Here is a 70,618-nt window from a genome sequence, read left to right on the forward strand (position 1 = left end):
GACCGCGGAGCGTATCGCGGAGAGCAGGGCGGGGCTGAGGCGGTGCTCCCCCGTGCCGGTGAGGGTGATGACGTGCACCCGGCCGCGCTTCTCCACGGCGCACAGGTTTCCCCCGGTGGCCATGCCTTCCATTATTAGTAAAACTGACACTGAGTTTGGGGGCTCTCACTGTTTCTAATCTATTTTGATTGTTTTTCCCGTTTTGTCGTTGAGAAGGACCAAAATGTCCCTGACTCTATCGACCTCCTCTGTCCTCTGTTCTGTCATCAACACCGAAAACTAGTTTTTCTTTCTTTTTCATTCACAAACCTGTTTAAAGCACAAGGAGGAAGAGGAAGCTCACTGTGTCGTCAACACCGAACACTAGGTTTTTTTTACAACGGTAATGCTACAAACAAGACGTGTAATGCCAGCGACTCCATTCGGACGGACACATGGCGTGACGTGCAACATAACTTTACCTTTTTTTTATTCCCTGCTCATTTCCATGTCCCTTATTCTCATCCAGACGTCGTGCCTCACTCCGCTCGGCGCTGTGGCGTTCTCCACTTCTTCTCCCACCGCACCCTCGACCTTGTGCCGCTCGCTCCCGTGCCGTCGCGTGCCCCACCTACGCCGCTCGCTCCTCGCTCCTCTCCCCCGCCCGTCGTGCGCCCCACCCGCACCTCGCTCCTCACTTCGGCCGTACGCCCCGCTCCCTCTTGTAGTGTGAAGGGCGGTGCTGTTGGTGGTGAATGGTGGTGGTGCTCGCGCGCCGTCACTCTCCACCGGATCCCACCCCGATGCCCGGAATCGACCGGCCCCAGCCTTTCCCTCCCCTATGTTGCAAATGTATGTTTCAAGTGTTTTAGAAGTTTCAGAGATATGTTGCAATTGTTTATTATGGATGTTGCAAAAGTAGATCGGGATGATGCACATGTTGCATATTTTTGAAAGTGTTTTAAGTGTGATGTTGCAAGCATTTTAGAAAAATATTTTTAGACGTATGTTGCAACAAGTGTTTTATCTGGATGTTGCATATGTTTCACACACATGTTGTAAGTGTTTTATTGAGATGTTGCATATGTTTCACACATATGTTGCAAGTGTTTTATCTGGATGTTGCAGATGTTTGACACATATGTTGCAACAGTATGTTTTTAAATGTTTCATCTATGTCCGACGTATGTTGTATCCAAGTGTTTCATGTTGCAATTGTTTACGAGGCCACGGTGAGTGATGGGCGCAGGGCCCTGGCGCCGGGGGATGGGGCGCGACAGAGTTGGGGACCTGTGGAGGGGGGCGTAGTGAGCTGGGGGCCGGCTCCTGAGTCCCGCCCCACGTGGAGAGAGAGAAGAGGGTCCGAGGGAAGGAGTGGGGGCGCAACAATAGGGGGCAGGGTGCGCGTGCGAGGCGGAAGGGCACGAGCTGTGCGGCCGTCCATCCGGACACGAGGAGCAGCGGGCGTAGGTCGCCAGTGATCTCCACGGACGCGGGCCCTAGGCAGGGGTGTGAAAGTAGGCACGGGTGGGGTGCGGTGGGGAGTGCAGGCACACGTCAAGAAAACGAATCAGCTCGATCCACAGTACCGTCCGACGGATCAATCCAATTGTACGCCCAGACGCTAGCAATTATGTTTTCAGTTTCACAAACATGGCTAAAGTACATGGAGGAAGAGGAAGACCGAAACACTAGTTCACAGCTCAATTGAGTTGCAGTTCGTGGCGGCGGCGCTGAACCATCCTCTTCTCTGCACCGAATGAGCAAACCATCGAAATGCCGCCACGAGGAGTTCTCGTCATCTGGCACCTGAATTCTGAGGCCTCGGTGGTATCGACGCGTCACCCGGTTCTAGCATGAGCAGCAGGCTGGGGGAAGCAGCCGAAATAGATGTACAGCACCTTCTTTCTTCGTCGAACGTCCTCAGCGCTTGCATACTTGCAGTAGGCCCTGACCGTCGAAGTCGATGACAAGGCGCACGGACGGTGGCCAATGAGAGACGATGCCGACGGCTTCAACTTTGGCACTGCATCAGGTCGCGATTCGCTTACCTCGCCGATCGGGAGACCGAAGCGGGCGTTCGCGCTTCCCCTTTCCCTCCTTCCGCGAGGTGGCGAGGTCTGAGGAGAAGAGAGCCTGGGCGTCAGAGATTCAGAGATCCCACCTGCACTGCACTGCACGGCACGGCATCTTCTGCAATTTTCCTTTTACTACAGGGGTGTTCGTGCAAATATGTTGCGAGACACGCTACCACTACGGGCCCACCTGGGAGAGGACTTTTGGCTTCGAGCCTTCGACGAGGACCCACTTGTCAGTTGGCAGCACCATTCCATTTCGACCTCGCCGCGAGCGCAAGCTACCGGTTCGCGCCACAACGCCGCACGCATGGCGCTCCTCCTCCTCGTCCTGCTCCGCTTCGCCAGCGTCCTGAACCGCCTCGCTCCCCGGCCACCGCGCTCTTCGTCCTGGGCGACTCCACGGTCGGCTGCGCGGCGACAGCGAGCAGCATTCTGCCGCTGAACCTGACCACAACCGCCACGCTGCCGTCCTCGCTCTCCGGCGGTCCGTGCCTCTTCTTCCCCGCGGCACGGCGCCGCCTCCCGGACCTCCTCGCGGCCAGGATGGGCCTCCCTTCGCCGCCCCCGATCTCCGCGCTCAACGGCACCGCGTCCGAAGCCGCGCGGGGCGTCAACTTCGGCGGCGGTGGGCAGTTGTTGTTCTACGGCGGCGGCGAGCACCGTCGTTGGTGTTCCGCATGGGCGCCGTCGGGCAGCAGGTCCGCCTCGCCTCCGAGACGCTGCAGCTGCTGCAGCTCGAGGCCGCCGCGCCGGGGGAGTGGGAGTCCGCAGCGGTGTTCGTCCGCTGTGCAGAATGATGGTCAGGTGGGTATGGATAATCATAAGAACTGTAGCCGATTTTAGAATGCGGCATGTGGTTTCTTGCTGGCCAATAATCAATCATCTGCTCTACTGTAAGACTATAGCTATGTTTTTGGGGAACATACAAAACATTTTCCTCAGAAGGTCCTACTAGGCACAAAAGCGTACTTCCCTCATGAAAACTTTTCCCTTTTTTTCTTCCCTTTGAAACTGCTGGAATAAGGTGCATAGTTGCGGAGCGGAAGCACCTGCTGCATGTCTGAAACTCTGAAAGGGATGCAGCCTTTTTCGATGGTCAGAAACTAATCTGTTACCAACATTTGCTTAATCAAATAATAAAGAAATAACAATACAACAGTTCTTATCTGATGTCATTGTGGAAATCTTAACTGTTCTATACTCCTGTGATTCAGAAATCTTAACTGTTCTGTACTCCTGTGCTCTCTCTTTTTAGAATTTTAGGATAGAAATCCTAGTCTTTTAACTTAAAGCCAAAAGACGATTTAAACCATTACAGCATAGCGGAATGGCATCCTATCTGAAAAGTCCTATGCAGTTTCTTCTGTAGACAATCATGTTTAATCAAGTTATAGTCAAGTATGAAATCTATTAGTTAACATTTCTGAACAGCTGAACCCATGTAGCACGCATATGCAGGGGTGTTCGGCCGTAGGAATAAGCGGCTGCGGCTGCTTATTCTTCAGTTCAGACTTGAGAACTTAAATAAATCATGACACTTACTAGAGGCCTAGATCTATCTTCAGAAAGTGGTAATCTTGGTATTTTTTTTCCTTCAAAAAATTAAATCATTGATGAACATATATTGCAAAAAAAAAAAAAGGTAGTAACAACTAACAAGTACCAAATTGTCCAACACCTACCCTGATGAACACTGAAAATTAAACATGATAACGAAAATAGATAAGGGCTAAGCTGTGAAACAGCAGGTGGGCCTCGGCCCATTACCACCCTAAGCAGTGTGTAAGCCCACAACCCAACCTGACTGCTGGCTGCTGAGGTTGAATTGAATAATATGAGATGGGATTTCCTGCTACTGCTGCAAAACGTGCTCAAAACTCTGTGCCACTACTAGGACTTATCACAAAAAAATTGCTCTTTTATTCTCAGAACAAAAATGGCTCTTTTCCTCTTGTGGTCACCATGGCCAATTTGTCAACCAGATGGTGTTCCTATCGTATATATATGGATATGGACATACAGAGCAATACAAATCCCATGCTCCCCGGAGGAAACGAGAGGCATCGAACTTGTTCGCCGCTACGCGCCTTGTCCAAGGACCGTAGTTTTGTTTGTCATCGAAAATAGACACGACGTGAGAGTGATGGATCTTGGTTCCTTTAAAAAAAAACAAATCTTCCATGCCGCTAGGAATAATTCACCACAATCAGGCTCTTTTTCTCTTGTTTGAGGCATGCTGAACATTGTCGAAAATAAAAGAAAAAAAACACAACGTCGTCGGAGTACCCACTTGCATCCTTGGACGACCTGACCTGCCCGCCCTGTCCAACGACTGTGGACTGTCTGTGGTTGTGCTCGTGTGTCACTGAAAAGGAATTAAGCGACGTGACGTAGCAGCTACCAAGTTAAAGGACGAGATCGATGGCCCTTGCTCATCAATCAGGGGAAACTACCTGCAGTGTTCTTGCGTTTGTTCCATGCATGTGTGACACTACAATATAAATAGACACTCACGGGCGGTGTGTGCCTGCCGATCGGCCGGGGTCTATGGCGAGATAACGAAGGGATCGGAGTGCAGCGATTCCCTCATCGCTCGCGTTGCGCTGAAAATGACGTGATGAGGAGATGCAGATGCTTAACGCTGGCTCTGGTTGTCGATTACAGTATTCTCCAGCTGCCTTCTTCAATCAGGAAAGCAACGGATGTCCATCTGATCTTTAGTCTGTTCGCTTGGTCGTATTTGGCTTATAAGCCATGGCTTATCAGTCAACGAACATTATTTTTCTCTCACACCAAACCAGCCAACAGTACTTTCAACCATGGCTTATAAGCCAAACCAGACCAAACGAACAGGACGCTTCTTTGCATCTGAGATCCATGCATTAATATATGCTAATATATATACTATATATGTGTAACCGTTTATATATATGTATGAGAGTTGCTATATTTTAGGTGATTAAATTTTCAGGCAAAGGACTTACACCAATTATATATAGCTAGTACAATTAAGGGTCGTTTGGGTACCAGAGCCAGTTACTGGCTAGCTAAAATTAGCTCTGGTGCATACAACCAGAAGGGCTAATAAGTGGGCTAATTTTTTAACTAAGTGTTCAACTATTTGTTAGCCAATTACATACCCAACCTTATCTAATTTGAGCTAATTTTTAGCATAACTAGTAAGTAGCCCTAGCTTATTATGTAAACATACCCTATGGACAACTTATATATACGAAACAATCTCTTTTTTTCTATAACCAAATAATGACAAAATTGCATGTTTTTACCGGAACAATAAAAAAAATTAGACCCCTCACGTCTGACAATGACATATAGGAGAACACTAAAGTTTACCTCATGTATATATATGTGTGTGATCACTAAAGTCGAATGATTGGCAAATCGGAGTCAATAGCTTATTAGTTACGTACTTACTTTAATACTTTGTGCCATGATGCTGGTGTGCTATGATGATATGTATAGGATTCGAGGAGACAAGGGAGGCGTGCTGCGGGCTGGGCCCCTTGAGGGCGACAGTGGGGTGCGTCAGCAAGGAGATGGCGTCCGGCACGCCGGAGCGCCACGTGTGGTGGGACCTCTACAGCCCCACGGAGGCCGCCGACGCCCTCGTCGCCAACTGGTCCTGGACATCGTCGTCGGACTCCGGCGCCACGAGCATCTGCGGCCCCATCTCTCTGCAGCAGCTGGCTGGCCGGTCGCCGCCGCCGGCGGAGGTGTAGGAACCACTCGTATCGTACGAGTCACGAGTGCAAGGCTGCAAGCGTGCGTATGGCGTGCTACACGACTTGATGTGTGTACACGCAACGGCTAGCTAGCTACAGTCGATGCCACCAGCTTGCAGGTGCTGTCACTTTCATTCTTTTTTTTTTTGAAAAGAGGTGCTGTCACCTTGTATTGCAGCAGGATGCATGCATGTGTGACGATTTTTTTTATCTAGAACAGTGTTTTTCTCTCATAAATTTCTCTAGATTTATCCAGATTTCTTCATATTCCTTCAAAATTTCTCCAAACGAATGGGCCAGAGTGATAATATGCGCACACGGCACGGCACACCACCACACGTGCTGGTTAGCTAGCTGAAAAAGAAAATTTGTGATGTACCAGACGATGGAGATGGTTAAGCTTGTCAAGCGGTGCGTGGAAGAGAAATGAACCAAGGGTGCATCATTTTACAAGTTTAGAGACGTGAGATGTAGCACTTAACAAGTTTAGAGAATAAAAAATGTGTATTTAATTTTTGTTGATCTAAATGGCATGCCTCTGGTCGCTATAAAAGACGTCTTTAAAGACTGTTCCTGCATATTTAACTCCAAGGTTTTGAAGGCACTTCACAGTTTGTTCAGAGTTTTGTAATTGATTAAGCTGGCAATCCCAACGGATCCATTTGTTTTTTATGAAATCAAGGCAAATTAAAGGCTCAAGCCTCGCTAGTGTTGGAAACCCTGTAAATAAGTTTCGTCCTAATAAAACTCGTTTTATTCTATAAAACTTTGTTTTAATCTCTATCTTCGTTCATAATATATCACATTAATTTATTTAATGCCCATGAAAACTTGTACGAAAATTCTATGGAGACTGGTCTTTGGGTGAACCGTGAACGTCAGTCGATCGGATAGTAGATGGAGTTTGATTATTATTGGTTCGTCGTCGTCGCTGCCGCCAACCATAGACGAATGGGACAAAAGCAGGGTTCGTGAGCTTTCGTCACCGTCCAATAATTACTTAATGGGCGATACATCCCCGAAGATCGCGATCAAATGGGTTGATATTTGTCCCGTTTGTTTGAGCTTGTTTGACTGATAAGTCACGACTGAAAGTACTGTTGGCTGATTTAGTGTGAGAGAAAAATACCATTCGTTAGCTAAAAAAGTATGGCTTATAAGTAAAACAAGTGGGATCCCTATGGTTAATGGGTTCATTAACCAGCGGGTGGATCCACTGGCCTGCCTGCTTTTGGCTCAGCTTTCATATTATGAGATGAGATGAGATTATATGAGTTGCCGTTGTTTGTTTCGTTTACAGTAATGGGAAACCCTGCTACGTGCAGTACCTGCGTGTGGGCCCAGGTGGCAGCATGAAAAACACCACAGTCGCATGAGAAAATCATAGCACTAGCTCCTAGCTCCGTATAAGACCTTGTTTAAATGTACGTGTATTTAATTCAATCCATACACGTTGAGATGGATTAAAACGAAGCTTAATCCATACACGTTGAGATGGATTAAAACGAAGCTTAGTTTAATTCTATTTTAAGCTACTCCAACACACGTGAATTGAGATAAATATATACACATTAAAAAAAAAATCTATCAGATGTGAATGAATACGATTGATTGTAACAACACTCATTTACAGAAAAAAAAACTATCTAGGACGGCGTGTCAGAATAATATAAGAAGACGAATTGACACGGACCGTCTAGATACCACCACTAGAGCAGCCGGGCCCGGGGATAATAAACCGATAAATTTAGTGAGAACGGAGAAGAGAAGACGAGAGAGGGCTCATCTATCTCCATGTGCGTTGTTGCTGCAGCCTGCAGGATCTGGATCTAGCGGGAGGAATAATTCTCCCCGGCCGCCGGCGTGTTCCACGGGCCGCCGGACGCCGGACGTCGGGGCGACGAATCGAGTGCATGCATGTGCCTTGCTGCTGGCTGCTGGTATATATCCGGCCGGCTTGCAGTTGCACGGCGCGTCGTGCAATTGTATGTATGTGCACGTACGGCGGCGCACATGCAGTAGGCCACGTACGGGGCACTATACGTCGCTAACTGTCTTGTGTACGTACGTATACGCATACCTCGACGACCGGCGCCTCCGGGCGCCCACTTGCTCCCGCCGTCCATGGCCGAACTCTTATAATCCATCTTTTTTATTTCATTTTTTAACTAAAATAATATTTTTTCTCACAACCAATCACAACAGTATTTTAGTTTTTTTTTTTCAGCGAAACCAATGGGCCAAAAGCTCTCGGCATGGTGGCACGAACACACAACACAATGAGACATCACTTGAGCAGTACAGTTGCAACAACTAGGATAGGATACAATAATCTGGGAGTTGAGTACAAGTGCGTCGCTACATGTTCTTGATGTGACTCGCGCGTCGCTGTCGCTTGCAGCAATTCCGGTCGTACCGGGCAACCAGCGCACCACGCGGCGCGCGCGACTAGAGCCGCGGCCGCACACCCGCCGGCGCCGGCCCGGCGCCGTGGTCCTTGACCTGGCCCCAGAGCTGGGGCCACGCGGCCTTCCTGATCTCGGTGACGGCCTCCCCGTCCCACCCTCTGGCGGCCAGCCTCTCGGCCTCGGCGACAGCCGCGGCCACCACGTCCTCGGGGCCGCCGTCGATGGCGGCGTCCACGAGGCCCCGGCGCACGGCCTCGGGCGCGGCCACCCGGTCCCCGCGCAGCACCAGGTCGCGCCTGGCCGCGGCGTCGGGGACCTTGTCCCGGAGCACGGCGGCGACGAAGTCGACGAACTTGATGCCGACGTCGACCTCGCTCATGTACAGGAACCCGCGGGAGCCGCGCATGAGCACGGCGTCGTGCACCAGCGCCAGCGCGCACCCGGCCGCCGCCGCGTGGCCCGTCACCGCCGCCACCGTGGGCATGCGCAGCGCCAGGAGGTCGGCCACCAGCGCGCGGAGCCCGCCGTCCATGGTGCCGTGGAGGTGGGGCGGCGCCGTGCGCGCCCACGCCTGGTCGAACCCGTTGGAGAAGAACTTCCCCTCCGCGGCGAGCACCAGCGCGCCCGCGCCTGCGGAGGCGGCCACGGCAGAGCGGAGGACCGCGAGGAGGTCCGGGTTCAGGCGGTGCTCGCCGGTGCCGGTGATGGTGATGAGGTGCACGCGGCCGCGCCTCTCGACGGTGCACAGGTCCTTGTTGCTCTCCATTGGTGGGTGATTTGGGGGTGCAGCAGACGTGACAAGTCAGGAGACTGTGTGTTCCGACAAGTCTATGCTGTTTGCTTTTATGTCTTTGGGATCGGTTCTTTTTTAACTCGTTTTTTTTAATCGATCAGCAACCCGTTTGCTTATCATATCGACCGTACTCATGAGTCATGATAAAATACTATTAGCTAATTTGTTAGATAAAAAAATACTATTCGTTAACGAAAAAGTATAGCTTATAAGCTAAATAAACCTAAACATATAAAATAATAATATTTTTCTTTCACATCCAAACAGCAAAACCGGTTTATAAACCTCGAACAGACAAGCGTCCTGTGTGATGCATATGGGCTATGGCGGCTAACTTTCCACGTGAGACGAGATGGACGATAAAACTGAAGATGTTCTTCGTGGATTATCTACCGTGGAGTTGATTATGAGGATTTAAAACCTTGAGCGATAAGACTACCCACAGTGTGACTTTTAAACTAGAGTGTTCGGCTGCCATTATAAAATCGACTTATAAATTATGATATAATATTTTTTTTAATAAATCAGTCGTAGCACAAGTAACTTTATGAGCGACCGAACAGAGCCGGATGCTGAAACGTTCTCTCCTAGCCGGGCATCGATTTGCACTGTGTGTGAGACGATGCTGAATAAAAAAAAACTAGCAGCCTAGCACCGATGATTCTACTATTTGCTTTTATGCCTCTGGGATCGGTTCTTTTTAACTATAATTAAAAATCAGTTTCTTAATAGAGTTTGAGACGAGCGCTCTGTGTGACTAGAGTTTGAGACGAGCGCTCTATGTGATGCATATGGCGACTAAAGGACGTGTTTGGTTGGAGAAATGAGTCATCTATCATCTTCTCGCTCCTCACTTTTTATATTTGGTTTATGGAATGAAATGAGTTGATCTATCATCACCTTATTACTCACAGACTAATAATTATTATATGCATGAGGAATAAGTTGGTTTCACCAAAATTCATGGGATAAACTCATGATGCATGGAGTGACTCCACGAACCAAATACACCCTGACTTCCTTTCCAAGTGAGACAACGAGATGACGATAAAACTGAAGAAAGACGCCTCACTCTCTCTCTCTCTCTTCCACCTAAGGCCTCTTTTCGAAACTCAATGATTCTCACACAAAAAATCCCCTTAAAATCTATGACTTTTTCTAAAGTGGGAAATCCATGTGGATATTATTTGAACAACCCATTTAGTATTTCGTATAGAGACAGCATAACCCGATAACTCGTTCGCAGGCCCCCACATCGCTCCCGTCCGTGGCTAGCTCCCTCCCGCAGGGCCCTCTGCCTTGCCGCCGCCGGAGTAGCCGGCTAGACCCAGGTGACCATGCCGCCGCCGGAGCAGCGCGGCGTCGATGCAGTGGGGCAAGGCGGCGGGCTCCTGGAGCAGCAGGGGCGCTGCTGTAACACCTCTGGTGTTACGAGCTCGCTAAGCACTGAGATTATGGCCTGAGAGATAGATCTATAAGTATAGTGAGTTAGTTTAATCAAATGCGATAATAAAAATTCTAACAAGAAAATAAGAAAAGTAGTTTTAATTGTTTGACACGAAAAGCGATTTCTATAAACAAGAATAAAACATAACTTGTATATAGTACTTAAATAAAAATTGAAGTACAGGTTTTGTAGATGGAAATGCAACATTAAGTTTTGAAAAACAAAGGTTGTTAATTAGTGTTCTTGGAAGCTCAAAAATCAAATTAGAAATTAAAAATTAGCCTTTTTTGTTGAATCGACAAATATTTGAAGTGGTGTTAAAAGTATCATTTTTGGCGAATTATATTGAACAACTAGTTAAGTAGTTCCTAGATGTTTTGTTTCTACGAGTTAGTACGATGTATGTACTAGTGTGTGAAATGTGTAGTGGTTGGAATTAATTAGGTTTAGGCATGTTAAAAATTACGGCAGAAGCGCTAAAGGTTGTTAGTTCTAGCTAAGTTCTTATTCTCTCTAAGTCAGAAACGATGATAGACAATGCCATTTTGGCATTTGATTTCCAACAAAAATGGTTAAGCACTATATCTATGTTTCTGCACGATTAGTTGTATCAAGGTGTGTACTTGAACGTGGTGCAGGTTGTAGTTGCGATAGAGGTGACGATGTTCACTCGACAACTGCCGAACTTCACTAGAATGCGCTGTAACCATGTCGTTAGCACTACGTTCGTGAACTGGGGTTTAGGGCGACGAACTCATCTTGGCATACTTGTGTCTTTCCCCCTAGTCATCCGTTGGTCACGCCGATTGCTTCGCTTGATAGCTGGTGGCGTGGACCTTAGGTTAGTGAGGTTGGTTGACCCTTAGCCGCATTGTTTGGCAGCCTTGGCGTCGCTTCAAAATTCATGCAAATGCATCGTTCGGCCGTTTGGCTCTGTGGGCGCGGTCACTATGCGCTGTTGTTGCCTGGCCGTTCATGGCCATGGCCGCGTCGTGGACCGGTCTTGTTGGCTGCCTACCGCGCGCTGAGCTAGGCTGGCCGCGATCGTGTTTCATAGGGCTAGGCTAGCCAATGGGCTGCTATTGCGTGGCCATCGTGAGCGCGTGTCCGGCCACGACGAGCGCGAGCCAGGTTGGTGCCGCGGCGGCTACCGTGTGGTCGACGTGGCGCCCGCCTTGCCGCTCCATCCAGCTACCACGTCGCGACCCACATGCCTTCTTTTTGTCGTATCTGAGTCGATGGCCTTGGTCGCTGTGGCGAGGGTGATGCCCTCTGCCTCGCTTGTCCCCGCTAGCCGGCACCGATGTGACCGATCAAGCTTGGCTACTCTAACACTAACGCATCGCGCCAAGCACCCACGTCGCGTTACCGATGCGTAAGTACTCACAATGTCCCCACTGGTTGGAGCTGCCCCGCCTTAACTTGCTCGGCTCGCTCGTGCGCACGCTCCATGGCTACCCGTGCGCTTGACCGCCGCCTCTCCGTCCCTTGATTCTCTTAGCTCAAAGCTTTCCAGTCCAATTCCTCATGTCTATGAGTAGAATAGGAAGTTAGCTGGACGTCCCATTCTCGTCAAGCTCAGCCATGGTCTTTTGGTGGTCAATTTTGGGTTTTTCTCGCCGTCGGTCATCCCACCGCCATGGGATGGCACGTGTGGGGGTAATCTTGATACTCTTGTGTCGCCGCTTGGTTTTAGTTCGATTCAATCCGGATATAGGCTCATCTTGATACTATTATGTTGATGCTCGCCTTAGCTCCGCCTGGGATGCCACCGATGGTGAGCTGATGCGTCGGTGTCCGCCCTGAGCACCATCGCCTCGTCAGCTTGCACGTGGCCAGCACTGCGGGGGCCGTCTCCAACTTCACCACCACCTCGACCATGTTCGTTGTAAGCTGCTGATGCTCAATCGCCCCCTTTTAGTCCGTTGATTGCGTTAGCTCGCCAGATCGCTCGTGCCACCATGGCGGTTGGGCCGCCACCATGGGCAGCGTTGTAGAAGTCACCGTTTAACTCCTAATCGCTGCCCAGGGTTTCGTCTTGGCTCTGCGGCACTCGTTGCTCGATTGTGGGGCTGGTGTTTCGTTCTGGAGGTCGGTGTATGCGCGTTGCGCCGACCGGAGTCGTGCCGTCATGCGCAGGCCATCGGGGACCATCCCGTGGTGAGGACGAGATAGTTCGGGGGCTTAGCTACAAAGCGCGTCTCTTGCTGAATAGTGCGCATGTGCTCCGTGTAATAACTCGCTAGGTCAGGGGCTCTTTCGCAAGATGCGCTGGAGCGCTCGCGCTACAGGCCTGTCGGGCTAGCCTGCTACATGCGTGGGCTCCCCGTCTGTAGGGTCGAGATGGCGGACTAGAGGGGGGTGAATAGTCATTTCAAAAATTAATTGCGTCGGCTAACCGAAACAAGTGCGAAATTATAACTAACGGTCTAGCCAAGACTACACCCCTCTATTTATGTTCTCTAGCACCTTCCAAAGATACTAATTAAGCAACAAAGGTGTCGGCCTAGCTAGAGCTCACCTAACCTATTCTAGAAGCAAGGTCATATAAACATATGCCACTAGTACTTCAAGCAACAAGGAAGCTCCTACACAAGCTAGTAAGCAAAAGCACAAAGCCACCTAAGCTCACTAGCAATGCTCAATACCAAGGCAACCAATGCCAAATTAGAGAGCGCAATTACTTAGCTACACAAACTAAGTAATGTGAATAACAAGGTTACACAAACTAAATTAGCCATGCAAGAGAGCTATTTCTATGCTACAAAAGTAAGAAGGTAACTAGTAAGCTACACAAGCTAACTAATTACAAGAGCAACTACACAAGTACAATGTATATGAAATATAAATACAAGCTTGTGAAAGGGGATTGCAAACCAATGGGAAGAACAAGGTTGACACGATGATTTTTCTCTCGAGGTTCACGTGTTTACCAACACGCTAGTCCCCGTTGTGTCGACCGCTCACTTGGTGGTTCGGCGGCTAATTGGCATCACTCGCGAAGCCCGCATGTCGGGCACCGCAAGAACCTATCCCGAAAGTGAGGGTAGCTCAATGACACACTCAACTAGAGTTGCTCTTCGCGCCTCTCGCGGGGCGAGCATAATGCCCCTCACAAAGCTCTTCTCCGGAGCACCGCACAAGCTTCTTGCGGGCTTCAAAAGAGACCACCACCAAGCCGTCTAGGAGGTGGCAACCTCCAAGAGTAACAAGCACCACCGGCTTGCAACTCGATTGTCTAGTGCCACTCGATGCAACCTCACGATGCAATCGCACTAGAATCGCTCTCTCACACAATCGGATGATCACTATCAAGCATATGTGAGATGGAGGGCTCCCAAACACTCACAAGCATGGACACAAAGTCCCTCGAGGTGCTCAGCACCAGCCATGGCCGAGACCACCTTCTATTTATAGCCCCACGGGCTAAACTAGCCGTTACCCCTTCGCTGGGCAAAACTCGGGACGACCGGACGTAGGACCTCAGCGTCTGGTCAACGGATGCTCGCCATGTGTCGCCTCCATTCAACCTCAGTCACTTGATCTCAACGGTCAAGTGATGACCGGACGCAAATGCACAAACTGATCGGACGCAGCAACCCCAGCGTCCGGTCGTTTCCAGTAAAGTACCAGTCACGACCGGACATGTCCGGTCGGTCACGATCGGACGCAGCGTCAGCGTCCAGGCCTTCTCCAACTTTTTTGTGTCACCTATGTCACCGTACGTCAGCCTGACCAGACACACCCTGCCAGCGTTCGGTCACTTTCAGCGCCAGCGTCCGGTCAAAGACCGATGCCTGCACCCTCTTTGCCGCCACTGACCGGACGCATGACCCCAGCGTCCGGTCACCACATGACCAGCACCCGATCCACTCTATGAGACCCTATCTTTTCTGTATAGGGCGCTAGTGGCACCGCCGAACTATCCATACTCTATGGATGGACACTCCACCGGTGGAGTTTCGAACCCTTCTCACCTCCGTTCCATCACCGAGTTGATCCACATCAACTCTAACTTCATCTTCTTTGAAAATGTGCCAACACCACCAAGTCTACACCGCTATGTGTATGTGTGTTAGCATTTTCACAATTATTTTTCAAAGGATTAGCCACTAAACTTACCACGCCACTCAATCCTAGCGATGATGCAAAGTTAGATCACTCGAGTGGCACTAGATGATCGATATGCAAACAAGTTTGCCCCTCTTAATAGTACGACCATCTATCCTAAACCCGGTCACAAACTTCTCTACACACCTATGACCGGTGAAATGAAATGCCCTAGGTTATACCTTTGCCTTGCGCATTCCATTCTATCTCCTCCAATATCGATGCAACACATGCACCAATACGATCAACAATGATATGATCCACTCCATATCATCACGTGATCATATTGGTTCATCGATCTTGACTTCACTTGCTTTTTACCGTTGCCTTCGTTCATCGGCGCCAAGTCTTGCTCAAGCTTCACCGCCACACGGTCCATCGCTCCAAAGCCTTCGACTTGTCCTTCACGCTTGCAACCGGTCCATCAAGCCAAGTCTTGTCTTGATCTTCTCCACCTTGATCATATGACTCAATGTCATGTCTCATGTGCAATAAGCTCCTTCATCATCACATGTGTGAGCTTTGCAACATCTCCAAGCCATTTTTACCTTCATGGCATATGTTGCTCATACATATGTACCTGTGGGCTAATCACCTGTGTATCTCACATAAACACAATTAGTCCATCTAGGTTGTCACTCAATTACCAAAACCACACAAGGACCTTTCACCGCCGCGGGCCATTTTAGTTGCTGGGCCAAACAGTTGGCCACCGGCCTTTTCTTTTTCAAAAGCATTTTCTAAATTAGTTTCTAAGGTAAACTTATAAATTCAAGATAAATTTGTGTAGATGTCCAAAAATAGTGAGACTAATTTTGTTGGACTCCTAAAATCATGATCTATCTGCTAGTATATTTTGTTTATAGAGTTTTATAATATTCTTAGGAGTTATATAATTAAATTGAGATACTTAATAATATCAAAATATAAACTTGTAGGAATTATTGTGATAAATTGGTGATAGTGCTGGCTCTGAAATTTTTACAGTAGATTCCTAGCAATATTATGTGCTCACTGTAATTTTTGTAGCTCTATAGAAATTAGTTGTTAAGGTAATTAAATGAGCCCTAGTTCAAATATATAAGTATTTAATTAATAGAGAAACAACTTGGGTTTGTATATCTAAAACATTGTGGGAAATTAGCGCCTAGTTCGACAACCTAGATACGTAGCCTAGCACGTTAGAGCTATCTCGTTAGCTTGCGGGGCGTAATCGAATTTCTAAGAGTTTCGGTTGTCGTTGATTATTTACATCTATGTGTTGCATCCACGTATATCATAATAGGACCAACGATGGATCATGGAGATGACCGGATTAGCAGAAAAGATGATGCCTTGGTGATCGTGTCGCCATGATGAAATACTAACTTTTGGTTCTATCTTACCCAGGCAAGCTCCGGTGCATAACCCCTATTATTCTGCACTTTATTTTATGCTTGTGCATTAAGTTTTAAGGAGTTGAATGAAAACCACATGCATATATATATATATATATATATATATATATATATATATATATATATATATATATATATATATCCTTATCCTATGAGTCTTACTAGTATGATAGGATCATGGAGATTGCTATGCTACAGGACTCCAGTAGAAGTCGAGTGATTGCCTGTCACTCACGAGAGATAGGAAACATATTATTATTGCTATTATATTACTATCCTGGAAAATATATATGAATGATAATTGAAGACCGGGCAGAATGGTACTTTGGATCTGGACTTGGTTTGGCATTCGAGCGAGGCTCGAGTTGTTTTTATTCCGCCTGTGTCGATTAAGGACTGGCCGTTGCATTGGATTCTAGTCAGGTCACAGACTTATTATCCTGAGCACATACTTATTTATGAGAGCAGAGAAGGCTCGTTGCTCTTTTATCGTGGGTTTCGACTCTTTCTGGACTGACTGATTGGAGGCGGGGATGGTGGAGGTCTAAGCACCACACTAAGTCCGGGACTTTGGTGTGGGGGCTTGGAGTCCAAGTTCGGATGAGAACCTGGACCCCTTGACAAGAGAGTGGTGGGTTGATCCTGCTTGTGCCTGGGGTATAAGCGAGAAGTGTGTTTCAGGGTACCCAGCTGGGCACATTGATTCGTGAATCACCGGGTAATCCAATACAATTTGTCTAGTCTAACACCGTAGTAAGAACTGGAATATGAAAGATGAAAAAATGGTTCTGATTACTTACCACCTGCTTGGAAGTAGCACATGTGCTTACATAGAATGGTTAGTTAATGAACTAACTTCTAAGCATACCAAAAACATGTTTCATCAAACCTCTCGTAATTAATACTTAAAGCAACACTGGTTTGTTCGGTTGTCAGAAGCTCTGATTTCGCAGCGCCTTCGATCTGGAATCTTAATGTGCATCTTTTCTAAATCTAGAGAAAAAAAAAACCCTTCAATGTGAGTACGTATGAGGTATCTAAGAACAAAATTTGAGTAACGAGAACTTTTCAACTGGTTGAAATTTTGACTATGTTACAGCATATGCAGCTAGCTTTACAAGCACTTCACCCCATGACAAGTATAGCTCTCTGCCTGACATCACCTGGACGTCCTAACCATTTCCATGAGCATCAGAACAAGTGACGCTGCAGTGCTGCACGCTCTCCACTATGTGCAGTACCAATAGCGACCATCAGCTTCATATAAATCTTCAGACTTTTCTGATGCAAATCCGTGCTAATCACCACCAGATCAGGAGGATGTCGCCTGGGAAGCAAGAAATGCGGAATATTTTGCTCGCTCTGCCTTGTAACGTTTCAGCTCTTTGATTGCCGCCAGCAGCACATGCAAGGAAACTGGTGCGAAAAATGGCTGCAGAAAGTATGGAAATGTAGTACTGATTAACATGCACATGGATTTTGATGTATGCTATACAGTTGTCATCTCACCACTCTATAGTTTGATAAAATGAGTTGCAGATTGGTAAGCTATAATCTGAGATTTTAAAATAGATGATTGAAGAATTGAACGATAACTAGGTTGTTTACTTTACTTTCAGGATTAAAGAAAATTATGAGTACCATCATAAAAGTTTGGAAAACTGACGCAAGTCTGCAACAGTGTACTGACCATGTAAATGGCAAAATAGTGTTCTATTGAAGCATAACTGATTGACATAATGGATGGATGGGAAAATGCATCTTCAGCCAATGCCCTGGCTCTTGTTGCAGATACTGTACATCAGCACAAATCTCAGCAAATGTTCATAAAAGTGCAAGGACATTATAAGAAACGAATTATCGTCAACTTACCTGCTGAAGAGTCGCTTATCCCTAGAGTTGCATTTCCCTGGGCTAAATTTGCAGCTTCAAGAGAAAGCTCAACCTGGAAAAGAAAATGAAAATGGTTGGAACAAGCTTATGCTCACTATTAACTGATCATATGCTATAATCAAAATCGTAAACAATCAGATCAACCCATGCATAACTGTCTCAAGTACAAGGTAAGATACAAACACAGCTTAAGCTCGCTATTAACTGATCATATACTATAAACAAAATCGTAAACAATCAGATCAACCCATGCACAAGTGTTTTAAGTACAAGGTAAGATGCAATAACACATAGGATACATATGCGATGCAGGTTCAGTGAAATATTTAAACAAACATATTATCTGAGTGTAACGTACTTCTGTTGCTTTAAGCATGCATAACCAGAAGGATAGAAGGTAAAACTAGTTTACAGATCAATGAGCTCCCATCTAGCAAGAGTGGTAGAAAGTAGAACCTGTCTTCCAATTTCATCCATGACAATCATTCTTGGGAGAGAGCGGACCTGGCAACATAATAACATTAGTGACGCCTGCATGCAGATCAGCCTTTTGTATATCATTAAGCACTGGTTTCAAATGGGTCATACCAGACTGGATAGAGACTCCAACGTGGTGAGGCATGACAGCAGATTGGAACATGCATGGTGTCGATATAATAAATCTAACTCCCTGCGAGGGAAAAAGAGAGGAGGGAGTAAGAAACATAACCATTAGAGCTTTAGGTGTTCATTTCTTGGGGGCAGAGACTTAGAATTTGAAAAGTTCAAAAATCAACCCTATGGGTCAACCAGAATTGTTTGTGGACACATACCACCAAACATATGATTTGCAACTGTCAACAGTTGTTTTCATATGAACTGCTAGAACTAGAACATCTAGACATTGGGATCATCTACCTTTGGTTAAGGCCTGGTTCATCCTGATCGATCTTACACTCAATGTTTAAAGGCTGAGATGGTCCCATTCTATAATGATTTGAGTACCAGCAATGTGATGCAACTATATGCAGAGTGTGGCATCAGAACGATAATAATTATCACCAAATGTTGTTCCATGCGGCAATGAAAATGGGATATTACAGATTGTGCAATATTATGCTTGACCATAGAAAAATGAATTTTGTACTGTGCTAAATGTAGTAAGCCAGTTGAGAAAATATTCACCATTCTGTGAACCCCTTTTCACTAACTACAAATTTAGTTGGCACGTCCATATCTTGTGAGAGATAAGATGGTTTTAGACCAAACAACTGCCTTAGCTGTCCAATGAAGATTTCGAGGGTCTCCATAAGTTCCTGTTTCATATAGGCATTTCAACAAATAATGCAATTGCAAAGAAGGTATTTCGGAACTCAAAAGGGTGGCCTTCGCATATGAAAATGCTAGGATATCAAAGATGCAATAAAATGATAAAATCCACACACCTGAGATGACATTTTCTTCCAGGTACCATGAGTCCTCTTGGAACCAAGTGAACAGTCTGGTGGGTTCCATATAAGAACACCTCCCCACATCTATGTAACGGAATAATGCTGTTAAGTAAATAGCAAGATGGGTAACAGATAGAAGGTTTTTTTTTACAGCTAGGTATAGTACCACTTACAGGGGATATAAATGCATTAGTTTTTGAAAGCCCGCCATCAGGAAGTTGCAAATATAATGGGCATTCCCTTGCAGATGGAATGTATCTGATGATTATTGAATAAACAGTTCAGCAGAGCATCCAGAAACATTTGTACTCTAATAACAAACTTTTATCATAGTTTAGTTCTCTCTTGTTTGTAATGGTTTAGTTAGCTTTTGGTGTTGGTTTGGCGTTTTGGACTGTATATAAATTACGACTAATAAGAAAACTTGATAAATGAGTCATCAAGCTGATGTTTTTTTATCTGTGCACACTTGACACTTGAAAATTCAGAAATACAGGGGAAAACATGACTTTTTCTGTAACGGGTTGGGTTCTTAGGCTTCCATCAATTTTCAAAAGAAAAAACAAACATCATGGACACGTTATATCTACCAGAAGTTTGACAAAGGAAAAATGATGATGTAATAGTAAAAAAAGGAAGGAAAGTATGTTGAAGAGAACAAATTATGTAACATAATGAGTAAAGTTTAATGTACAAAAACAAAACAAAAAAAGCAGAGGTCAATAATTGAGTTTGATCTAAGGAACATACACCACAAATTGAAGAACTTTTGATCGTCCTGTAGCTGAAATTGATGTATCCAAGTGCCACTCATTTGAGTTTACCTGCCAATGTCATATTTTTCATGGAGTGATTAAATTTTTGGATCTCGCAGTTAATCACTATAGCTGCTTGTGGCAAGCTATCGATAGAATGCAGTACAATCAAGAGCAAATTGTTTCTACAAGACAAGTTAGACACATACAAAGAAAGGAATGTCTCCCATACTAAGGACATTGCCACCCAGTTTATCATCAAAATAAGAATAGGACGACTTAGGAGTGTGGTACAAAACCTGAAAAGAAGTGATATGATTATTACTTATTAAAATCGACAATCCTAAACAAAAAGGAATATCATCATTTCATAAGAAATGGAAGAAGGTAGCTTAGTTTAATGCAAATTAGCACCTGACTTTCTATATTGATTTCCGCAATTGGTCGCAGCGCCTCAACCACAGGATTCAACATCCTCTCGCCAATCTTTTCAAAATCCCTGCATGTAGAATGCCTAAGTGCGAAAATTCCAACAGCGGCAGCAGCAAAGGAAAATAGGTTTCATTTTTGCAGGAAGCTAAACATAGCCTACAGGACATCTAACTGATGTAAATAAGAAATATACCATATCCCCATTGTCTAGATAAATGAATGTTTTGCACAAGTACCTTCTTGATGCAGTCTAATATGTAATATGTTGTACGTTACTTGTACTTAAACATCTAACATAGAAGATAAAAATTTGAATCTTTATAGCAATTTGATATGGAAGGGGATATTAGCACAACAATAAAGCAACAGCGGAACTAAATTAGTATAGCAGAGTTGCAAATTTTGTTCTTACCAATCATACACCCAATCACTTGGATCAGCATTCAACAAGCTAAAGGATAGAACAACATTTCCATCTGAACCACCTGGCATGAACTCTCTTTTCCCAATGCCTGCCTCACCCTCCTCAATACCCCCATTCATGAAATACTTGGCAAATACCTTGCCAATAACTGAGACAGCCTTGACCTCATCAGCCTTTCCAACCACCCAAGCATGCCGGTGCTTCCCAACGATAACCCTCATACCCTCTGCATCATCAGTCTCCACAACCACAACAGTGTAAACCCTAGACCCATCCCATCTGCTGCTGCCTAAAGCTGAGTGCAGCAATTCATCGAACACCTCATCGCCAATCACCAGGTCTGCACTGGTCACAGTGCCACACTGCCAACCTGAGCCAACGTTGCTGCTGCTGCTGGAGCAGCCACCAGCCGACTCAACGGTGACTGATACCGAGACATTACCGGCAGTAGAAGTGTCTGGGAGAAGCTGGAGCTGGGCCGAAATCGACTGCTCAAGGCGACGGGTGAGGGAGGCATCAGAGCGATCGGGAACCGAGCGGAGGAAGACCGCGTGGAGGCCGCATGGGAAGGAGGGCGGAGTGGAGTGGAGGCGGTGGGCGAGTGCCGTAATTGCGTCCGAAGGCAGCGGCGAACGATGGATCTCGGTAGATTTCAGCAGGAAGGGCAGTCCTAAAGAGAGACATACAGAGGTGTGAGCGAGTTATACAGAGAAGATGGGATGTGCACAAAAACACTAGCCATAGCATAGAGGAGGTCGTGGGTAGTACCGACGAGAAAGGAGAGGAGGACGGAGGCGGTGAGAATGAGGCGCTTCACGCCGGGCTTCGTCGTGCGCAACGGCGGCTTGTTGCTGCCGGTAGAGGCAGGAGTAGAAGTATACGGGTCTCTGGAGACTTCGCCCGAGGTAGGTGGAGGAGGAGGCGTTGGGGCCTCGTCGCCGGCGATCTCCGCCATCGCTCGAGTGAACGGACGTCCGGCCGGCGTTGTTTGGTTCCGAGGGCGGAGTGCGACGGTCCTGCAAGGGGAGAGCAGCGTTGTCGCCTTATGGGCCGGGACCGTTGCTGGGCTGTCTGACATATGCTGGCCAGGTTGAATACGGGCCGCAGATGTCATGGGCCGAGCCCGGAGAGACAGAAGGCAAATAAACTCACCACCTAGGAAGAGATGAGATTTTCATGCGGTAGTAGACTGGTAGGCAGAGAAGAGAAGGCAATCCATCGCTAACTACTTGGTCACCATGCTGGAAATTCTGGTATCATAGGGTAGTAGGTTCTCTCCTTGTGTAGGGCTCCTTTTTAGCGACTGCCAAGGGCGTGTTTTTCATGAAGACGGAGAGAAACAAACAGCGATTACAAGTAGGTAAGCCATGGCTTACCCAGAGAAAAATGGACCCAAGAGTATTTTTAAGGACTCAGTGCATAGTTAATTCGCGACTGAAATGGCCTCGGGTCTAAACTGAAACCTGTGTTAAAAGAGTTAGTAACAAGACTTGACAAAGCCCAGAGAGCTTCCTCCACAATTGCATGGGTGAGCACAGTCAGCGACCGCAATAGTTCTCTGCGAATTCTCATTTCTCTCCTTCCATAGCAGCCAGGTAACCAGCAGCACCAAGCAGTCAAACCCTTTCCTGAATTGTTTGTGCACCCTCTTTCTAGTCATCTGCCACCATTGTGCAGTTGTAGGCTCAGGGTGTGGACGTGTGGTACAAGGTATGATAGGCTTAGCTACAAAAGTAGGCACCACCAAACCTCCCGACTGTAACAAAAACCAAGAAGATGATCAATGGATTCTATCTCCTGACTGCACAACGCAAAATTCATGGTCCTGCAGCTTATGGCGCTTCCTGTGTTGCATGGTCTAGCAACGATCTTGGAGGACTAACCAAACAAAAAACTTAAGTTTGGGAGGTGCTTTAACTTTCCAAAGTTCATTTGCACCTGCCATGTGAATTGCCTTTAATGAAGATTGCTCTGTAAGCAGAAGATGCTGAATACAGACGGTCTGCAGACCAGCGACAAATAAATTGTTCTTTCGCCCTGGCTGAAGAGAGAGAGCTTCTACCTTCTCCCAGATATCCAAATATTCTTGTATTACCTGTACCTTCAGAGCACCTTGAATTTTTGAAACCCAGTGGTGATCAGTGATTCCTTCACGGACATTCATACTGTCACATCTCTTTGGGACCACATGAAAAAAGCTTGGTGCCACGTGCCTAATTGAGGAACCATCAAGCCAGGCTCAGAAGATCAACCCAAGTACGATCTGGGTCAGTTCTGTGAAGCCATTCCCACCTTAATCTGAGGGCGTACCCAAAGAGCCAGAAATCCTGGAAACCTAGGCCACCAAGCTCAGTAGGGTGACAGATCAATCTGTTCAATGGCCCATACCGACAAACAGGTGGCACTGGAGATGAATATTGGAATTGCAGAGTGTGTGACCTTCACCAAGGTAGCCCGCCCAGCTAAATTTAGCTTGTTGCCCTTCCAAGTGGGAATTCTATCCACAATCATGTCCACCAACGGCTGCTCCTTGCTGTGTTCAAGCTTGTAGATCGAGAGAGGAACACCTAAGTAGTGACAGGGGAAAGGAGCAATCTGACAGCTGAAAATCTCCTGATCGAAGGCAAGTTCGGCCATGGAGCACCGGATGGGTGTCACCTAGCACTTGTCCAGGTTGGTCCGAAGCCTGGTCAGTGGTCACCCCCCTCGTCGAATGTACCCAGAATGCTTCTCAAGTCAAGACCAAAAAAATCCCATTGAAGTGGAGCGACCAGGACCACGAGATCATCCGCACCAGATGCTTGGCACTTGATGGCACTATGGCCCAGTGGCTTGAGAATATCACATTGTTCCGCCAAACAAATCATTGCATTCAGCACCTCCATGACAATAACAAAGATCATTGGAGACAACATCACCCTGGCACAGACCTCTCTCATGGCCGATCCGCCTCCCAGTCCGTCCGTTTAACAAAATCTTCGTGCTTGTTGTTGACAAAATAAATATAAATCCAATCATGCCATCCTTGTAGTGCTCCTTTAGCTCAAAATTTTCCTCACCAGCGGTGAGGCTATTGCAGTAATCTTATGCATATGATTTGTACTATTTGCCCCCCTTCCCCCGTTTTTCGAGCCCTTGGTGGGTTAATTGTCTTGTTCTCATGTCTTATCCTACCGCCTCAGGATGGATGTCTTTGCTGGTTTGATCTGCGCACCAAAGATGTACTTTTGACCATGGAGGCAGCAAATAAACCAATTTCTTCAATTTGCTTTAAACCAGGTCAGTATGCCATCCAAATACAAGCATCTTTGTATGTTAACCCATGAATTGAATATTTGGTGGGCGTGCAGACATTTTGCACTTACAAAATCATTATTTGTGTAGGAAATGAAGATTGTGTGTATATCTCTGCTGGAAATGAAATATTGTCCTTTGATGTTCGTATGGTAAGTTCTGAATTCAATTGTATTTTTATTGTTAGTTTGAAGTTATATGATCCAACTTACTATTATGTCACCTGTGCCTTGGTTTCTTGTCAGTAACATGATTACAGTGGTTTTCTTATAGGGAACTTGTTATGGTAGGCACCACATATGGGCGCAGGGAAAGGCAGCAAACTGGCTCAACCAGCCAGGGGCCGGTCTAGTTGAGTCATAGAAGATTTAGGAAAGAGTCAACTGATTATTATGGTCCTATTTGTTAGTTTCCTATTTGTTAGCACAAGTTGTTAGAGTCCTCAATGTATAAGTATTAAACTTGGAGAGGAATAAAGATTAGCCTGGGATTGTGTCATCCTCGACACCCTTGGGCGCCTGGCCCCTCTTTTCCTCCTTCCCGCTTAAACCCTAGCCGCCCACCACGGCTTCAGCTCGTCGCAAGCTTCAGGGATCTCTCGCTCCTCATTCCCCTCCATACGATCTGAGAAGCAAGGGCCAGCGTCATACCAGAACTCAATCAAAGCCATTTGAGACGTATAACTACAATACAGATGAAATCAATCAGGTAGTATGCTGTTCTACAAAACCACTATAAAATATCCTTCTACTGTGATCTTTCTCCTACAATTCTATTCTAGGCTTTATGATAACATTGAATTGAGCTGAAGATTCAGAATCTGATACTTCCACTTTTGATGCAGATTGCTGTCAGCTCTAAAGGTTTTCTCGCTGCTGCAGATGATAGTGGGGATGTTAAGGTATAGAATATTTTGCAAGTGTATGAACATAAATGTCAAAGATCATTGCATTTTAACAAATATCAAATACCACATTCTCCAGATTTTGGTGTTGGCTATTTTGAGGTTGTTGCATGAATATGTTGAAAGAGTTTGCATACCTCCAGGCATTGTAGTGCTGACATGAGTAAATTTAGACAAATATTTTATATAAAATTTACAAGTTTATTGTATGAGACTAGTAAAGCAAATTCTAGGGCAGACTGTTTTTCCTTCTTAAGGTATATAAGCATATTGTATGGAATTTATTTTGGAATGTTCTGTTTCAAAAATGGCACAAATGATGCTCCTGAAGAATAAGTTTGCTGTAAGATCGTTTGTCATTATGAATTCAAATTTACCGGCTTATATATTTGTGCTTTGTTCTGAAACCAAGAAGAGGTTGTTATGTTACACTTTTTGAATCGCATGTAGATTGCTAGAGGGTTTGGGAACTGGAGAACAGTAGAATAAATGCCTCAAGTTAGAAGAAAGATATGTGCAACACACTGATAGGCATGATTAATCTTGTACTTGTTCAATGATTTTGTTCTTGAGAAGTTATGGTCTATTTTGCAGATTGTCAATACCATTCAGAAGTGCCTGTATAAAGGGAAGCCCACACAAGTGTATCCTTATCTGGTGTAACTGGATGCTTTTGATAATTTTGATTTGTAGCAGCGTTTCATTTTTATGTTTAAAAATGTGCAATAAGTTCCTCTCTATATGCAATATGTACGTCAGTTGTTCCTTGATAAATTTTCGTACAGATTTGCAGCAGCGTGCAATTCATTCCTTGGAGACCTTGGACAGGTTAGTGTTATCATTTTCTTTTTCTTTTTTCAGGGTTTTGTTTGGCTTAATCTTGTAGTCTTGTGGCTCCTTTTTTGTCAACCTTTTAGGGAGCCAATCCTAGAAAACTTTTTCTTTTAATTCTTATTTTTTCCAATGCCTTTATTGTCAATAATAAATATTTTTCATTTGGCAGCAATTACTGGTGGCCTTGACTCAAAGCTCGCCGCATGGGATTTCTCCATAGGACGAACACTGTTTTCTATTGATTATGGTACCTCCTTTACTTTCCATGGAACACCTGTGAATAGCGTGCATTACTTAGGCTGCTCCATGTTCTTTTTGTCTTTGTAAAAGAGTATCCTAGCAGTTCCTTGATCTCATACATTTCCATTAAGCATTGGTAAATTGAGCCCTCATATTGTCCATTGGAAAGTCGGTTCACCTTGCTTTACATAGAAATATTAGTTTCTATTCATGTATGACAAAGCTGTATCAGTATTGTTTTTCACCTCAAAATACTCTCCAATTCGGATCAATCAACAGTTCAACATAATATTCATTACTGAGCTTCAGGATCACCTGAATTGCAAAATGGCAGTTCTTCCGGTAGTGCAGGGCAATGTTTCAACCCTGCTTTTGTTCATTCAGTAGCAGTTTCTGAAGAGGGTATTTTGGGAGGGCTCTACAAGGTTTGTGCTGTTGCAAGGGGGGATGGTGCTGTTGATGTGGTTGATCTTGAGTATGAACTGGCTCCTGCGAAATCGAAGGGACCTCCTCGGGCAGCTATTTCAAAAATGAGTTCAAAAGGAGCTGAACTTGGAGATGGGAGCTGTAATCAAAGTCAAGCGAAAAGAATCCATCTTAGGAGCTGAACTTGGAGATGGGAGCTGTAAAGTCAAGCGAAAAGAATCCATCTTGACTACACGATGGGTGGCCATTAGAAGCTACGAAAAATATGAGAAACAACCTAAAGCGTCCAAATTTAATAGTTTATCTGTCACTAGACTTCAACATGATCAGCTGATTTACTGAAATGAACTGATGAATACAGTTACACAAATAAAAAAACTATATATGTTCTCGCAAAAATCAAAACACAAATCCGTTGTAGTCTAGCTGGTTAGGATACTCGGCTCTCACCCGAGAGACCCGGGTTCGAGTCCCGGCAACGGAATTTTTTTTTGTAAAAAAAAAACACGAAATTACACAAGCATAGGAGGATTTAGGGTTTCTTTACAAAGCTTCTTCTTCTTCTTCTTCCGCCGCCGCCGCCGCCCCCGCCCCGCGCTTCTGTACCCTCTCACCTCCTTCGCCGTTGCCTACCAGATATTCCCATGGTGAGCTCGCCGCCCGGAGATGCTTTGCACTTAGCGCCATCCAGTTCTGTTTTTCTTTGCCCACCGAATCGTTCGTTCTTTGCGCGTGTGCGGTTCTGACGATGTGTGCTGGTTTCTGTTTGGGTGCCTGCGATCTCAGGCGTCGGAGAAGAAGCAGTCGAACCCGATGCGGGAGATCAAGGTCCAGAAGCTCGTGCTCAACATCTCCGTCGGCGAGAGCGGTGATCGCCTCACCCGTGCCGCCAAGGTGTATATGCGGAATATGCCCATTCCCCAGAATAGTGCCATTTCTTTCTTTCTGTTCGTTCTGCGCTTGTCTGACCTAGAGCAAATGTGTTTGAATCGCATCTAGTTGTGCTCCACTAGTCCACTTTTTGTTTTTTTTTGGGGTAAGAATCAGTTCTTGACTGTAGCTTAATCTCAGCTCCTTAAGCCGTCCAATCTCTTTATTGTTGCTGGCACCACTTAAATTGTGCCATCCAAATGTTAATTAGTAGTAGTATGATTGCTTTCGACATCAGCTGTGGTTAGTTATTGTTCCCATAATTTCAGTTAGAGACTGATGAATGACGCGCCAATTTTGCTTTTATTTCTTAGTGCTAAAATGAGGCTTTAGTTCTTTGTCGCCTGTTGATAGTGTTCACACTGAACAGTTGCTCTAACCTCCGCTGGTTGTTTATTAGGTGCTGGAGCAGCTGAGTGGCCAGTCACCGGTGTTCTCCAAGGGTAATTTTCTTAAACCTGACGTTATCAGTGGTGTGTGGTCCTGGATTTATGATGGTCATAGCAACTTTGATGTGACATTGCAGCAAGGTACACTGTGAGGTCGTTTGGGATCCGGCGTAATGAGAAGATCGCGTGCTATGTGACGGTGCGGGGTGAGAAGGCAATGCAGCTGCTGGAGAGTGGCCTGAAGGTGAAGGAGTACGAGCTGCTGAGGAGGAACTTCAGTGAGACTGGCTGCTTTGGATTTGGTATCCAAGAGCACATTGATCTTGGCATCAAGTAAGATGATCTCATCTCTGATTTTAAGTAATTTGAATGTGGTGTGTCTGTTTCTGTGAATGGATGCTTTTATGATGGGCATTGTTGCTTGCCTGTAAGCAGGGGAAAAGATATGTAACTTTGTATTCATGTAGCCTGTATCGACTATGGGTCACTACGTACTAGGATAGCTTAAGGCTAAGTGCTTAACACAGTTTTGGGAACTGAGACTGCTGATTGGCTGTAAGATAGCTTTTGGGCAGCCTTTTCCATTCGCTGATATACTAATACGGCTGAGTCATAAGAATTCCCATTCGTTGTTCATTGCAGTAATAATTTTCTGTCAAGAAAATTCAGATCGTGGAGATTCTAATTGATTATCTTTTTGTTCTTTATAATATGTCCTGCAATTTGTTTCTTTATCAAATATCCAAGTTATTTTTAGCCATTTAATTGTGACATCCAAAATTCTTCCTTGTAGCGGCAGCAATTAATACAAGACATTTATTTGTCTCAGTCAAGTTTTTCTTTCTCAAAAAGCTGCTTACTGTTGAATTTTAGTCTAGTGTGGGTTTGTAAAAGAGTTGCCGTGTTATCTGTTATGCTTGATTCAGTAACTGGTTTATTGCATGGTCAATTTGTTTCTTTATCAAATATCCAAGTTATTTTTAGTCATTTAATTGTGACATCCAAAATTCTTCCTTGTAGTGGCAGCAATTAATACAAGGCATTTATTTGTCTCTCAGTCAAGTTTTTCTTTCTCAAAAAGCTGCTTACTGTTGAATTTTAGTCTAGTGTGGGTTTGTAAAAGAGTTGCCGTGTTATGCTTGATTCAGTAACTGGTTTATTGCATGGTCAGAATCCAGTATCCACATTGGCTTTTTATAGTATTGTGGTGCACCAAACATATTTTAGGCCTTGTTTGGATGTTGTCAGATTCACGTCAATCCACATGTGTTGGAGTGGATTGGGGTGGAATTTAGTTCAAGTTTCACTTCAATCCATCCCAACACATGTTGATTGATGCGAATCCGACTACATCCAAACAAGGTCTTATTGTGTTGTTTATTGTTTAAGTTATTTTATATTGATCGTTTGAGAATATTGTAATGATGTTTTCTTTAGTGTATACATATGTGGGCATTGTGTTTGTGGCTATTTTCTTCTTCATTTAGGGATTTGGGATTTTGGAATACATCATTTGTTACCCTGTTGCCGGGTATAGTTCCTCTTTTTTCCACTCCTTGTTATAGCTTTTTCTGAGTGATGTGCTGCATCTTGTTAATGATCGGTAACCTTCCTCTTTGCTGCATTTTGTAAGGTATGACCCATCTACTGGTATCTACGGCATGGACTTCTATGTCGTCCTTGAGCGTGCCGGGTACCGTGTCGCCCGTCGTCGCAGGTGCAAGTCTCGTGTTGGGATCCAGCACAGGGTCACCAAGGAGGATGCCATGAAGTGGTTCCAGGTCAAGTACGAGGGTGTGATCCTCAACAAGGCCCAAGCCAACACCTCCTAAGCATCACCATAAGATATTAGACCCTCTTTTTAGTGCTTCGAGTTAATGAAGTGTATCTGGCGGTGGGATTTGTATTAGAAGAAAATCGGATGCGTTATCAGTTTTGCCTGTACTGGTCCTGGTCCTACTGTAGTTGGATCCATGTTTTGATGTTATTTCTGTTTTACCTCAAGGCAGCAGTCTGTGCTATTCTGTGTTCTGTTCTTGTTGAATCGTGAGATCTCGGTAGCAGTGGCAGTACAATGGCGGTCCTGTACTTCGGGTACGTCCCCAGGAAGCACGGAGCGGAGCAGCTGGTCGATGTGAAGAGTCGCCACCGTCGCCTCTGCGGCTGAAGCGAGCCCACACACACACACACCACAAAAGGACAAGCACCAAACAGACATTTAACACAGTGCTACCAACCATTATATGACTCTTATATATAGCTACAAGATGTTTGAAAGTCATCTAACATATATACTGGGATGAAAAGGACCGACTTTTCCAACCACAAAGGTTGCAATCCAGCACAGCTGCTTGACCATGTCTTCACCTTCATACTCGGCAAGAGATATCCCTTGTCATCTTCACCGAAAAGACAGCTTGTGTACCCAGACCGAATACTAAAAACACATACACAGCCCTGATCCTATCTTCAAAATCAGCAGTTTCCATGCGGTGCTTAATCGTGTGAATAGGGTATGTGGCCCTGTTGAAAGGGAGAACATAGCACTTGTTAAAATTATAGTAAGCAAAGATGTACATATACAAGCAACAAAGACTTGATATGATAAAAACAAGTTAGGCATAATGATGACGAATTGTTATTATTTTCGCATAGACCTAACATGGATTACTACTCTGCAGTGATTCACTTAGTTTAAAACTTTTTCAATAACAGTGCAAATTGCACAGTACACGTATACTGCCCTTGAAATAAGCAAACTCAAAGCTGTAGCATATTCAAGTGTGCCATGAGTACGAGTGACAATCTACCTACCAAATCATCATCAAAACCAAAAAAAAAAAGTATGAATATGCAAAGAAACTCAAGGCTGAAATTGTGAATCTGCGTAAACAACCAACAATGTTACATCATATTCTTGTGAGCTCACCTATGCCACCAAATGCGCATACCACTCACAGCTTTGCCTGTTGGCCCCCTAACATCAGTCGAGAAATGCCGGCAGTCCTGCAACAAGGCAATCTAAGTTCAAAAGACTTCATGAATATAACAATCAGGTGTACCATAAACCATCATATTTGCATCTATTCCTCAAGTTTTATTCTGCTGCTGAACTTAGAATGAAAAATACAATAGAAGTTGTATTTAATACAAATTAAACTTGTGTGTGTGTGTGTCACATGATTGCTGAGTAAAACTTTTTACAAATGAAGACAGACAAACAAGGGAGATGGGAGAAGGACGGGTGGTGGTTAGTGATGTGAGGTTGAAAATATAATAACTTGAAACAACAATATTAGGCAGTCACTGGGTTACGGTTCCTACTTAAAGTGGCAAACATAACTCAACTCCCATGCCTATTGATGGAATTGTCAACCAAAGTGCGTCCAATGCTAAAAGTGTCAACTACTCAACTGCAATGGACGTGAAAGGAATGAAGGACTATAAAATTAAGGATGCACCGACAACAACACAACTAGATAGTTTTATAAGTAGGCCAAGTTACTTATGTCAACTTCACCACATGTATGTGATTTGTAAGAAAATGACCTCACTGTGGGAGGAAACTCCCTCACAGTCTATGGTAAATAAAAAAACAAAGATGTCAATGCTGAGCAGTGAGTACCTGAGTAGGCACCCAGCATTATTTTTTTGAAGCAAGCAATAGTATATTAGTATATCTCACTAACTACGACGCGCTAGGTACTAGATACACAAAAACCAGAATGACAATCACATAGGTAGACAAAGAAACAGAGACCATAAGACGCATGTGGAACATAAGAACCTAACATAACCACTACCGGAAACAGTAGCTTTGCCGTGTACCACAGCCACTCGGTAAAGCCCAAAAAACACTCGGCAAAGGATTTGCCGAGTGTAACACTCGACAAACAATCACATAGGGCAGGAGAGGAAAAAAAGTTTTGGATTTGCCGAGTTCCTATAAAAAAACACTCGGCAAAAGTTTGCGGTGCTAGGGAAAAACACTCGGCAAAGTAACACTTTTGGTAACGGACGGCATGCCGTCAGACGGCCGTCGCACGTGCCGGTCACGTGATAGTATTTTGCCGAGTGTAAATTCATTGCCGAGTGTCGTCTTATTGTTTGCCGAGTGTCTGATATACTACACTCGACAAATCGGGTTTTTTATCGAGTGCAATATTTATGCCGAGTGTCTTCTGTACTACACTCGGCAAATTAGCTCTTTGCCGAATGCCCTATGAAATGCACTCGGCAAACCAAAAATCACTCGGCATATTTACTGTTTCCGGTAATGAACTTATCAGGGCTGGTTGAGGATGGCTAAGCAAGGAAACAGATGTATCGGTAAGCCACTGTTTTTCCGAACCTAGTGAGGTCGTCAGATCGTCTACAAATGGACTGGTTTTAGTTAGAGGCATTTGATGTCAGCTGTATAGGTGTGGTTAGAATTATAAGTACTAGGAAGTAGCCAAATAATGCCTGCTATGTACGAAATATTTGCTAGAACGACAATTGACTGAAATATGGGGGGGCATCAGAACTCGCCGCCGTGTTACAAAATGCATAGATGAACATGAAACACAAGTGATGCATCATATATCAAACAAAAGCAGTACATCCAGTTTAATCTTACTGCATAATAGTGACAGATTAGTGTAATAAATATCCAACCATTATTTATTATTTTTCCTTCTAGCTAGAACCCTTGGGGTAAAGCTTTCAGAAACAACCAGTAATTATATGTTTAAAAGCAACAACATTGGTTTATATGAAAATTATATGACTAGATTTATTTTAAATGTTTTAATCAAGGTACAGATTTACATGTATAGGTCAATGAGGATAAAAAAAAGCTGAGATAAAGAATATAAATATAAATACTCAGATCCAACATAAACTTGGATTGTAGCTAATAAATGACAAGCAAACATATTACAAGTACAAGTTACTTTAAGAGCTGTGTACCAACAAGCTGAAGCTAGCTCTCAAGAAAAAGCACCTACACGTACTACGCATACACGACACCCTCCACTATATATGCCATGTTAAGATAATTAAGAGTGAATATATTTTCAACAAGGAATAATTCAATTTCCAAAAGTTTGAGCTAATTGTGGCAAACTGATACGAGATCTGTTTTATATATAGCATATGTAGGACGTTTTGAGGTGACTTAGATAACTAGGAATCGTAATCTAAGACTAACGTGAATAGGAGTCCTAATCCAACTAGAAAAAAAAAACTTCTATCTACTATTTACGTACGTGTATATATATATATATATATATATATATATATATATATATATATATATATAGATAGATAGATAGGGAGAGTCTATTCAGTATACAGCTACAAAATAAGTTATTCTGTAGCCACCTTCATTTACGATAATTTTATATACTAATTTACGATAATGTCAATACATATTTATGATAGTTAGGTTACTATAACACATGGGGATATTTACTATAACGGTATAGTAAACCACTTTGTAAGAAGTTATTATAATCTCGTAAATTAACATAGTAATTATCGAAACTTGTGGCTACAGAATAAGTTATTTTGTAGCCACAGGGTAGTAGTTCTATATATATATATATATATATATATATATAATCACGAGGCGTTTAATTTCACAACAATACAGACAGCACAAAGGCTGCGAGCACGGCGGCTACCTAGGCCATGACGCCCATGGCAGAGCGGGGCACAGCGCCGACGTCGATCTCGATGATGAAGCGGCATGTCCTGGTGGATTGGTTGATATATGGAGGTGGTGGTGGCGAGGCCGTAGAAGTCGCAGGCGCGGTCGTCCTGGTCCATTGTCTGGTAGTAATGTTGGAATCGTTGGTGTGTATCTCTGTGTGTAACCGTAGAACCGGGTAGACCTCTGCTTCGGGTTCCTCTACACACCTTGATTGTAGCCTCGCGGATGCCGGTGTCGCGGTGTAGTAGGCCTCCAGCGCGGTGGAGATGAAGTCCAGTGGCGCTGGTGAAGACCGTGGTGACCCTGCAGAGGAAACGGCGGTGTGGTGGATGGACTTCCCGTTGCTGGCAGCACTACTTTGATCGGTTTAGGTTTTCTGTGGGTGGGATGGCGGCGGCTCCGATGAACATCGTAGCACGAGCTCTGATCCTCACCTTACCTTTTATATGTGTTGTGCGACAGGGGCCCACCAACCATATTAGGGTTGGGCTCCCCCGATCAGGGAATAGAGACAAGGGCCCAATAAGCCGTTGGGCATATTGGTAGAGATCAACTAACATTCTCCCCCTTGATCTCACTACCATCTTTCAATTTTATTTACTTTTGTTTATTCCATTACAGATTAGCGCATAGAGCATGTCTCATCGTCACGGTCCATTGCCGATAGACTTAACAGCTACAACACACTACTCTGTTTTGAAATAGATACTTATCTTTGGGCCTTCTTTTGTCCAGAAATTTTAGGTTTTCCCTTAAACCCATGCTAGCTACATGTTCTTTGAACACCATGTTCTCTGAACACGTTGGGTGGTAAGCCTTTTGTAAGCGGATCCACGAGCATCTTTTCTGTACTTATATGCTCAAGACTTATGACTTGGTCCCGGACTTTATCTTTCACAACATAATACTCTATATCAGTGTGTTTGGCAGCACCACTTGACTTATGTTGTGAGCATACTGTACTGCCAGATTATTATCACAGTATAACTTAAGTGGTCTATAGATGTCGTCAACCACTTTCAAACTGGGTATGAACTTCTTTAGTCAGTTCACCTGCCCGTTGCCTCATAACACGCTACAAACTGTCATACATTGTGGACGATGTAGTGACGGTTTGCTTTGAGCTTTTCCATGAAATAGCTCCCCTTTTACGAGAGTGAATACATATCCTTTCTTAATTTTCTATCATCTTTCACATAATCAGAATCTGAATATCCCACTATGTGGAGTAAATCAGATCTTCTATATGTCATCATGAGGCCTTTCGTTCCTTGCAAATAACGCAAGACTTTCTTTACTAATTTCAGTATTATGTTCTATAATTGCTCTGAAATCTGCCAAGTAACCCGGTAACAAATGCCAAGTCAGGGCATATACATACTTGAGTATATTGTAAGCTTCCGACAACTGAAGCCCATAGAACCATTTTTCATTTGATCGATCTCATATTGGTTCCTGGGGCATTTAAAATCCCTATATCTGTCGCCCTTGACTATAGGAGCAGGTGAGGGACTATATTTGTGCATACAAAATTTCTTTAAGATCTTTTCCATGTATGCCTTTTGTGACGGTCATAATACCTCTTTACTTCTATCTCGGTGAATCTCGATCCCTAGAACGAACGAAGGTTCACCAAGATCTTTCATATCAAATTTTGAGGACAAAACTTCTTTGTCTCTAGTAGTAGACTGACATCACTACTAGCAAGTAAGATATCATCCACATACAGGACAAGGAAGATAAACTTCCCATTCTTAAACTTTGTATAGACACAATTGTCCTGTACATTTTCTTTAAATCCAAAATTCTTGATTGTCTGATCAAACTTCAAGTACCATTGTCTTGAAGCTTGTTTTAATCCATAAATGAATTTCTTTAGGCGGTATCTCATTCGTTCTTTTCCTTCCATGACAAAACCTTTCGGTTGTGCCATGTAAACATTTTCCTCCAAGTCCTCGTTGAGAAATACCGTCTTTACATCCATCTGATGTAACTCTAAATCGTAATATGCCATTAATGTCATTATGATTCTGAAGGAATCCTTACATGAGACTGGAGAAAATGTCTCATTGTAATCAATCCCTTCTCTTTACGTAAATCCTTTTGCCACAAGTCTCGCTTTATATCTCTCTATATTCCCTTAAGAGTCAAGTTTTGTTTTATAGACCCATTTATAGCCTACTGTTTTGGCTCCTTTAGGAATTATCTCCAAATCCCAAACTTTATTGGCATTCATAGATTTCATTTCATCTTCCATGGCCTCAAGCCACTTTGATGAATGATCACTTTTCGTGGCTTCTTCAAATGAGGTGGGATCATCCTCCATTTGAAATTCCTTAGTGTTGTACACTTCATAATCAGCAGAAATAACTGATTTTCTAACTCTTTGAGACCTTCTAGGGGCCTTCACATTTGGCACATGTTTTGTTTAAGGCTGTTGTTGCTCTCCCTCATGTGTGGCAATAGGTTCTATAGGATCCTGAAGAACAGGTTTCTCATCGCCATTCATTGTTGCCACAGGTGGGATAACAACAGGTGCTGGCACTATAGTGTCTTGCACTGTCGGTGCAGTGACAGCAGGTAGTGAAAAAAATGGCTCATGAATCATTAGAGTGGGCGCATACACTCGCTTTACTTCAAGGTCAATTTCTCAAGCTACCATGCTCCCCCTCATCAATTCATCCTCTAGGAAGACAGCGTGTCTTATTTTCACAAACTTTGTATGTCTCTCTGAACAGTAGAAAACGAAAACCTTTTGACTTTTCTGGATAGCCAAACAAATGATAACTTACTATTTTGGAATCTAACTTCCCAATGTTTGGGTTAAAATACTTTAGCCTCAGCAGGGCTCCCCCCCCACACACGCAAGTGGTTTAGTGAGGGCACTCTTTCTGTCCATAACTCATACGGTGTTATGGACACCGACTTTCTTGATACTCTATTGAGAATATAAATGGCGGTTTTAACGCCGCCATCCACAGGCTCAACTGTAAGGTGGAGTAACTTATCATACTGCCCACCATATCTATCAGGGTACGATTGATTCTTTGAGCTACTCTATTCTGCTGAGGTTCGCCCGGTGTAGAATACTGGGCTACTATGCCATTCTTTTAGGGTATGCCGACCGTAATACTCCTCCACGGTCAGACCTGACTATCTTAATTTAATATCTTAAATTTATCTAATGCTTCTATTTTTTGTTTGATTGGATAAATATAGCCATAATGGGAGTAATCATTTGTGAATGTTATGAACGAATCATAACCATCCACACTCTTTACAGGAAAATGACCACAGATGTCTATGTGAATAATCTATAAAATTCCTACGCTTCGTTTGTCATCTTTCTTTATATACTTTCTTTTTATGCATTGTCTACATTGTTCTAAATCTCTAAATCTGAGAGCTCTAATGGAAGAAGAATATCATTATTAACTAGTCTTTCTATTCTCCTCCTCAAAATATGGCCTAAACGACAGTGCCATAATTTCGACGACGCATCTTGAGCTCTCTTATGCCATCATTTCCAGAGTAACTCTCTGTCACCAGCTGCTTTATTAGCTAGGTAGCATATATCTTTGAAGAGCCAGTGAACTAACTCTTTATTCTATCAAGGTACTCGATGACCGTGTCACACTCTAGGATTGAGTCCACAATTGTAGGCTCAATCGTGTTCTTTATCACAGCCAAACATTTTATGTTAGCAGTGACCCACTTCCTATGCTTAAAGTCATAGGACATCTTTTATGATTCAAAATCCCTTTCTTTAGTTGCCTAATCGGCATCATTCTCTTTTGTCTCCCTCATCGGTACCACATACTTAGTGGGACACGGTGATGTGACTACCCAGTCTACCTCAGCCAAGACGAAAACTAGGTCAAACCTTTTCTTAACATAAAAATAACACCATTTGCATGCTCTGATACCAATATTGGAATCGTTGGTGTGTACCTCTGTGTATAACCATAGAACCGGGTAGACCTCTGCTTTGGGTTCCTCTGATGAAGTCCAGTGGCACTGGTGAAGACCGTGGTGACCCTACAGAGTAAACGGTAGTGTGGTGGATGGACTTCCCGTTGCTGGCAGCACTACTTTGATCGGTTTAGGTTTTCTATGGGTGGGATGGTGGCGGCTCCGTTGAACATCGTAGCACGAGCCCTGATCCCCACCTTACCTTTTATATGTGCTGTGCGACAAGGGTCCACCAACCGTATTAGGGTTGGGCTCCCCCTATCAGGGAGCACAGACAAGGGCCCAATAGGCCGTTGGGCCTATTGGTGAAGATCAACTAACAAGTAGATGTCTTACAACCTATTCATTTGGCTGTGCCTTGTCGTAAATGATCGTAAATTTCCAGCTAGAACAGTATTTTTCTCTCACACAACTCAGCCAGTAGTATTTTTTCACGAACTAGCAATGATACGAACCAGCCAACCGAACAGGCTTTGAGATGTTGCCCTTGGCATCGAGGCCACCGCAGAAGGTCCTATAGCCGAGGCTGGTGCAGTCGGTGAGGCTGCACGCGTAGCTGACGCTGTCGTCCACCTTCTGGTCGGTGAGGTTGGCCGACAGTTTGAGCACCCATGACTTCTTGTCCAGGTACTTGATGCCCTTGGCCGGCTTCAGCGTGGAGCCCAGCCATTGCCGCCGCCGAGGCTGAGCGGGTACTTGGGTGTGCCGTCAAAGTAGATCGTCCCAGTGGCGCTCAAAGTTGCTCGGTTGGATGCTCTTGCGGTCCTCGTCGATGAGGCTGAAGAGGTAGGCGTCGACAGGCCTGGGCATAGTGCGCGTGCCCTGGCCAGAGGCGATGCGCACGGTAGAGGAAGCCCTGGTTGAACCGTCGCGCGTAGTCCAGGTTGGCGTTGGCATCGCCGTCGGTGGGCCAGCCCAACTCACCCACTATGACAGACACGTTTCCGAAGCTGTTCCAGGGAAGTGCGGTCACGAGCTTGTCACGGTTGGCACCGAAGGTGTTTTGGTATAGGTGACGCCGCCGTCGACCACCAGCGACAAGGAGCCCTGGAAGAAGGCATAGTCCAGCAGTAAGTTGGGGTCCGTGTACAGGCTAATGAAGGGGTACACGTTGGCCACGAACTGCACACCCGTGGACGCTAGGAACTGCACGATTGTGAGCATAAGGCCGTGGATGTCCGCACGGAAGTCGCCATCCAACGGCTTCCCCATCGGCGACTGGTACACGTCGGTGTTCAGTGGCACCGTCACTTTACCTTGTCGCCCAGGCCGATCTTCACTAGCGTCGCCTGGAGGTTTTGCATCACAGGGAACGTTGTGTTCAGGTATGTCCCATTGAATGTCCCTAGGAATGGGCGAACGGCTCATTATTGCCCACGGCACGTGCCTGTCCGTGTCCGTCCATCACGAAAACAAAAGATATATATATTAGTTTATTAGTTGTACTTGGTAAATGCCCGTGCATTGCAACGGGCCAGGAACACATAATACCACGATAACATATGTATGAGCATGTGTTATAATGTTATTTAAAATAGATACCGCAATCATAATGTTCCAATCAATTTTGCATAAGTCTTCATGAAAGATAGATAGTTAAAATATAACTCTAAATTTGAATGCAAAATTGAAACATCAACATCAATTGCCGCATCACTTCATGCCTACGATACGCGAAAGATAAACTTGCACTTCTTTAGGAATCAAGTGCTACAGAAAGATAATTATAACAAGTTTGTGTTTCACAATACATGTTTTACAATCTATTCTACAATTAAGAATATAATATCTTAATAGTTCGACTAAGAGAACGTGCTTTGCATAAATACCAAGCTGCAGTTGGTCACCAATCAATGATGATCCAGAAGATTTTCTAGTCTAAGATGCGACGTCTGACTTCTTGCAGCTGGCAGCTGAAGCATGTAGATGGCTGAAGCTATAGTTAGAAGTATCCTGCATATAAGTTATTTGTTAATTTTTAAAGTTAAAGTACCATTAATATCCTGAAAAATATGTATCGACGTGTGATGCATTACCTATTTTATGGAGTTAGAACCTCTTTATATATGATATTCTTTGTGAATATATCCTTTGTCGCTTTCTTCTTTCCATTTCCTTTCCCTTTCCCCTTATTCACGTCCTTCTCAGCAGCCGGCATGGCTAGGATCTCAATATTCGATCTTGTCGTAGCTCTTGATAGCACCACATACAATTGGTCATGCAAGAACACTGGTTCCGGCAAGTATACCCCGACGTTAGGGATAGTCTGCCCCTGCGACTTGTTAACGGTCATCGCAAAGCTGAGCCGTATAGGGAACTGCTTTCGCTTAAATTGGAAAGGGAACATCTCATCGTCCAACGGGCATAAGGGTATACGAGACAGAAAAACCCGCTTTCCATCATGCTGTCCCAACACAATTTCCATGTCTATGGTATTCTTTTGAAACTCCCGTATGATAAGCCTGGTACCATTACAAAATTCGTTCGTAGGGTCAATGTTCCTAAGCAATATGACCAGACAATCAATCTTCAGCTTCAACACATGTGGAGGTAGACCATTAGGTGTCAAAGTGTTAAGGAATTCCTCAGGGTAGTAGTTGTGCGGATCATCCACCGCACAGTCAAAACTATGGTACACCATCTCTTTCCTATGGAAACGACCTATCATCTTCATATTAATCATATCAACCCAGTTGTTCCGCGTAGATAAGATTGCTCGAGAGGTGATATAATCTTTGCTTGATATATTCGCATTGAGGTTAGGGAATATGCAGTCAATTAGAGTATCAAGTTCACTATCTTCCCCAGTGTGCGGTACACATATATCATGAGGAAGATGGATTTCATCATCAACAGTCGCCTCCTCAGATCCTCCACCGATGCGCAACAAGTATTCTGCAAACCATGGGTCACTCTTTGCCCTCATATTGCGCAGTGCTCAAACCTTTTCGCATCGCAGTGCTCGCAATTTGCAACATGTTTTAACATATGGGTACTTGTAGGCATGTTACTATACACCTCATCGTATTGGTCAGGTACTTTGGGGATAGAAGTCGTGTCTTCCTCAAGGTTATTGTCTTGGACATCATCATCATCATCTTTCTCTTCTAAAATAACATTTAAGCCGTAATAGTTTAGATAAAGTAGTGGAAGATTTGATTTATATTCGGTCTTTCATACAAATACCTTACCCGACAAACAGGTATCCCTCATCCTCTTCCTCATCCTCTTCAAATATATCTCCCTCATCATCATCTATGTCTGTCAAAGATATGTGAGTTAGTAGAACTACGGGTAAAAATAAACAAAGGAGTTTAAATAGTTTATAGAATGTTACAAAATAGTGTAAATTACCACTATCATCAAATAGTGGTGTCATCGGTGCATCTGATGCAGGCTGAGGTCTAGGTCCTGTCCTTTCTGATAATCATATAATGATCATGGTTGAGTTAGGTATAATATGGTATACAATATAGGTCACCTAAATGGGGTCATGAGACATTAGTATTTACCGTTGTTGGTCAGGACTGATTGAGGCAAGGGTGTGTTATCATTTGGGTATTCTTCAGCCATGTATTCACAATCATCAAACAGTGGGTCCATCGGTGTTGATGATGTAGCCTGAATGTTGGGTCCTGCCATTTCTGTTAATCACAGAATTACCATGGATCGGTTAGGTATAATATGGTATATAGGTCTCCTAAATGGGATAATGAGGCATCAGTATATACCGTTGTTGGTCACGACTGATTGAGGCAAGAGTGTGTTAGCACCCACTCAGTCTTTAGCCATGCAGTCACCATCTTTATTAGATGCCCTTGTGTTCGAACCAATGCGATGCTCAAACATTGTGTTATGACGCGCGAACAATGCATGTCTTTGTTCAGATGGAACATGTGATCTTTTTGTCATATGGCCAGATAGTAACTCATCACATCCTTCATCATCGGCCTCCTCGTGAGGTGGAGGAATATAAAGAGGTGTTGCTCTAGACTCCGGGATAAACCAATCACTGGATTTCGCTGTGTATCCATCAACTCCAGATGCTCCCACGGTGGGGCACACAGGCTCAGGAATATATAACGGGTTCTTCATGGCAATAGACTTCGGGTGTAGCGTGTGCTTCCACGTCTCTCTAAATTTATTGTCAGCTATTTTCAAGGTCTCCTTACGCTTGGGTTCACTATTATGCAACCTTTGACGCTCACGCCTTGCTTGCCTCTGATCAGGCATCATATTTTTATAGCGCTCCCTATCGTATAATTTTTTTGACTCATTTCTCTTAGGGTGGTTCATGGTGTTAGCAGAATCAGATGCAGCTACATAATAACATATTAGCATTATATTAGGAAATATAGACAGCGACATCTTACTTATATTTACAAAACATCTATTATAATGCAATAACACTATAATCATGGAGGAACTTTATAGAAAAATAGTATCTAGGTTCTCTTTATCAATCTGCATGGGTTGATAGAAATCGTTCCTATGCAACCAATTACTATTTTCATCGTTATTTGTGTCTTCATTGTCTAATACAACTCCATCAACTACAAGATAATTATTACACCATAAATAAGAGCCAAAGGATAATGCACATTGATTGGATTAAATTTGATTGTTGTGTCACATCTCGATCCACCAGTGAGGGTAGTTTCTTGTTTTTTTATTTGGTATTTTTCACGACGTTTCCTATTTATTTCATTCCTTTGTTCCGCATACATTGCTCTTTCCCTTTCTCGTTTGCGTTGCTTAGCATCGTCAACTTGTGTCTGTGAATTGGATACACTCACAACCTGGTCCATTATAGGTATCATGGATCAATATATAATGAATGCAAATTATTGTTGGTCCAAAGTAAATTTATATCCATATGTATAGCAGCAGTTACATGAATTGGTGGTGTTTGTCAAGTTTCCTAATGGAGTGCGACCATCGTTATTTTCCACTGGATCCATGTAGAAGATATTGGCTAAAAAGTTTATAAAGAAGATATAGGTTAGCCTAAATAAGTTCACACCTGTAGCAGCACATAAGCTAAACAAGGAAAGATAAAAAAAACATGTGCTGGGCACGTCAATATTGTTGTAATACTGCTCCAATCTTCAAAGATAAGTGAGGCCATAGAATATCTGTCCTTTTATTTTGCATAAAGAAAAATAAGTAGGTATCATATTTTTTGTTCTTGTATAAAGAGTACCTTATGGGAAGGACACAACTCGCTGCTGGTTAACTCTTTAGAAAATCGGGAGGAATTAATTTACCTAGTCCAATTAATAAATTTATCTAAGATGAAAGAGGTGACAATATCATGCTTCCTTCTATCTAAATGCTCGTGTGTTGCAATGGAAAAATATAATACTATGATAACATATGTACGAGCATGTGTTCTACTGTTACATAAAAAAGATATTGCAACATGATGTTTATAGAACATTAATATTACATATGTCTTCAAGAAAGATAGATAATTAAAATAGTTCGACCAAGAGAGCGTGCTTTGCACAGACACCAAGCTGCAGCGGGTCACCAATCAAAAAATGGTCCATAAAATTTTCAAGTCTAAGATGCGGTGTCTTACTTACAGCTGAAGCTCCTTCGGCTAATATCCACCTTAGCACAAACAACAAAAGAAATCCCATCGAAAAAACAATGATTTGTAGGTGCAGCTCTTTGGGCTAATATATTGCCTGCCCATGGATAGTAATGAACCAACGACTGATAGAATAGACCCTCTCATCCACCACTTACATAAATAGCTTGCAAAAATATCTGAATGTGTGAGCCTACATTGTACGTATTAATTCAATCCAAAGTTATACAATTTAACTAAATCTGATGATAATGACTTCTAGTTAATAATAATACTAAGAAGTACAAAGTCAAACTGATATGCAAGTTACAGAAGCAAGTTATAGTTTATCAAACTTGGATGTCAAACTGATATGCAAGTTATAGAAGCTCTCGACATGGGAATATCGGCTCACTCTGTGCAGTTGTTAATTTTTAATCATCCAAAGATCAAGTTAAAATCTGAGGTATAAATTGGACAGCTACCCAGTTTACGTGCTCCTTCATAAACAAAAAGAAATATGTTAAATTAATATTCTTGATTAACTATCATATTATTGTTCACATCATAAAAAAGTGGTCATTAGCCTTCACACACAAAACTACAGACAATCACTCTAATCATGTTTGGGCTCACATCACAATTACCATACATGAACAGGAAGCTGAAGAAAATAGCAGGGCGTGAAAATTAAAGCACATGACAAGCAGTATTCAATTAAATGGGAGATGCAATCAAGCAATATTAGGCAAGTAAATGGACTATCAATGGTATTAATTGCCCAATATATGGATTTTTCAATGGCAAAAAAATTATTGATTCACTTAAACCCGTACTCTGTAGATATATATGGTTTTAGAGTAGCCCAGTTAGCTTCAGGTTCGGTCTTTTTTTTAGCTATTTGTTTTTCATTCTTTTGTTTTTTAGTTTGTTATTCAATTTGTTTTTCAGATTTCTGACTGCATATTCAGAGATGACTGAAACCTAAAGCTGTCAACATAATCAGTTCAGAGATTTGTCTGCATATTCAGTTCTGAGTTCGGCAATCATGTTTGCATGTTCTAGCAACAAGAAAAGGAAGTTCTATCCTAGTGATCTAAAGATCGCTATTTACCTTCAATTGTTAGCAAAAACAGATTCTCCTATTCTTCGCCATGGAGTACTATGTAACACCTGAATCAACAACCTCAATCTGATGATGCAATATCATGTGAGACCATATGAACTACTACATGATCCAACTATCAACTAAAGCAGAGCAAGCAGGCCCCCATTAACATGACATTGCTTTTCTCTAGTTGGACATCATGTTCACCATCAAACTCATCAAATCTGCTTATTTCTGAATTTTATTTATATGAATTTTCTTTAAACAAGGCAACAATTACTTGATATACATGAACTATTGAATCAACTTTCATTTACCATTTTTATTGATCATTTTAAATTACAAGAAATTTATCTTCACATTCTATCACATGTATTAACACATAAACATGATGTCCATAATATGTTTTAATAAATGATTTAGGGTGTTACACCACATACACAAGCAGCGACGCTTTTCCCATTGCCAACTGCACCCCTCCACCTAAATGAGACTACAAGGCATGCATTGCATCTCTAGTTCAAAACTTACTACGACACCTTTGGTAACCTCTCCATACAAGTCGCAAGTCCTAAAGAGGCAAGCATTGGCTTCACATCCTGCATGCAACAACAGCTAGTTGGCAGAGAAGGATAGAGATAGAGGCAGTTGATACACAACGAGATCAGCAGAGAACAAATGGATGATTACTTTTTTTTTTGAAAATAAACAAATGGATGATTACTGAGCATTAAAGCCGTGATCTCCACCACATTAACTCCTTGTGATCACGTGTGATCAGTTAATCTGGTTCAAAGCACACATAGGAACCTCTGATGAATTAATTATATGGCACAGACATCTAAATCCACAATCGATTATGCAAGGAGATGAGAACATGCATAGACGTGTAGCACTAAGAGGCTCACTTGAGTAAAAAGCACAGAACAGTGGAAATATTGCATCTTCCATATTCTGTGTGACAGCTTCCATAGCTGAATTTCCTATGAAGTGTCAATCAAAGAAGAAAGTTAGGCTTTGTTTAGTTCCTCCTCTAAAGTTTAGTCACTATCCCGTCGAATGTTTGGACACCTGCATGAAATATTAAATATAGACTAAAAAAGAACTAATTATACGGATTGTGACTAATTTGCGAGATGAATTTTTTAAACCTAATTAGTCCATGATTTGACAATGTGCTTCTGATGGATTAATTAGACTTAATAAATTCGTCTCACGGAGTACTGAGAACTTCTGTAATTTGTTTTATTATTACTATCCGAACACTTCTATTTTACACCCCGATGTGACACCCTTAAATTTTAGCCCCTGGATTTAAACACCACCTTAGTAACCTTGCAGTCAAGAGGATTTGCATCGTGGTGATGGAACACTCCAGTTGTAATAAAAGACTCTAGTTATGCCATGGTTTTCCATCTTCGAATCATATTTATTAATGAGGAACGTATGTTTTTTATATTATCTTGAAAATTTATCCCAAATAATTTGACATAAAAAGAAAATCATAGAGGGCAGGCATTACATCTTATTTAATTTTGTTCAAATTGTTTGCACTAACTACAATCAGGATCATAAACACAGTGGGAGAAATTGGCAGCAGTGGGCCATGGGCACTACACTAACATAGAGAGATGATTACTACAGCGTAGACTCTTACTGAAGTCAGTGGCGGAGGAAGGAATTAAATTAAGTTATGGCGAAGCGGCAAAGTAGACAACGTAGGTAGCGTAATATTTAAATTAAAATTTTGTACATAAACTCTTGCTTCTATCTTAATTGAGAGGTGGAGCTCTAGACGTGTTGTGAAAAAGATTTAATTAAAGTTGGTTCATATACATGAAAATTGTATTGTTTTTCATTCGCCAAGTACGAAATATATGAACAAGAACATACGATAATATATATATGAAAAATGTTAAGAGCGGAATTTTGATTAATTTTGTATTAAATTGGCCATCTACGAGATTACAATATACATGTTTTTGGGTATTTTTTGGCATTGCCCTTTTTCTTTTTTTAATAATGGAACGAGGTTCTTCTTTTGGATCACGTTTAGTTAATTTTGTTCCCTGAATCAATATGCTTTATTATAAATTAATCAACTAAAAACCAGAAAATAATAATTAATTACCCAACAAATAAAACAACTCCACAAATTAAATCACCTTATCCTGATCGGCTGATGGAATTGGATTGGGACATGGGCTAGCGGGGTCTCTCCTTGCCTACTAGCTGCTAGCATAGTCGCGTAGACGGACACGGCCATAGAGCCACCGAGGGATTAAGGATGGATTTGAACTCATCAAGGCACGATGCACAGCAAGGCCAATGGTACCGGCTCAGCTCTCTCAACAAATGTGTTCATACGTTCTCTTCTTCAGACCACTTTAGAGCAACAGATTGAGATCTCTTCATAGAGTTCATGACATGGGATGATTTAGGAGGGAGAGTTGCTGAAAAATTGAGGTATGTCAAGTGTCATACCTTGCCATATGGGAAGCTCCGCCCCCTGAAGTAATCAACATCGATGGAAAAAATCCTGCAGTTCGAACACAATAAACAGCAAGATTATAGGTGAGTCGTTGTTACTAGTGATTACCTAGAGGAGGTTAGAGGCGTAGAGCCACAGGTGCAGTGCAACCTCTGGGGCTCCTCTACCTCCTTCCATCCTTTCGATATGATTCGAAGCAGTAGTAGCAGCAACAGAACCAAGAGGAGCTCGGCGAGGGGTAGGAACACGCGGCCGCGTAGGAGGGACAGGGGCGACGACCATGGAGCGTAGCCGTGTGGGAAAGATTGAGGCGGCACGCCTGGAAAACCTGAGTGCGAGACGGGTAGAGCAGCGCCGCCTCCCTTGGAAATGATGACGGGATTTCACACAATAGGAGGTTGAGAGGAAGGCCGGAGAGGGAGAAGTTGAGGACGGCGGCGTAGGATAGAGGCAGGGGAGTGCTGGGTGCTAAAGAGTAGTTCCCGTCGAGAGCATCCAATGGTGACCGCGCGAATAAACCTGGTAATGGTTCGGGCCGAAACCGGTTTCTTTGGTCTGGTTATCCTATTTGGCTGATTTGGTTTGGGTTAAGTGTTTGAGTAGATCAGTCCGGCTTGGTTTTGGTCTACATGTTTCAGTTTGCTAATGGGCTCAACCATCTGTGTGGTGTTCGTGGCGGAGGCCAGTCCTCGATTCCGCGTTCGTGAGGTCGTGCGAGGCCCGGGTATGGGGACGGGGGCGGCGAAGGCGGAGGCGGAGGCGTGCTCCTCGCCGCCATCGGCGCGGCGTGGTGTGGTGTCATCAGCTCACGCTATGGTCTGGATCACGGTCCATTACCAGGTTTACGCGCGAACGAAGCAACCAAGCAGGACCTTTGTGGTCTGACGTCGGACGGGAGCCAATAGGGAGGAAATGACTACTGACGAAGGTCGAGCGGAGGAAGTAGGGCAGGCAGTGGCCGGTGGGTTGGGCATGAGGAAGAAACAATAGGAGAGGTGAAATCTGAAGGTACTCACGCACAGGGGGTCCGAGCTAGGAACCACGAGAGGCCAAAAAGATTAGAGCATCTCCGAGAGTTAGCTATCTCAACTTGGCATCCATATAATTTTGGCAAAATAAAAAAAAAATAGCCTCCAACAGTTTGGCAAAACAGCTTGACATCAATAGCAGCTTGGCAAATCTTCCATCCGCACGCGCAAATATACGCGCGTATACGGCTTGGCATCCGGGGCTCTTCGTTCGCTTAGCGGGCCTCTTTGTTTTGTTAACGGGTTTTTTTATTTTACCAAGTCAAAAATATCAAACTCTTGGAGATGGATTGTTTTTTTACTTGGCATATAATTTTGGAGTTGACAAATCACAAGATTTACCAAGTAAAATTTGACAAACTCTCATACGGGGCCCAAACAGAAGACCAATCGGCCAGACACCACCGTAGGATTGCCACGCGGCCGTTGCAGAACGGAAGAGCCTCTCGATGGAGGCGGATACTTTCCCCGATAAGCAATTAGATATATGCATGGTCAGCTGATTAGGGTTTAATCCAGGGTTTGTAAATGTAGTCATGTAGTTTATCTTTACTTGCATTGTTCCTTCGTGGAACTAATTCAAAAGATTTGTGTTTGTTGCCGACTTTGTCTGTCATATGCATCGTGTTTCCTTCTTGTTCATTTGCCCCCCCTTTTTTTGGGTGAGCACTTGTTCCTGTTGTTCTTTGGTCAAAGTCAACTGAACTGAACGTTAGAAGAATGTTATGAGTCGGGTGACATAAACATTGAAAAACTCAGTCGTAGCTAAAGTAGAATAAAATAAAAAACCAAGTTAAATGGAGTGACAGTGAGTTCCTATCTGGAATTGACTGTAATTACTGTTGCTACTAAAATTTGTACAGCTGATCTTAGTTCCCTGCTTAAAATAGTAATGATAAGTATCGAAACAATTTCAAGATATGCATGGAAACTGAATCGGCAACAAAGAAAAAACAAGCAGTCATTCAAAGCTGGCTCTAAAACCCTTTCAATTCCAGTTGGAGATTTGAAACAGCGAAACCTACCAGCATTCCAGAGCCCTCTTCTCCCTAAAACGTAGCCAGATTAATTTAAACCCTGCCTCCCATACATGTCGACGTTATTAACGTCCTTAATGCACTGACTTAATTCACTCCAAATTAATCCAGCGTTCCATATATACACCGAAGATCCCTGCCAAACCACTTATATTACAAAAAAATCATAAAGTATCCATAACATCTTCTGGCGGTCTATTGCCTAAGAGCAGGATGATTACAGTGTTTCAAACAAGTAGGTTCAGATCAGGTCTCGGCAGTTAATGATGTGAATCAAGTTTGCAAATGGCAATCCCATATGGCAAATGAATCGGCATCTGAATCTCTTCGTGTAATCTCCAGTTGATTTCCATGCGAATTCATGGGAGGTTTGTTGATGACTGATGAGTTGCTGACGAGGCAATACACTGAGCTACCACCAGCAGCGAACCAGCCTACCCTTCCGTTTCAGAGCCAGTGTACTTGCTTGCGGCGCGGAGGAGAGGAGCTCCGCGAGGGGCGCGAGGAGAAGGAGATCCGAGCGGGGGCGCGCGCGTAGGGCGGCGGCATCGGCGCGGGAGGCGAGCGGCGAAATCAAACGACGTAATTTTTTTCATGCTGTCCCGCCGATTTGGTAAGAGCAAATTAACAGCCTGTGATCACGCGTACGTGATCTCTAAATTTAGCAGGTGAACTTGAATTCCTCTAGATTATCTCCACATTTAACCCCCAGATTATCTCCACATTTAAGCTCCTTCCTTCTTGTATAAGTAGGCACCGAACCCGACCAATAACTCCACACCAGTGCAAAACCAGTGCAGAGTGAAACGAGATTCATATGGACAAGGGATCGAGCTCCCGCACCGCGTCCATGGAGGTTGAGGGAATGGGGGTGCAGCAGCAGGAGGACGGAGAGGAGAACGTACAGGCGCCGGGGAAGGAGGAGGAAGTGTCGTCGGCAAAGGAGCTCGACCTCCTCGGCGCACTCGGCTCAGAACCGCCGGAGGCAAAGGCCGTGGAGGCGGTGGCGCCAGGAAAAGGTAAGGAGAAGGCAATGGTGGCGGAGGAGGAGAAGTCGCCGGCGACGGGAACGGCAGCAGCCTCTGGTGGCGTGGAGAAGAAGCGCTCGTTCAAATGCAACTACTGCCAGCGTAAGTTCTACACCTCACAGGCGTTGGGTGGCCACCAGAACGCGCACAAGCGCGAGCGCTCGCTCGCCAAGCACGGCGCCGCGGCGGCCGCTGCCGCAGCAGCTGCGGCGGGGCGCGGGCTGTACGGAGGTTCCGACCCCTTCCTGCCGCCGCACCACCTCCGCTTCCAACACGCCTGGCCGTACTCTGCCGGCGGCAGCAGGCCGTCGCCGTTCCTTGGGTTCGGACGGGACTCTGCCGCGGCGCCGTTCTACGGCGTGCACCACGGATGGTCCGCGCATGCGCAGACGCAGCCATCTATGGCGGGACTCACCCGCCACATCGGTGCCGACCGCCCAGTCTACTCGCCTCACGGCTACGGCTCCTCGTCGAGGGCCCCTGCCCCAGCCGTCCTTGACTCCACGATGGCTGGGCTTCGATGGTCCGGCGCCGTTGACAGTGGCGCTGCCGCCAGCGGCGCACATGAAGTGCCGACGCAGGAGGAGGAGGCGCAGAGTTGCAAGATAGACCTGAACCTCAAGCTCTAGTTCAGCGTGAGCTCCATTTCCATCGGGTTCATTTTTCCATTAGAGTGTCTGCTGTTAGTGAAGAAGAGAACTGTCCAAGAGCGAATATGATTGCTCTATTATCTATGTAGCTGCTCCCTGTTAGTTATTCATTTTTGCTCTAAAAAAAAGTTATTCATTTCGCTTTTGATTAATCATACTAGCATCGCGCTCATAAAAATCATGTGTTGATGAGTCGGACATCTCATGGAGTAAAACATCTTAGGCGACAACTGTATCACCGTTGTACCCCACACTTTATCTTCTTTTCTATTTCAGGGCATCATGTGTTTTCATGCTGGTTTTAGCGCTGTCTTGGTTCAGCTCGACAGAGTGTATATTTGGAAAGAATGAATCACAGAATGTAATTTACCTTGAATGGACTTTATTCGGCACATGGTAATAGTAACCATCATTATAATAGGAAGGCACATACGGAGTACACGATAATTACGCCGAGGCCGAGCCCACCGGGACAGGTCGCGCCGATCATACCCTATTTCCCTCCGATTGTTGACCCACCTGCTAAGGAAACGAACGCCCACAAATGTCTCGCTGATGCGTGGCTACCACCCAACGATAATTCACCAGGGTATGGCCTTCGTCCTGATTTTTTTTTTTTTTGCCTTTTTTAAAAAAAATCCTTTTAGACCCGGTTTTTTTTTGAGCTTGGGCTCGGCGCCATGGCCTACGGCGCAAGGTAACATGTCTCGGCGCCGTGGACTAGGACGCCGAGTTTGTGTAGCGTGGAGCCGACGTACAGAGGCTTGCGTGGCAGTAACTTGGCGACCGGCTCAGCGCCATGGTCCTCGACACCGAGCTATGGTCATCGGGCCCCACTATGGCAGAACCGCCTAATCTAATGCCTCCCGGAAGTGCTCGTCTTCCATTAGACACTAAGCACTCCAGGGAGAACATCAAATTACTCGGTTTCGTCGAGCACACCCCAGGGGAGAACCCGAAAATCCACATTTTTGTCATCAGGATCACAAATGAGAAAACAAAGCTTACATCATTCTTAACCATTTCCTACATCACTTTACATGTACATTAGAATATAATATTTATTATTATAATAGCGGAATATAATCATATTATCAGAGTTATAAACAGTTTAAATATGTGATCAGAATTACAGCGAAAATAAATATCTAATCATGACATGACGAAGTATTGATATATAAACTACGACAACCGGCTATGAAACTTTCATTTATAAAAACATTTAGTGAGAGTTATAAATAACAACTACGATCGCAGCGTAAAGGAATCATCGATGAGCCCATCAGGAGGTATCCACACATAAGGGTCAGCTCTAGGATGCACCTGTCACCTGCAACAGGGGGAATAAAACCCTGAGTACTTAATTGTACTCAGCAAAACTTACCCGACAGGAGGAAAGAAAAAGACTCCAAGGATATGCAAGGCTAACTGGCTTGTGGGTTTATTGCATTTGCAGGAAGCATTACTAAGCATGGGTCCTTATATTCGATTTTTATTAATAGCCGCATTGGTTCATTAACTAACCATTCTATGTAAGCACATATGCTACTTTCAAGCAGGTGGTAAGCAATCAGATTTCCTTTTTCCATCTTTTATCTTTTAGTTCTTACTACGGTGCTAGACATAAGACAAGTCGTACCGACTTGGCGGCGATTCGTGAACCAAAGTCCCCAGTTGGGTACCCCGAAAACACACGCCCCGCTTGTACCCAAGGCACAAGCAGGACCAACCCACCACTCTCCTGTCCTGGGGTCCTAGGTCCTCGTCCAAACTGGGACTCCAAGCCCCCGCCCCTGAGTCCTGAACTTAGTGCGGTGCAAGGACCTCCTCCACCAAAAATAAAATCCTAACAGTCGGTCCAAAAAGAGTCAGAACCCACGACAAGAGAGCAACAAGCCTTCCAAGCGTCCATACACAAGTACGTGCTCGGGATAATAAATTTGTGACTTGCCTCGATGGCTTATGCAACGATCGGTCCTTAACCGACACAGACAGGGAAAGCAGTGTAACCAAGCTATGCCCCGTGTCCACGGCGACACAACCTCCTACACCCACCAATACCCAAATCATAACCCTGCCCGGTCACCATTTTCTTTCCACCATTTATATTTTTTCAAGTGATAATAATCCAATAATATATTTTATATCTCTCACGAGTGACAGACAATCACTCGACTTCTACCAGAGTTCTATAGCATAGCATTCTACATGACCCTGTCATACTAGTAAGACTCATAGGATAAAGATATATATATATATATATATATATATATATGCAAGTGGGTTTCAATCAACTCCTTAAAACTTAATGCACAAATATGATTTAAACTGTAGAAAAGTATGGGCTATGCACCGGGGCTTGCCTGGGTAAGACATATATTAAAAAGTTAGTATCTGCATCTTCAAATCATCCACCATCAACTGAATAGAAAGCCCATCGCATTATCTCCTAGAGAGAATACCATCACACCATCTGCAGTTCCCACTCATCCTTCACTTGATCCGTTGACCCATCATCGTACCTATATAATATGCAATGCGATACAATGCAAGAAGTAATTAATCAACTGCAACCATGATTCGTACAATACGATTTACGCCTCTCAAGTTAACGAGCTCTCTCTAACGACGTCCGTACTTAGGCTACATATCCATGTCGGCGAATAAGGCGTTATTTCCCAACGAATGTTTTAGTTATATAAACCAAGGTTGTTTCTTTATTTCTATTCTATCAATTTAATCATTATTCGACATAGGCATCATTATCTATCTAGCAACTAATTATTCTGGAGCTACAAAAATTACAGTGAGTACCTAATATCGCTAGGAGCCTATTATAAAATTTTCAGATCCAAGACTATTACCAATTTATCACAACACTTCCTACAAGTTTATATTTTTACAATATTAAGTACCTTAAATTAATTATATAGCTTCTAAGAATATTATCAAACTATGTGAACAAAATATACTAACAGGTAGATCCTGATTTTAGAAACCTAATAAAATTAGTTTCATAATTTTTGAACCACTACACAGATTTATATTGATTTTATAAATTTGCCTTATATGCAAATTTAGAATTTGCTTTAGAAAAATAAATGGGCCAGTGATCACCTACTCGGCCCAGCAGCCAAAGGCAGGGATCCGCGCAACGTGGCCCAGGCGCGGTGGCTGTCCCAGCAGCGCGGTTCGGCCCACGGCGCGCACTGGCGTGAGCGGCCCAGCGGGGCAGGCGATAGCCCAACACGGGGCGACCGACCTAGCAGCGCTAGTGGCCCAGGCGGAAACGTAGGCCGGCCCAGGCGCAGCACATTTGCGAAACAACCCCTTTCCTCAAATTAACGAAGCCCTTAATTGCAAACCTATGAGTCTAGCGTTTTTGTGAAATGGACACGGTAAAACTCTCTATTTGTGTTTTCTCACCTTCTCACCTTCTCCTCTTCACAAAAACAGAGCACGAAGCAATCCACCGGCTCGTCCACGGTTCACCGGCGGTGAGGACGAGCTGGCCGGCCGCACGGCAGGGCGGTGACCGATTGCACCCATGTCTAGCCCTAATCTGGTCAGCAGTAGTCTGTGGCGGCCCGGCCACGGCAGCTGGTGACTGTCGGCGGACACGACAGGCGGCAACGGCGATGGAGGGGACCGGGGAGGCGAGGTGCAAACGCGTAGGCTCTAGCGGACCTAACGCGCACCCGGCTGGATGGTACCGTGGAGGCGGAGCCCGTGGCGGCAACAGTAGTAGGGCGAGCCGGGCGGACGATGCGTGGGGCAACGGCGGCTCTAGGACGGCACGGGTGGTGGCGGCGCGACCGAAGGTGGAGCAGCGCGGGCAGACACGGTGCACCCGCGGGTGGGTGCGGCACGACAGCTGGCGAGGGCAGCCTTGCGGATGCGGTCCAGCATGGGACCGTGGCGGTACTCCAGGCTCGGGCGGTTGCTGCTCGGCTTAGGCCGTTGCTGTGGCCCAGGTGCACGACGCGGGGAAGGACCAGCACCGACGAGTAGACCTAGAGCAGGGCGTAGCAACATGGCTCGGGCGTGCCTTCGCGTGCGCGGTGACAGCGGTGGAAACTGCCACGGTAGCGAGGCGGGGTGCTGTACGCGGAGGAGAGGAAGCGAGGCAGAGCCACGCGCTGGCCTCGGTGAGAGAAAGAAAACGGCGCTGCGGGCATAGGTGGGGCAGCGCCCAAGGGCTTCGCGGGGCTCGGTGTAGCTCGGTCCTCAGCTTAAGGCGCACGAGAGTAGCAGACAGGCGCACGAGGGCAGGCGTGGGCTGCCGGGGCGTCCTTGTGTAGTGCAACAAAAGTCCAGAGAGAGAGGAGAGAGTGCACGGCGCAGCACAGAGGACAGACAGAGACAAGATAGGGGCAGACAGAGGCAAAGCAAGGGAGACACGGAAGACAGACGTGTGAGAGAAGAAAGAGCAAGCAACAGAGCTTGTACAGAGAGGACAGAGATGCACTAGCGCCATTGTAGGAGTACGTTTGCCTTTTTTTAGAGTTATCGGCGTAACGTGTGTGTGTGTGTATATATAATGGTTTACTAATTTTAACAATTTGCAACGTCTAGGCATAGAAAAATTTCAACAAAGCTCAAATTTAAATTTGATTTAAAAGCTATATATATGTATATCGTTCTATTTATTAATGGATTTTATTTTATTTATAAAAATTGATTTTCATGCTTAATCTAACAGGACAAACCGTTCGCTAGCATCGTCATTCGACATTCCTAAATATCTTTATGTACTGAGTAATTTAACCTGGCGTTGATTCGAGTCCACAAAGTTAAATCACACACGATTCCCTCATCGCGACAAGTACGTTTTAAATCAAAATTTCCGAGAAACTCGTTTTAAAAATTTGACTTAGGCCTAAATCGCGGTGCTATGCAAGCTCGTAACATCAGGGGTGTTACACCCACGTAGTCGTCTCCTTATTCCCGGTCTCTCTCCTTCCCTGTCTCCCTCCTTTGTTGAATTGGATTTCAAATTTGGAGATCAATAAATGTCTAAACAAAGTTGTGTTTTTTGCATGCTAGTTTTTCTAGAGTACTACAACTTCTATTTAGGGTTTAAAAGAGGTTGGCCCACAAATTTTGAAATGGAAGCACACCAACACATAGCATGTTAAAACTGGCAAACATGGACTTAGACAAAATTTTGGAAGGGAAAATAAAATCAGATTCAAAGTTGTGTCGACTATTTGACAAGGTTAGAGACTGATTTAGGGTTTGTTCCAAAAATAAAGTTTGTAGCAAATGACCTAATGTACAACTTTGATTAAAGGTTAAACACCAGAACTCACACAAAAAGTAAAATTCTACTTTGGTCAAAGCAATAACATGAAAAAAGGGCTTACACTTGATAGGGACACTTAGAAGCATTTTCAAGCCATGTCACCAACATAAACCCTAGTTCATTTTCAGTCCTTAGGAGTTGTAGGTTGGTTAGGTGGTCAAACATTACTTGTTTACTTCCAAACTTGCTTGGTCTTTCAACCATTTGAAGCAACAGACACATTTGATTAAACCTAACACTACATGGATAGTACAAGGAACAATGCATGACATGTGTGGAACTTTAGGTATGTAAAGCTAAATAGTCCCATCACTAATCCTAACATGACTTGGGGAAATTAAACAAATCACAACTTGCAATGGCACGTGTGGAACTCTATGCTTCTAATGTTTAGAGCTCCACCACTGTTGTAGCATCGTTGTTTCCCCTTTCTCTCGTGCCCTGAAGATGGTTTCGCTGTATCCTTTTTCTTCATGTCTCTCTTGTTCTTGGGAGCTGCCTCATGAGCTTCAAGCTCTTCCTCCTAACGCTTGATGGTTGCGTCGTGTAGATTTAACTGTTCCTACCTCCTTGCAAGCTCATCCTCCTTGCTGCCTTTAGAAGGATTTGATCCACCCTCAATCGCCGCTCTTGCTCAACCCGCATATATCATTCCACCTCGCGAGCCTAAGTCTCATCTTGACAAAGTATTGTCCTTTGTTCTCCACCTCCATTGGGTGTGTGAGGGTGGCCATGCCAGCGCCACCCGATCCACCCATTCGATGAACTTGCATGGCTACGTGTGTAGTTGTAGATGTCATGGAATTAGGTTGGCAAACGATAATGAGAAACAAAAGATTTAGCTACCGTCGTTACCATGAAGTCGTCATCCAAATCTAGGCATGTGAAGTACCTACACTTGTATTTGTCTCGTGGAAGTTGATCTGTCCAGACGCACAAGATTGTCTTAAAGCCGCAATGGCACTTCGCCTGCTCATGCCAATCAGGCACTTGAAATGGGTTAGACTTCTAGGAAGACATGGTTATGCAGTAGAAGTTTGATGGCTCACGGAGGAGATGTGGTATGGAAGACACAGGGGTCCTTTATGTAGATTAATAAACTACAATTAATAACTAAGTACTAAAATAGATAACTAAATAACTAAATGCACTAACTAGGTCACTAAATTTAATAACTAGGTTAACTAAATTAACTAAGCAAATCAATAGTGCTATGCTCACGGGAGGCCGGAGTGGCGGGGATGTGGTAGTGGAGGGCTAAGCGGATGACAGCATTGGTAGCCACAAACGCCTGAGGCGCTGCCAAGGTCCTCCTCCCCACAATGCATGTCCAGGTGTCGGGCTAGATAGGCGTTGGGGTGGGCTCGGGGGCGCATAAGGCGGTAGGGAGGAGGCTGCCGCAAGCGTGGAGGAGGCCAGGCGCCCGGGCGGGGAGGCAGGCCCCAGCCGCTGCCGCACTGATGTGAAGGGAGGCGTGCGGGAGTCCACACTAGGGGCATGACCTAGCGGAAAGGTGGGCGGGTGGCTACGGTGAGGATGCATAGATATGGCGAGGGAGCGTCGAAGAAGCAAGGGAAGATGCTCAGTTGAGGCGTGAAAGCATCTAGGCCCCTTGTTGGGTTTTGATGATTAATGACAATACAAGATCACTATGACTAACGTGTGTTTTTGCAGAGGCAATTATGTTAGGTCATGGTAATGGAGATCAATTGGGCAATCAAGGTGATCATGCCCCTACGATGGAAATTGTTTCGGTTTTTAAAGGATGGACGATAAGGTTAAGGATGACTAGTTCTAAGTGTCGATTGGAGTTGGAGAGACACTTAGAGTAGTTTAGGACTTTGTTTTTTCTTTGGCCGTACTATTAAGGGGGGTATGGACGGGTAGCTTGACCTAGATGAGTCTAGTGAGTTAGGTGTGATGCACACTTGTTAAAACTAGCACTAGGTAGCTCCACAACAGCCCCATGATCCTTTGGAGCAAACTTCATTCACATATGATTGAGAGTTGGAAGTGAATGGAGGGTCAAATGCTGACCGGACGCTGGCTCCGGTGCGACCTAACGCTGGCCGTAGGGTCCGGTCAGTTCATTTGATCAAGCAGACAGCATTCGGTGCAACCGGACGCTGAGTGGTTGAGTGACCAGACGCTGAGGGCCAGTGTCCGGTCGACTCCAGTAAGGTTCCAGAAGAGTGAATCTGCGACCGGACGTGTCCGGTCAATACTGACCGGACCCTAAGGATCTAGCATCCGGTCGAGTACAGTAAGCATCCAGTGAGGGTTTAATGCAACCGAATGTGTCCGGTCAGTGGTGATCGGACCCTGCCAGCGTCTGGTCAACACTTAAACACTGGTGTGCGGGTTGAACTGACCGAAGCGTCTGGTCAACATGACCGGAGCGTTCAGTCACCCCGCAGAGGCACATAACGGTTCATTTTTTAGGCTGCCTTATAAATAGAAGCTCCACTCGTGTATGGAGTCACTTTTGCTCATTCCAATAGCTAAGAAACACATTTGTGAGTGCCAAGAAGAGCAAGGTCCTAGTGAGGTGATTGAGATTTCAGAATCCAAGAGAGTAGCCTCATTAGTGAATCAAGAGTAGCAAAGTGTGCATCCACCGTTCTCATTAGGCTTCGCGTGGTCAAGTGAGAGTTCGTGCTTATTACTCTTGGTGTTCGCCATCACCTAGATGGCTTGGTGGTGATTGGGAGCTTGGTGATCACCCAGTGGAGCTTTTGGGTGACCCAACTCAAGTTGTGAGCGGTTTTGGGTGATTTGCCGCAATGGAGTGTCGAAGAATCAACCTGTAGAGAGCACTTGATCCTTGCGCGGATCAAGGGGGAGCTACACCCTTGTGCGGGTGCTCCAACGAGGACTAGTGGGGAGTGGTGACTCTCCGATACCTCGGCAAAACATCGCCGCGTTCCTCTCTCCATTTACTTTGAGCAATTCAATACTCATTTTTACATTCATAGAATTGTCATGCTAGAGTAAGTTTAGAACATAGGTTGCAAGTCTTTTTGTGCGTTAGATTAATAGAAACACTTTTCTAGGCACAAGGGGTTAATTGGGCTAACCGTAGAATTTAATTATTGCAAGAAAAAATAGAATTAGCCCAATTCACCCCCCTCTTGGGCATCTTGATCTTTTCAATTGGTATTAGAGTCTCGTGCTCATGTTTTTAAGCTTAATCGCTTAGAGCAAGATGTCTCACGGGTATGGACCTCCTCCTATCTTTAAGGGAGATAACTTTCCATATTGGAAAATCTGCATGGAGGCATACTTAGAAGCTCTAGACGTTGGTATACTTAGAGCCGCCACACAAGGCTTCCCAAAACCTCGGGATGCTACACACTTACAAGGCGATGAGGTTAATTATGAAAAGTGAAATACAAAGGCTCAAAACACCATATTTAGAGGCCTTTGCAAAGATGTGTTCAACCGCGTAAGGAACCACAAAGACACCCATGCACTATGTCGGATGTTTGTGCGCTCCATGAGGGAACCAAGAGTGAGCATGAGGAACGCTATCATCTTGTGATTAAAAAGATAAATTCATTTGAGATGCTTCCTAAAGAATGTGCTAATGAGATGTATTCACGTTTGAATATTCTTGTAGAGGAAGTCAATGGGCTTGGACTTACTCAAATGTCACCATCCAATGTTGTGAGAAAGATCTTGAGTGTCCTCTCCATTGACAAATATGGGTATATTGTGATCGTGCTACACCAAGGTGATCTTTCCACCGCTACACCGACACAAATCTTGAGAAAGATCAATGCTCATGAGATGTACATGAACATCACGCCACAAGATGGCTCATCCTCTACCAAAAAGAAAGAGAAGGACATAGCATTCAAAGCTAGCCAAGATAAGGGCAAAGCAAGACTTGAGTATGAGAGCTCAAGTGATGAAGAAGATGAAGATGAAAATCTTGCTCTCATGGTGAAGAAAGCCACCAAGATGCTAAAGAAGCTAAACAAGAGTGGCATCAAGTTTGACAACAAGAAGAAGAAGTTCTTCACAAGCTCTAGAAGGAAGCCAATCTCCGAAATGGATTGCTTCAATTGTGGTGAACTTGGTCATCTAGCACATCAATGCACCAAGCCCAAGAAAGACAAGTTCAAGAACAAGAACAAGGACAAGAAAGATGACTCAAGCAACGAAGATGAAGATGAGAAGAAGAAGAACAAGCCATACAAGAAGAGAGATGGCAAAAAGAGGGACTTCCACAAGAAGAAAAAGAGTGGAAATGCCTACATTATCGGTGATTGGCTCACGGACATTGATTCATCTAGTGGATCATCCGATGATGATAGTGAAAATGAGAAGGTGGCCGCCATTGCTATTGATCTTTCATCTTCACCGCCACTATCGCCATAATCCTCTACACACCTATACCTTATGACCAAGGGTGAACGTAAGGTAACTAATAATGATGATAGTAGTGATGATGAGCAAGCTAGTGATGATGATAGTGATAGCGATGATGATGATTCACCTTCATATGATGATCTTGTCAAAATACTAAGACAATACACTAAGATCATTAGAAAGGGTAGAGCTAAAAATGAAAAGCTTGATGCTAAAAATGACTCACTCTTAGCAAAATGCGATACATTGGAAAAGGCTAATGTTGAGCTTAAAGAGACAAATGATGCTATATCATCCAAACTTAAGGAGCTCAAATCTTATAAGAAAGAGCTTAAAGATAAACATGATAAACTTGAGTGGGTGCACAATGAGCTCGTCGCTAGCCACAACAAGCTAAAAGATGAACATACAACCCTAAAGATCAATTATGATACTCTTGTCATTGCTCAAGAATTCTTACCAAGTGAGCCACATGATGCTACTAACCATGTTGTTAAGATTGATATAGCTACATCATATGATGATTTGATTGATGAGAGCATTGAGCAAGGATCTAGTGGCAAAGGCAAGAAAGTGGTTGAGTGCAATGACTATGATGAATATGTCAAGCTCAAGAATACAAATGAGAAGCTCATGAAAGATCTTGAAGAGATGAAAAGCCACAACACCATTGTGCTAGAAACTCTTGATCATGACAAAGAGTTGATCCTTGAGAATAAGAAGCTCAAGGAAGAGAACAAGAAGCTCAAGGAAGAAAAGAAAGATGATGCTCTAAAGGAAGAAAATAAGAAGCTCAAGTTGGAGAAAGAGCATCTCAAGATTGGGTTGAGCAAGTTTGCTAGAGGCAAGCACCTCCAAAGTGAGCTACTCATGAACACCGTCATGAAGATGGATAGAAGTGGCATTGGATATGTTGCAAGTGTAGAGAAGAAGAAGGCTCAAGTTCAACAACAACAATCAAAGCCAAAGCCAAAGCCAAAGAGATGTTTTGAGTGTGGACAAGAAGGCCACTTTGCTCATGAGTGCCAAACTCCACCGCCACAACCCTTGCCCAAGCATACTAGACCCTTTGCCTTCAATGCTCACTACATGCTTAGAAAGGATTCTAGTGGAAAGATGAAAGTCATATTCTTAGGACCCCCTAACAAGAATAGACCTAAGAAGATTTGGGTAGCTAAGTCACTTGTTGAGAAGGTAAAGTGCCCTCAACAAGTTTGGGTTCCTAAAGCTTGAATCTCTTGTGTGTAGGTGAACTACAAGACCGGTGAAAGTCATTGGGTTATTGATAGTGGTTGCACTCAATATATGACCGGTGATCCTCGTATGTTCACCTCACTAGATGAAGAGGTAGATGGACAAGAGAAAATAACATTTAGAGATAACTCAAAGGGCAAGGTTAAAGGATTAGGCAAAGTGACAATATCAAATGATCATTCTATCTCCAATGTGCTTTATGTTGCTTTATTGAGCTTCAACTTGCTATCCATTGGACAATTATGTGATCTTGGCTTCCAATGCTTGTTCACCGAGAAGGAGGTTGTTGTATCCAAGGTAGATGATAATCAAGTGATATTCAATGGATTTAGATACAACAACTTATATCTAGTGGACTTCACCTCCGAAGATGCAAATTTGAAGACTTGTCTATTCACCAAAACAACACTTGTGTGGCTATGGTATAGAAGACTTACTCATGTTGGTATAGTTCACTCAAGAAGCTAATAAAGAATGATTTGGTGAGGGTTGAAGGATGTGAAGTTTGAGAAGGACAAGCTTTGTAGTGCATGTCAAGCCGGCAAGCAAGTTGTAAATACTCATCCAACAAAAGCTTTCATATCAACCACAAGAGTGCTAGAACTCCTTCACATGGATTTATTTGGACCAACAACATACAAGAGTTTATGAGGAAATCTTTATTGTCTTGTGATTGTTGATGACTATTCAAGGTATACATAGGTATTCTTTCTTCATGACAAATCCGAAGTTGCATCTTGCTTCAAAAAGTTTGCCAAGAAAGCACAAAATGAATTTGAAGTGAAGCTCAAGAAGATTAGAAGTGATAATGGTAAAGAATTTGACAACACAAACATTGAAGCTTATTGTGATGAAGTTAGGATCAAGCATGAAGTTTCCACAACTTATACTCCTCAACAAAGTGATGTAGTTGAGAGGAAGAATCGGACTTTGATCACTCTTGCAAGGACAATGCTAGATGAGTACAACACCCCCAAAGCTCTATGGGCAGAAGCAATCAACACCGCATGCTATGCATCAAACTGCCTATTCCTTCAAAAGTTCCTTGGCAAGACACCTTATGAGTTGTCAAGTATATGTTGATGATATCATATTTGGATCATCAAATGAAGACTCATGCAAATAATTTGGTGAATTGATGTTGAATGAGTTTGAGATATCCATGATTGGTGAGCTTACATTCTTTCTTGGTTTTCAAGTCAAGCAAATGAAAGAAGGCATCTTCATCTTTCAAGAGAAATACACAAAAGATCTTCTCAAGAGATTCAAGACGGATGAATGTAAGCCAATCAAGATACTAATGCCTACCAATGGACATCTCGACCTAGATGAGGGAGGTAACCCGGTTGATTAAACTCTCTACCGTTTCTTGATTGGTAGCTTGTTATATTTAACCGCATCTAGGCCCGACATCATGTTTAGTGTGTGTATGTGTGCTAGATTTCAAGCTAATCCTAAGGAAGCACATTTAATTGCCGTAAAAAGAATCCTTAGGTATCTTAAGCACACACCAAGCATTGACCTTTGGTATCCTAAAGGAGCTATATTTGAATTAGTTGGCTATTTCGATTCGGATTATGCCGGTTGCAAAGTTGATAGAAAAAGCATATCCGGAGGGTGCCATTTGCTTGGTAGATCACTTGTGTCTTGGTCCTCCAAGAAATAAAATAGTGTGGCTTTGTCCACCGCCGAAGCAGAATATATTACCGCGGAGGCTTGTTGTGCACAAATATTATACATGAAACAAACTTTGCTAGACTATGGTGTAGTTCTAGAAAAGGAACCTCTTTTGTGCGACAATGAAAGTGCGGTAAAACTTGCAAATAATCTAGTTCAACACTCTCGCACCAAGCACATAGATATCCGCCATCACTTTCTAAGAGATCATGTTGCTAAAAATGATATTTCACTAGAAGGTGCAAGAACCGAAAATCAATTAGTTGATATCTTCACTAAACCGCTAGATGAGGCTACATTTTGTAGATTGCGGAATGAGCTCAATGTACTTGATTTTAGTAACTTCACTAAAAGATGAGCTTATGTTGTCCCTTGCATTCATTATAATATACAACATGTTTAATTTTTGGTAATACATATAGGGCTTGTCTAACATGGTTAAGATAACCGCCGAAAAGCGTGTGAAGAAGCTTAACCTTGGATCAAACTTGACAAGCAACTAGATTTACTTACAAGTATTGCATATGCATGGATGTAGTTTTGTCGTTTTTGTTCCATTTACCCTCTTATTGCCTATTTTCTTAAAAAGAATTATAGCCTAAGGCAAAATATTTTTGAAAAATATGAGAGTTTGAGAGAGGTCACTCACATCAGTCTCAATTAGTGTTTATTTAGATCTTATTCAAGTTGGGACTTGATTGGGAACAGGCAGCGTGGAGGAACATTGAAGATTTGCTGGAAAAGAGTGATCGGACGCTGCACCGGACTCTGCAGTCCAGTGTCCGGTTAGTTCACAGGAGGTGAACTCGCTGCGAAGGAGTGAACAGACTTTGTCTTTCAGCGTCTGGTCAGAAGACGTCTCAGCGTCTGGTCGTGTGAAGAAGACGAAGGCTAAGTTGACCGAACTCTGGCTGCGTCCGGTTGGTGTCCACCGGACGCGTTCGGTCATGATTCTAGAGGATTTGGACCTCTCTGGACTCGACCGGATGCTGGGTGGTAGCGTCCGGTCGCTACCACCGGAGCGTTCGGTCAATAGAAAATGTGTGTTTTCTAGACTTCTCATCCGTTTCCTTTTCTACTTACGTGGGGGACCCTATTTAACCGAGCCGTACCGTTTTTATCCTGCATCCGCTCCTTGCCCCAGCCGCAAGCCACTGACATCACCGCGCCTCCCTCATCTCAAGCCGCCGCAAGCCCTAGTCGCCGAAGTACTCCCCATGCTCGCCTCTACCCACGCCGTCGTGCCTCCATCGCCGCTGCGCCCGCATAGCACTTCCCCATGCCAGTGCCGTGCCGTTCTCGGGCGCCACCGAGCCACCACGGCAAGTTCCACCCACGCGCCTCCATTCCAACGTCGTTGGGTCACTGCGCTATGCTTCTCCTTGCCGTGGCCTACGCCACCGTGTTCACAGCCAATCCTCTACCGTCCAGCGCCGGTAAGGCCATGACCTAGCATCCACTTCGTTTTGATCTAGATCGGTTTCAAAGTTTTGACCTCAATTGTAACCAGGGCCATCGATTCATCGTGAACCCTAACCCTAGCAGTCCCGGTGTCCCCCCCCCCCCCCCACGTGTCACTTTTCTTTTCTTCGGATCGTCGGTTCGTCAGGTAGCATGCTAGTCGATTCAATTTCGTACCTACATTGCTTGCTCTCATAGGGTTTCGCATCTATTAGATATATCGTATTTACTTGTATATCCTTCTACTCCATCATGCAGTGAGTCCGTGCCATTGAGGTGTCAGTGGTAGTTGACAGTCAACTCGGAGCCAAGCTCATGAGTACGGATTAAGGCCAAGCCTCAAAAGTGTCAGTGGACAGTTGATCTTGTCAGCCGCAGTTTCTCTAGTCAGATCAGATGGCTCGCACCAAGAACGTTGGTGGTGGTCCAGGAGATGATGATCAGAGGCCTCCGCCTCGCTTGCCCGTAGGAACTAAAGGCAAGGCGATGAAGCAGGTTGTATCAAAGAAGCGCAAGTACCCTGATGCAGAGACAACGAGAGCAGTAGTAGTAGCTGAGGCTACAGAGCGTGCCGAGAGAGGAGGTGCCCACAGTGGAGTTGTCATTGCAGATCATCTAGCACCAAACACGTAGGGTAGACTTAAGGAGATTGAGCGTCTTCATGGTAGTCCATCTGGGATTGTCATGATGGCAGGACGACGTCTTCCCATTGTGGATCCTCAGCCTTAGGGGGAGTCATAGTAGTAGCCCCCACCAGCAGAGCCTCAGCCAGCTTAGGAGACACAGGAGGGATAGCAGTCACAGTAGCCTCAGGAGGGTGAGGAGGGCTAGCAGGCCAAGGAGACCAAGCTGGCACCCCATCCACTGCTATGCCGCTCTAGTCGTACCCGGGTTCTAGTGTCACCGAGGCTGCCGACACAGCGGAGGGGATCACATCCACCACCTCGTCCATAGGGTCTGCCTCTAGTGACCCACCTTGACTTAAGGGCCATCACAGCCAAGCAGGTTCAGTAGCTTCGCTTTGTGGAGTTTGATGTGTGGTTTCCACCCAGGAGGGATGAGAGAGCTTTAGAGGGATTCTATACACCGCTCTAGGAAGACTTCTACAATGCATATCTGAACAGTGGAGTGTCGATATTTCACCATCGATAGCCTGCCACGGGGGTACCTGGGGCAGTATGTTCGGGCTTCGGCGTATGCTGAACTCGATGGTTAATGCAAGAGACAGTCGATTTATCCTGGTTCAGGCCCTCGATCGTAGATCGAGTAATAACCTTATGTCCAGTCGGCGTTAGCCTTTGCGTTGGATTGATCGTGATATATTGTGTTGTGTTGTACAATTGTTGTCCTCTTCTCTTAGGAGCCCTGCCCTCCTTTATATAGTCAGGAGGCCAGAGTCCTAGTCGGTTTACAATGAGATTTCCTAGTAGGATTACTTAATAGTTCTACTACTAAGATTACATGGGAAGAATCCTAGTTGGACTAGATCTTCTCTCTCCCTTGCAGGGTATCCTGTGGGTCCCGCATCGACAAGCCCCCGAGCACTTCATGGTTGAGCTCTGAAAGTCTCACTTTGCTCCTTCAAGTCTTGTTGAGTAGGAACAAAATGTCATCCGAGTGCTTTCTGGAGTGAAACCTTATAGCGCTTCTTGGGATCTTCGAGTGGTGAGTGCTTTTTGAAGAAAAAGTACATCCATTTGGTTGTAGCCCCCGAGCCTCTTGCTATTTGGAACAAGGAGCTGGAGGATCTTGTCTTGAAGTTGCTCTGATTGTTCGTTGAAGTTTTATCAAAAAAGAACTCGAATATGGCTCGTTCCGGGTTCTTTTTGTCGTAATGTCTTGGAGTGGTCTGCGTTGAGGAAGTCTTTTGGTGACGTGCGCTTTTTCGAAGAAAAAGTGCACTCACTGAGTGTAGCCCCCGAGCCTCTTGCTATTTGGAACAAAAAGTTGGAGGGTCTTGATCTTTTATGTTGTTTAAAAATTTGTGTCCTGAAGTAGTCCCCGAGACTTGGATTATGTCATCATCCGAGTAGTTTTGCGGCATCTTTCCGAAGCGGCCCTTTAGTCTTGGATTAAACCATCATCCGAGTAGTTTTACGGCATGCGTACTCTAAGCTTATGTCTAGGTTCTTTTTGGGTGGGTGCAATTTTTCGTAAAAATTGCACTTACTGAGTGTAGCCCCCGAGCCTCTTGCTTTTGCTTGCAAAAGTTGGAGGGTCCAGGTTCTTGTCTTCAAAAAATTCTAGGGCTATGTGTCCCGCAGCCCCGTGCTTTGTCCGAGTTCTTCCCTTTAGAAAACAAGTCGGATGAAGAGTCTTGATGTGTCATCGTCATTGTAGTCTTGAGTTTCTTTGAATTCGGATTCGGCACCTTCTTCTGGCCAACTGTCGTTTTGATGGGAATAATCTTATGAGGTTGTCTGGGTAGGCACCCTACTCTTGGTCTTCCTTGGTTGTTCAAATTGATGACCTTGGTTGTGTTCCTTCCTACTTCCTCTGTCATGGCTTCCACTCGGCCCAAGTCTTTCAAAAGCAGATTTCCTTTGATTTTGATCTTCTTACTGGTGGGTTGTTGATCTGGCGGGTAGTCTTGATCGAGCTCTCTCTTCATGCGTTCTTAGGATTGTCAAATGGAGCAAGTTCTAGAGCTGTTCATACTTCTCACCGGGGTGTGAAGTTGCTCCGAGTTCTTCTAATGCTTCTCGAATCTTATCATAAGGCGTATTTGTCGTGCGTCTTCCTTTGACTTCTCGTTGTGATTTTCTTTTGTCGTACTCAGCCAACTCTAACTCATATCTGATCCAAGCTTCCCTGCGCTGCTTAGCACGGTGTTGGCGCCCTTGCTTCAACTTGTTTTTTCTTTCTCTAGCTTATTTCTGACTCTCGGTTTCTGCATCGTAGCCCTGGGCAAAGGGTGATATGTTGGATTCTGATTCATCTGATGACCTGACATCGGGTGCTTCTGGGAGATTTAATGGTGACCGAGGACGTTGAACCATGAGCACTTCTCGTGTGTGAGCCGTTCTGTTATTGGCATTAGTTTTTATGTTGTCGGAGTCGCTGATAACTTTAGTAGATGCCTCGATGTCGTAGATCGAGTCTCCTTCTTGGTAAGGTAGAATAGCTGTTGTTGTTGTGCCGACTAGTTGGGTTCCACTATCTTCAGGAACGGAACCTGGCCAGTGGATGATACAGTCTTGCGATATTATCGTTAGCACGAGACCCTCCTGGGCTCCTATCAGTGGTATCCTGAACATTGGATTAAAGGATCTTTCGAACTGTCCCTAATAGGATTTTGCCATGTTGTCGAGCCCAAATGGAAAAGGACTCGACTTCTTGAAGGAACTCTGAGGGTAATCTGAGTTGTTTTGGGTTATGCTCTGGAATCTTGTCAAAAAAGAACTCGGTTTCTTGAAAGCACTCGGATGACACTTTGCCTTGGAACTTGAATTCGAATCGGATACGCGTGGCCATGAAATCTAATTTGAATCGGATACTATGAGCTGTACGAATCTTCTGGTGAGCTGATCCGTCTTAGTTGTTGAAATAGGAAACTCTTTATGATGATCTGGATCTTTGAAAAGATGGCTCTGGAGCTTGCCGTTGTTGTCTGCCTCGCAGACCCATGAGCCAAAGATGAAAGTTGATCCCATTGGGAAGATTACGTTGTCGAGGTCCATCGAGCTCTTGGATGCAAAATCGCCGAAAGCCCCTACCTGGCGCGCCAGCTGTCGATGTTTCACCACCAATAGCCTGCCACGGGGGTACCCGGGGCAGTATGTTCGGGCTTCGGTGTATGCTGAACTCGATGGTTAACGCAAGAGATAGTCGATTTATCCTGGTTCAGGCCCTCGATCGTAGATCGAGTAATAACCTTACGTCCAGTCGGCGTTAGCCTTTGCGTTGGATTGATCGTGATATGTTGTGTTGTGTTGTACAATTGTTGTCCTCTTCTCTCAGGAGCCCTACCCTCCTTTATATAGTCAAGAGGCCAGAGTCCTAGTCGGTTTACAATGAGATTTCCTAGTAGGATTACTTAATAGTTCTACCACTAAGATTACATGGGAAGAATCCTAGTTGGACTAGATCTTCTCTCTCCCTTGCGGGGTATCTTGTGGGTCCCGCATCGACATGGAGCAATTTTTATATCTCAGCGGGTTTACAGCATTGAGGCTATAGTCACAACAGCAGGAGAGCATATTTGTCCCTACCTTGCATATCTGCTGGGGCTAACAGATTTGATTGGACGGACTAGAGTATATGTTCCATCCTAGGTTCATCTGTTTTATGCCTCTCTCTATATTGACCCACACCATAGATATATTCACTTTGCATTTAGAGGCAGAGACTATAGGATGATGAGTCAGAGGGCCAGGGAGATACTGAGGTTACAGGAGCAGCCTATCAAGTTACATGAGGTATGTTATGGACAGCAACAGCCTCCTAGGCGTCCTCATGGTGGTTTGGTGCCCCCTACAGATCTTGTGTGCCATTGCTTCAAGGAGCCCTTTGGTGAAGGGTCAAGGAGGAACCCCAGTGATCTTACCCCTATAGCTCGAGTGCTAGAGGCTATCATCAGGAGGACACTACTTTCCAGGATGGGATACAGAGAGGACTTGACTCGCCTCTAGCTTTGGCTCCTCAATGCCCTGATGCAGCAGACAGTGTTCAATATTTGGGATCTTCTTCTATCTGAGATGGAGAACACGATAGCTGAGGGCTTCAAGGGTCATAGGCAGCTTCCATATGCACATTGGATCACATTCCTTATGCTCAAGGCTGTGCATGTTAGGACTCCTAAGATGGTTGCAGAGTATAGAGGTGCCACCATAGAGTTTCCAGCTTATAACATGGCACAGAGGATCAAGCATAGCACTCCACAGGCACCTACTCAGCCTCGCCGTCGTCCAGATGTACCAGAGTTCATAGCTCAGTAGGACGAGATTATCAGAGGCATAGCTCCTACTAAGGAGGAGGAGCTTGAGGCTTAGGAGGAGAGGAGCGAGTCTAGTGACAGCTCAGATGATGACTACTTGCCAATTCCTCAGATGCCTCCATATAGACATGATGCTGAGGCCAGTAGTTCTAGCTCAGCTCCACCTACACCGTAGATGGACCCCACTCTGATTGCTATTCTTGAGCGGATGCAGCAGGATCAGGCACGATAGGCTTAGGAGACCGTTGCCAACTTTGCATAGTTTCAGGCTTGTCAGGATGAGTTCCAGCGACAGCAGCAGGTCCTCCAGCAGCAGCAGTAGCAGATGCATCAGCAGCAGTTACTTATGTAGCATTAGCTTATGGGACTTTATGCAGCATGTAGTAACAGCACTTGGGGCTCCACAGTCACAGCCTTCACCCCAGCTTGCTCAGCCTACCACCACTACGACGACTCCAGCAGTACAGCCTAGTGGGCTTCAGAGTTAGGGACAACCTCCAGCTCCATTTGCTTCTCCCATAGTACAGGTGTCCTAGTGGTTATCCTCGCCAGTGGTAGCCCCGCAGTTCACACCATATCACACGAGCTTTACACCGGATCAATCACCCTCGCTATTTGTACCTGACACGTCAGTCTTCAGGAGTCTTAGAGCATCTTTCAGTGAGTTGACAGGGATGCCTACACCACCACATGTAGGCCCTAGGTCCCTCTACAGTAGCTCCTATCGCTATGACTACTCAGAGGCTCCCTTCTTCTGTCGCATCTTTAGATCCTACGACAGATATACCAGCAGCATCATAGGTAGCATCTGCCCTAGCTTAGACCCAGACCGCTTCAGAGACACTTCCAGCCATAGAGGGTTAGTCAGTACAGAGCTCAGGGTCAAATGATGATGGCGCCCAGTTTCAGCTTGCTCCTCGTACCTTAGCGCCCGGCTCATCCGTTGCAGCCCCACCGACCGACCCTTAGGTTTTGGTGTTTGACGCCAAAGGGGGAGAGGGTTCAAGCATGTAGACTCAGGGGGAGCGTCTTTTAGGGGGAGTTGAGTTAGCTATTAGTCTATTATATACATTTGGAGTTTTATTTGTGTGATACATTATTACTTTTATGCATTCGTGTGT

General features: G+C 44.5%; 6 protein-coding genes, 1 non-coding gene and 3 pseudogenes across 9 annotated transcripts in view; 6 read left to right on the plus strand and 4 right to left on the minus strand.

The window, feature by feature from the left end:
• Positions 1-369, minus strand: part of LOC136451410 (enoyl-CoA delta isomerase 2, peroxisomal-like) — a 1,105-nt gene extending 736 nt beyond the window's left edge. Inside the window, exon 1 of the mRNA XM_066452112.1 lies at positions 1-369. This exon is cut by the window's left edge and continues 736 nt beyond it. Within this exon, the coding sequence (XP_066308209.1) occupies positions 1-132 (132 nt within the window). The 5' untranslated portion in view covers positions 133-369.
• A 1,995-nt stretch (positions 370-2,364) lies between these two features.
• On the plus strand, positions 2,365-5,797 carry LOC136454172 (uncharacterized; annotated as a pseudogene).
• A 2,307-nt stretch (positions 5,798-8,104) lies between these two features.
• On the minus strand, positions 8,105-9,067 carry LOC136451411 (enoyl-CoA delta isomerase 2, peroxisomal-like). The gene has a single exon (XM_066452113.1). The coding sequence runs from the start codon at positions 8,972-8,974 to the stop codon at positions 8,249-8,251; it is 726 nt and encodes a 241-aa protein (XP_066308210.1). The 5' UTR covers positions 8,975-9,067; the 3' UTR covers positions 8,105-8,248.
• Positions 9,068-17,004: 7,937 nt separating this feature from the next.
• LOC136451412 (uncharacterized) lies at positions 17,005-21,920 on the minus strand. 2 transcript variants are annotated; one of them, XM_066452114.1, is made up of 13 exons: positions 21,658-21,920; positions 20,878-21,559; positions 20,448-20,532; positions 20,243-20,332; positions 20,029-20,102; positions 19,452-19,536; positions 19,273-19,362; positions 19,013-19,143; positions 18,437-18,518; positions 18,305-18,352; positions 17,828-17,900; positions 17,646-17,749; positions 17,005-17,387 (listed from the first exon to the last, which is right to left on the minus strand). In XM_066452114.1, the coding sequence occupies exons 1-13, from the start codon at positions 21,842-21,844 to the stop codon at positions 17,268-17,270; spliced, it is 1,851 nt and encodes a 616-aa protein (XP_066308211.1). In that variant the 5' UTR covers positions 21,845-21,920; the 3' UTR covers positions 17,005-17,267. The 2 variants fall into 2 exon arrangements, 1 of the variants encoding a protein (XP_066308211.1); XR_010758590.1 differs by lacking the exons at positions 17,005-17,387; positions 17,646-17,749 and having other exon boundaries at positions 18,207-18,352.
• Positions 21,921-23,238: 1,318 nt separating this feature from the next.
• Positions 23,239-24,681, plus strand: LOC136449418 (uncharacterized). 2 transcript variants are annotated; one of them, XM_066449443.1, is made up of 4 exons: positions 23,239-23,338; positions 24,072-24,168; positions 24,274-24,335; positions 24,443-24,681. In XM_066449443.1, the coding sequence occupies exons 1-4, from the start codon at positions 23,267-23,269 to the stop codon at positions 24,533-24,535; spliced, it is 324 nt and encodes a 107-aa protein (XP_066305540.1). In that variant the 5' UTR covers positions 23,239-23,266; the 3' UTR covers positions 24,536-24,681. The 2 variants fall into 2 exon arrangements, with proteins under 2 accessions (XP_066305540.1, XP_066305541.1); XM_066449444.1 differs by having other exon boundaries at positions 24,457-24,681.
• On the plus strand, positions 24,576-26,973 carry LOC136454173 (uncharacterized; annotated as a pseudogene).
• Positions 26,974-26,998: 25 nt separating this feature from the next.
• Positions 26,999-27,071, plus strand: TRNAE-CUC (transfer RNA glutamic acid (anticodon CUC)). Its single transcript has one exon. It is a non-coding gene; the product is annotated as a tRNA-Glu (tRNA).
• A 29-nt stretch (positions 27,072-27,100) lies between these two features.
• LOC136451413 (large ribosomal subunit protein uL5) lies at positions 27,101-29,914 on the plus strand. The gene is made up of 5 exons (XM_066452115.1): positions 27,101-27,234; positions 27,374-27,481; positions 27,918-27,960; positions 28,044-28,239; positions 29,540-29,914. The coding sequence occupies exons 1-5, from the start codon at positions 27,232-27,234 to the stop codon at positions 29,736-29,738; spliced, it is 549 nt and encodes a 182-aa protein (XP_066308212.1). The 5' UTR covers positions 27,101-27,231; the 3' UTR covers positions 29,739-29,914.
• Positions 29,915-33,572: 3,658 nt separating this feature from the next.
• On the minus strand, positions 33,573-40,499 carry LOC136454174 (glucan endo-1,3-beta-glucosidase 6-like; annotated as a pseudogene).
• Positions 40,500-49,662: 9,163 nt separating this feature from the next.
• LOC136454175 (zinc finger protein 3-like) lies at positions 49,663-50,469 on the plus strand. The gene has a single exon (XM_066454700.1). The coding sequence runs from the start codon at positions 49,663-49,665 to the stop codon at positions 50,467-50,469; it is 807 nt and encodes a 268-aa protein (XP_066310797.1).
• The last annotated feature ends 20,149 nt before the right edge of the window (positions 50,470-70,618 follow it).

This window comes from Miscanthus floridulus, chromosome 5 (assembly GCF_019320115.1).
Source record: "Miscanthus floridulus cultivar M001 chromosome 5, ASM1932011v1, whole genome shotgun sequence".
Classification (NCBI taxonomy): domain Eukaryota; kingdom Viridiplantae; phylum Streptophyta; class Magnoliopsida; order Poales; family Poaceae; genus Miscanthus; species Miscanthus floridulus.

Excerpts from the sequence above, each read along its gene's own strand:
- LOC136451411 (XM_066452113.1), bottom strand. The coding sequence starts at position 8,974 with ATGGAGAGCAACAAGGACCTGTGCACCGTCGAGAGGCGCGGCCGCGTG.
- LOC136451412 (XM_066452114.1), bottom strand. The coding sequence starts at position 21,844 with ATGGCGGAGATCGCCGGCGACGAGGCCCCAACGCCTCCTCCTCCACCT. Across the intron at positions 20,333-20,447 it reads AAATCAATATAGAAAGTCAG|GTTTTGTACCACACTCCTAA; the intron begins GTGCTAATTTGC and ends ACTTCTTTTCAG. Across the intron at positions 19,144-19,272 it reads GGAAGAAAATGTCATCTCAG|GAACTTATGGAGACCCTCGA; the intron begins GTGTGTGGATTT and ends TATATGAAACAG.
- LOC136449418 (XM_066449443.1), top strand. The coding sequence starts at position 23,267 with ATGGCCCATACCGACAAACAGGTGGCACTGGAGATGAATATTGGAATT. Across the intron at positions 24,169-24,273 it reads TTCAATTTGCTTTAAACCAG|GAAATGAAGATTGTGTGTAT; the intron begins GTCAGTATGCCA and ends TTATTTGTGTAG. Across the intron at positions 24,336-24,442 it reads TGTCCTTTGATGTTCGTATG|TGGTTTTCTTATAGGGAACT; the intron begins GTAAGTTCTGAA and ends ACATGATTACAG.
- LOC136451413 (XM_066452115.1), top strand. Across the intron at positions 27,482-27,917 it reads GCCTCACCCGTGCCGCCAAG|GTGCTGGAGCAGCTGAGTGG; the intron begins GTGTATATGCGG and ends GTTGTTTATTAG. Across the intron at positions 28,240-29,539 it reads CACATTGATCTTGGCATCAA|GTATGACCCATCTACTGGTA; the intron begins GTAAGATGATCT and ends GCATTTTGTAAG.
- LOC136454175 (XM_066454700.1), top strand. The coding sequence starts at position 49,663 with ATGGAGGTTGAGGGAATGGGGGTGCAGCAGCAGGAGGACGGAGAGGAG.